Genomic DNA, 52,134 nt, shown 5'->3' on the forward strand with positions numbered 1-52,134 from the left:
CTAAGTTTTAATCTGTGTATATATACTTAAAATACGATGATAAAATTCATGTCTTTTTCAGGTTTTCTGTCAGATCCAACCATGAAGTAAGTCATGTTTGTGAGATATGGTTTTAGTCGATGATGTTCATGAAGGATCTGTAGTACAAAGTATATCACTGGATTGAGCTCTCTGTCTAAGTGTATCATTAAAGTGCTTTGCTTTGAGCTGAGTTCATTGCGGTGCAATTCATTTTTTGTGAAATAAAGATTTGACAGACAACTCTCATGTACAAGGATTTGTCAAAGTAGTATTCATTCTATGTACAATGTATGTAATCAATGTGCTTAAAAGGCCGTGGGTAACTTAAGTTACCCACAGCCCAAGATGGCGGACTCTAAACTTGTTGAGATGATAGTTGATACGAAATCTACTTTTTGCAACGTTTTTCATGATCTATGTAAATATTGAGAAGACTTTTGAATCAAGAAATCACTTGCCATCACTACATATGCGTTAATTTTGACTTCATTTTAGCGCAAGGCCAACTTTTAAAAAAAGCATAAGATGTCCGTAACTTATAAATCAACTTTATTTTCGGATGTGGGTAACTTTGTTTTCAAAACTGTAAGATTAACAATTTCAACACTTAAAGGACAATAAACACTATCAAACCCTTTAATTATTACATAGATTTATACAATAACGATATGCTTCAAAAAGCAAACAAGAGTGTCACGGATTTTCCGTTAAATTAAAAAAAATAAATTCCTGGGATAAAACGGGATTTTACGGTACGGCGAAATTGATCTAACATTCTTCTAGCTTTAAAGATTGTTCACTGATGAGTCCTTGGTCGGTGTAGCCGCGGAAAAATTGATATCCTTTCCTTTAAATCATGATATTCTGAATTGTTAGTCTCTTCACTATATCTAGTGTGATGTGTTGTTGATTTCGAGAGGAAAAAAATGCCAATATCTAGGAATAGATGGAAGGCTATATTGTTAAACAGGATTTAGTTTATTATAGCAATAAAAGTAGATTTAAAAGCTTCTAAAAGTTTCATTGACCTCAGGGATTCAATAAGATCGGGTATCAAATCATACATATCTTCTTTAGAGGTTTGGACTGATATATCTATGTATTTCTGCTAAGGATTGTCCTCCGAAATTGTTCTTCTAATGTCATTTGCATATGTTCACTATTAATTGATTGATCGATTTTTGGTTGCTTAACGTCCAGTGGCAAATATTTCATGCACATCCAGACGGTAACAAGTTCACAATAAATACTATAGGTAGGTCTTGAAATAATAGAAGCCATCTGGGATGAAGATCGGGGAAATATGGACTGCCACTGGAAATTAATGGTATATCGGATAGGGACAGAAATTTTGCCTAGCTACAGGCCACCTACGGACCCATCAAAGAAGTGTTGCAAGGGTTCTTAACGTGCCCTCCTTACACGAGGCATCGGATTTAACGTCCCAAATCTGACCGGACGTGACTGCGTAGTTGATACATCCCGCACAGCCAAACGGACGCCTCACTTCGGCAAGCGTTTTACTGCCGGTCGGGAGAAGACCAAGTGACCATATTTCTATTCCCCAGTCACCCTTTGGGGTGTTCACTATTAATGTAATTTCTACAGTTGGAAATGGTGAGATTTATAACCTGCATGTCATGATTTATCATCTAAAACTTAAGCAGTAAACAATCTATAAAGTCAGTAGAATGTATGATTATACATTAATTTTGCCGTACAATTTTCTACATAAGAAAATGCCTGTACCTAGTCAGGAAAATGGCAGTTGTTATCCATTCGGTTGAGTTTTGGATTTTTCCATTTGATAAGGGACTTTCCTTTTTGAATTTTCTTCAGAGTTTAGTATTTTTGTAATTTTAGTTTTTAATGCCTGTACCAAGGCAGGAATATGGCCGTTGTTTTCTATTCGTTTGGTGTGTTAAATTGAGCTTTTGGCTTTGCAATTCCATAAAGGCCTTTCCGTTTGAATATTCCTAGGAGTTCGGTATTTTTGTTATTTATCATTTCTTTTTTTTATAATTACATCTACGAATAAAGATTCTTTGAAAATTACTGACATCATGCTAAAGTTACGGACAGCCCTATTGGTATAAGGAAAAAAGTTACGGACGAGCTGTTTTGAAGTTACAGACATCATAAGTGATTTGGAAAATCGTGCTGTAATCAATTATTTTGTAGTAATAAACCACGTTTTACATTGCAAAGTTTTCTTAAAAGATTTATATAACTTTTTAATTACTGAACATTTCTTTTGTATTCATTGTATTATAATCATATAGGAGCAAACTTCCTAACCGAAGCCAGGCGGCTCCATTTTGGGCTGCAGGTAACTTAAGTTACCCACGGCCGTTTAAGCACAGTGATTACATTGTACATAGAATGAATACTACTTTGACAAATCCTTGTACATGAGAGTTGTCTGTCAAATCTTTATTTCACAAAAAATGAATTGCACCGCAATGAACTCAGCTCAAAGCAAAGCACTTTAATGATACACTTAGACAGAGAGCTCAATCCAGTGATATACTTTGTACTACAGATCCTTCATGAACATCATCGACTAAAACCATATCTCACAAACATGACTTACTTCATGGTTGGATCTGACAGAAAACCTGAAAAAGACATGAATTTTATCATCGTATTTTAAGTATATATACACAGATTAAAACTTAGGCGCATTTGTGGTAAAAGCATTCAGTATCTAACAACTTTCAATCGCTTTATGCACAAATTAATATAGGTAGAGTGCCTCTCTTGTCGGCAATAAGAACATACCTCCACTTATTTTTAGTCAACTAATGAAGAAACATTCAAAACTATAAAATTTCATTCAAGACTTATCAGTGTCTATTTGCCATCGCCACTGAATCAATGATATATATTATAATAATAATATAATAATAATTCTTTATTTAAAGAGGGTTACACAGTTAGCTATAAAGCTAATCTTCCCTGAGGCCCTCATGAAATACAATGAAATATAACAAACAATTACAAAATATCAAACAGACACACATACATGAATAATGAAATAAAAAATGAAGTATACATATTCACAACAGGTAAAAATTACAAATTCACATATGACATACATTTATAGTAATAACATCAACAATAACAAGTTTGAGTAAGTGTGTGAAAATAATTATGCATATAAAAAACACAGCTTCTTAATGTTCCAACCAGTAATTTTTTAAATCTTTTTTGAATGAGCTTGTACTTGATGTTGATTTTTTCATGGATATTGGTAAATTATTCCATAAAATAGATCCTGAATATATAAAAGATTTTTTATAAAGCTCTTTTTTGGCTTTTGGAATTTGTAAATTTTTGCAAGAGGCATTTCTCAAACAATATTGCTTTATTTCTGGCATTTCTTTAAATTTTTCGGTGAGATATACAGGGGCTTCATTTTTAAGGCATTTCTGCATCAAAACTGATTTGTGATATGAGATTCTGTTCTCTACTGTCATCCATCCAAGCTGTTTAAACAGTGGAGCTGATGATGAAAGTGGATCAGCATCTAAAAAAATTCTTGCAGCCCTTTTCTGCAATTTTATTATTCTGACTAGCTAATTTTTAGCACAACCACTCCAAATAATACAACAATAATCTATCAGTGGGAGAATATAACCATTATAAAATAATTTTCTTAGATCAATATTTAGAAATTTCTTGATTTTAGAGAGTAAAAAAAGTCTAGATGAAATTGATGAACATAAGTAATTAATATGGCCTGTCCATGTATATATACACATCTATACATGTGTACTGGCCGGACCAGTGAGTGTAACCAAGATGACTGGGTTAATGTAAGGATAAAACAATCAGGAGCTGACTTTTATTTTACTACCAATCCAAAAGATGAAAAACTGAAAATACAAATATAAATACAATTTTACAATGTGTTCAATGATAATTTAAGTCCATAAAATATACGGATAAACAGTTCGTAGATATATAAAGCCGTTAAAGTTCTTTATTATAATAAATAGATAAATATTCTTGCACACGTCGGGTTCTGTCTGGAGTTAAGTTGTCTCATCGCAGATACGAACAGTTTGAACGGTAAAATGTTCATAATTTCTTTATAACATAAGAAAAGATATTAAAACAGTTCATGGCTGATGTAAATACAAAATTTGTAATGTCTCTCACGCTGTGGTTAGCCATGAATTGTTCCTTTGGACAACGTGTCCGCTGAATGTTCCTTGTAGTTGTGCACATGACACGCTGCGCAGTTTTCGTTACTCAGAGAAAGGGGAAAGTATCATGGATTCCTACACTGTCCTGTATAAAACTCCTAAAACTGGCGCACATTAAGCGATGTACGCAATGAAACGTTAACAATATAAAATGATGATCACTTGACGAATAAATGAGGAATGAGTTCCAGAACAACATGTAAGACTAACATTAAAGTATATCCGACTAAAACTGACGTTCGGTCTTTACTACATCTTCATCCCAAAAAAGCTCGCTATATTTTTCCTTTTTTGTCTTTTGTTCAAGCCTGTATATTGACCTCTAGATATCTTTCAATTACATCCAGTTTGGTGTGTGTTGATGTTTGATAGTTGAAAATATAAGGAAATAGTAACCGAATAAGGAAATGAAAATTTAATAAGGAAAAAGAAATCAAATAAGGAAACAGAAACCGAATAAGGAAAAAGAAACCGAATAAGGAAATAGAAACCGAATAAGGAAATAGAAACCGAATAAGGAAACAGAAATCGAATAAGGAAATGGAAATCGAATAAGGAAATGAAAATCCAATAAGGAAATAGAAACCGAATAAGGGAATAGAAACCGAAAAAGGAAATGAATATTGAAAAAGGAAAAAGAAACCGAATAAGGAAATGAAAATCGAATCAGGAAATGGAAATCGAATAAGGAAATAGAAATCGAATAAGGAAATGAAAATCGAATCAGGAAAAGAAACCGAATAAGGAAATGATAATCAAAAAAGGAAAAAGAAAACGAATGAGGAAACGAAAAAAAATTTGAAAAACTTATTGAGGAGAAAAACTTTGAGGAAAAAAATTTTGAGGAAAAAAAAATTTTGAGGAAAAAAAAATTTGAAGAAAAAAAATTTGAGGAGAAAAATTTTGAGAAAAAAATATTTGAGGAAAAAAAATTTGAGGAAATAAAAATTTTGAGGAAAAATATTTTGAGGAAAAAAAAAATTGAGGAAAAAATATTTTGAAGGAAAAAAAAATTTCAGTTTGGACTTGTAATATTTTTCAAAATTTGAATATCGAAAAAGGAAATGGAAACCGAATAAGGAAATGAAAATCCAATAAGGAAATGAAAATCCAATAAGGAAATGGAAACTGAATAAGGAAATAGAAACCGAATAAGGAAAAAGTAACCGAATAAGGAAATGAAACCGAATAAGGAAATGAAAATCCAATTAGGAAAAAGAAACCGAATAAGGAAATGAAAATCGAATAAGGAAAAAGAAACCGAATAAGGAAATGAAAATCCAATAAGGAAATGAAAATCCAATAAGGAAATGGAAACTGAATAAGGAAATAGAAACCGAATAAGGAAATAGAAACCGAAAAAGGAAATGAATATTGAAAAAGGAAAAAGAAACCGAATTAGGAAATGGAAATCGAATAAGGAAACGAAAATCCAATAAGGAAATAGAAACCCATTAAGGAAATAGAAACCCAATAAGGAAATAGAAACCCAATAAGGAAATAGAAACCGAAAAAGGAAATGAACATTGAAAAAGGAAAAAGAAACCGAATAAGGAAATGGAAATCGAATAAGGAAATGGAAATCGAATAAGGAAATGAAAATCCAATAAGGAAATAGAAACCGAATAAGGAAATAGAAACCGAAAAAGGAAATGAACATTGAAAAAGGAAAAAGAAACTGAATAAGGAAATGAAAATCGAATAAGGAAATGGAAATCGAATAAGGAAATAGAAACTGTATAAGGAAATGAAAATCGAATAAGGAAAAAGAAACCGAATAAGGAAACGAAAAAAAAATTTGAGGAAAAAATATTTTTAGGAAAAAAAAATTTGAGGAAAAAAACTTTTTGAGGAAAAAAAAATTTGAGGAAAAAAAAATTTTGAGGAAAAAAAATTTTGAGGAAAAAAAAATTTGAGGAAAAAAAAAGAAATTTTTTTTTTAGTTTGGACTTGTAATATTTTTTAAAATTTGAATATCGAAAAAGGAAAAAGGAAAAAGGAACCAACTTGTGTCTGGTGTATCATTGATGTATGAATATTATGTTTTCCTGAATTGCCGCTTTACTCTTTTTGAAACTGTCTGTAGTTAAACTGTTTGTCCTCTTTTTAGTTTTCTTAGCTTGTTGTTATAGCCGTTGTTGCTTTTTGAAGAGTTTTCTAATTTTGTGATTTATCCAGGGTAAGTTGTTCTTGGAGCGGATTTCTTTAGATGAGATGTGTTTGTCCATACTTTGAAAGAGTTCTTTCTAAAAGTTGTCACTCATTTCTTGTACGTTTGTTCCAAGATACTGCATGTTTCGGATGTTTGTTGATGTTATTGAAATCTCCCCTTTAATAGTGTTCCAGTTTGTCTTTGAGAACCTATAGCTGTTCCTGGGTTTTCTACGCCGGTCATAAGGTTTGGTGTCACAGTCTGTTATTGCATGGTCTGATATGCCAGGTGTGTTTTTGGATGTTTTGACAAGTGATAAGATTTACTTTGAAACCAACACTTTTGGTAGTTGACTTCAGATTTACAGTAAAAACGCCACTAAACAATGTGATTTCTCATAAAACACGACTTTGATTAGTGTTTATATCACATTTACCTTTAAACCTTCACACGGGGTATATTATACCAATACGACCGTGAAACTCTACTAGGAGTAGTGCGTATCTAATTTACAGTGAACCAAACACTATGGATAGTGTACTTTTGATTAAACGTGAAACCACAACTTGGTGTATTGTTTATCAATAAACTCAACATAGATAACAAAATTGAAATTTTATATTTGCACCAGACGCGCGTTTCGTCTTCAAAAGACTCATCAGTGACGCTCGAATAAAAAAAATGTTCAAAAGTTATAAAAAAAGTACGATGATGAAGAGCACTGGGGACCAAATCTTTCTTAATGTTTAGCCAATTACAGCGGAAGTAATTTATTCCTAAGGTAGAAATTTGACCAACATGGTCTTTAGTGCAACAAGATGTAACTACGAATATGCTTCATTTGTTGTAGCCAATCACGTGCAAAATCGACTTCGAAGTAAAAAAACTCCTACATTGGTCAATTGACCATTTTGGTCATGTTGACTTATTTGTAGATGTTTCTTTGTTGAACAATTTTGCGGTTTACAGTTTATTTCTACCTATTTTAATATACAAAATAATAACCAAAAATTGTAGAATTTCCATTAAATTCCAAATTCTGAGGCAGCAACCCATCAACAGGTTGTCTGATGTGTCTAAAAATTTCAATTCCGATAAGTCTCGACCTCATGAATATTTTCATTTCATATCAGATTTGCTTTAAATGCTTTAGTTTCAGGCCCAAAACTGCATTTCACCTCCATGATCTATTTTTATGGTGGCAATCTTGGTTGATAAGCCGGGTCATCGGATACAATTTTTAAACTAAATACCCCAAGGACGATTGAAGCCAAATTGCTCCAATCTACCCCAGTAGTTTTTTTGTAAAAAAAAAATCAAAATTTACAAAAAATTGTGTAAAGTTGACTTAAAAGGGCAACAACTCTTTATGGGGTCAATTGACCGTTTTTTGTCATGTTGACTTATTTGTAGATTTAACTTTTCTGAACAATTTTTCTTTTGACAGTTTATCGCTTTCTATCATAATATTTAAGATATTAACCAAAAACTGCAAAAATTCCTTAAAATTAACAATTCAGGTGTTGGGTTGTTTGTTGCGTCTGAAAATTTCGGGGCAGATAGATCTTGACCTTATGTACATTTTTACTCAATGTCAGATTTGCCCTAAATGCTTTAGTTCAGAGCTATAAGCCAAAAACTACATTTTCTCCCATGTTCTAGTTTTAGCCATTAAAGCCGTCTTGGTTGATTGGTGGGTTCATCGGATACATTTTTTAAAACTAAATATTCTCAGGATGATTAAGACTGAGTTTGGGTTCATTTGGGACAGTAGTTTCAGGAGAGAAGATTTTTGTAAAAGTTAACGGACGACGACGGACACCAAGTGATTTGAAAAGCTCACTTTTGGGACATGTACGCTAATAACCAGTTGAAAAGGATTTGACTCATCATATCGATAAAAAGCAGAATTCACTATGGACATATTGAGAAAAAAGTCTAGGTGAAAGTAACGGCTTTCTGTTGTTGTAATTAATTTTATCGATCGCCAGTTAAAAAGAACAGCAGCTATATGAATTATATGTTGGAAAAACACCAAAGGTAAAACTGTATTAATGTACTGTTTGCTGATTACGCGGCCCACAAATTTGGTTAAACAAATATTTTTTCCCTTCTTAGTCAACTGGTAAATCGTGTAACATATTTTACAATCGCCTTCCAATAAACTATCAATATAATGGTGAAACACATATACCATGTATATTAATTTGGATCTAAACCATGTATTAGATAACAACCATAACGGTTTTGTAGACACCCGGTATTATCGTCATCCTGTGTTAATTTAGCACAAAAAAACACCCAATATAGATTCAAACAAGTTATTTGCTTTTTATTTCCTCATTTAAAAAGAACAGAGACAATCGCTCTGAGAAGTAACATAATTTATCCATGACCGACCTAACCAAACTATGACAAATTTAATTACTGAACAAAATCCTCCTCGATATGATGACGTTACTATCAATGTACTCACTAGAGACAAAATACCGATCACATGGGATTAATTTCATTAGAATCTATAATACTAAAATTACGAGGTCCAATTTGTCAGCCGTCATCACGTAAAAACGACAAATTCAAGAATTCAACTTTATATATAACCAATATCGGACAATAGTATTGATTAAAAATTACACCACTCCAGACCCTTTTGTTTTCCACATAATTAATATTGCCAATAATTATCAAGTTCCGGGTCGAATCCGATACCGATACCAATATTATAATATATATTCACCTGTTACCTATTACCTTATCTGTACGTTCCGCATCTGACAGGCGCACCACCAAACGTAATATTTAGGATGCTACATATATTAGACGGATCATAATCACAGGGTTAACACTACTAAATTCAATCATTGTAAATTTGTTCCCTTTTGTAGTATTTTAATTAGTAAGACTTTCAAAGATGACCATACGAATACTAAAAATCTGTAAGGCGTAGTTTTCAATATGTTAGCGGGCATGACGTAAAACAGCGAATCAAAAAGTTCAACTGTATTAATTTTATAACTTATGTAGGACAATGCTGTTGATTAAAAAAATACTCCGTTGAAGGACCTTTTGATTTCCAAATAATTAATATTACCAATAATTGATAAGTTCCAGGTCGACAGGTTCAAGCAGAAAGATTTTGAAAGCAGATAAGACTGTGCACTTCGGTACTGGCACTAAAATACGGATTTTTTGTGTTATTTAAATTTACTGTTACGAAATATTAGAAATTATTATAAATTAAGGAACTTATCTCCCTCATGCAAAGCTCTGATTCCTTTCACAGATTTGGCTATACTTTTTGGACCTTTTGGATTATAGCTCTACATCATTTATATAAGCTTTGGGTTTCAAATATTTTGGCCACGAGCATCACTGTAGAGACATGTATTGTCGAAATGCGCATCTGGTGCAAGAAAATTGGTACCGTTCATTTGATTATAATCGGCATGACTTTATCTGATGACAATACCAATACTACAATAAGACTTACGCATGGTTATATATACTTTAATTCAGTCACGGACCCGCGATTTGACGGGTGTGTTCTAGTATTTATATAAATGTACTACAAAATGCTACAACAGGTGTTTGTTGTCTGGTGTTTCCTTGTTTCTATGTTTAATATTCTATTTCTGTAAAAATTCATTGGCTGGTGGTAATTTTCCCGAAGAAATCGCTTTCCGATAAATAATACACTTATCACATGCCAGGATCCGTCGCTAATTGATATAATGTCAGAGATATTCAGATCCGGGAAGTTATCAACTGGAAGTGTTTTATTCTCAAAGTTGGCGTCTGACTTTGAGTCATCTTCAAAAAAGCATTTGTTAAATAACTTATCTGGTGAAAACAATTTGCACAATATCAAAATCTCGTCCAGATCTGAATCGGTCAAAACTGAACGCTGGTCCAATTCTGACACCTTTTGTCCGAAATTATAATTGTTTGCCATTAAACATTTAAACACACAGTTTAGATAACATAACAATCGTTTATTAAGTTGAGCTGGAAGTAAATTATATTCTTCACTCAGAATCTCTGTAAAATCTAATCTGCTCATAATCCCATGTATTTTTTGTTGGAACACATGTTCAGTATATAAATCAATCTTTCAGTCAAGGTAATAACGACATAGTTCCTCAAGAAATCCATTCAAAACACTAAAATGAAACACAGGTTATGATGTTCCGTTTATAGTCCTCGAGTTTGACACAGAGTACACAAATGTCACATATATATTTAGCCCTTTGGATTACATATATTCGATAAATTTATGTTGTTCCCTAAGGTCATAATTAATAGATCTTTATTAATTTGTTTGTTACTGATTTCTAGTTATAAAATTGATTTGTTCTAAGTTTGGAATATTTCCATAAAACGCGTGGTATCGTTAATTGCAAAATTGTTGAATTAGTTTGATAAGAACGAAATCAATGTTCTGCTTTAAATGATCTTCTATATGAAGATATGTTGCTTTTTTTAAAAGAATTTGTAGATACGAAAAAAAACCCGGACTATGTGTGTTTGAATAATCTAAAAAAAAAAAATAGAAATCATATCTAAAATTATCGATTCTATACACACATACAATCGATCATCGAGCCAATAGTTAAAAAGTAGTTGCACGATTTAAAATGACTCTACATGTTTTCGAGTACATTCTTTTTGTTTCTTAAATGATGCGTGAACCTATGTGCCTCTTAAATTTCTCAATTTGCTGTCTTCATAAGTCTCGTGTTTCTTTTATGTTTCTCTTAAACTGTCCTAATGTGTGTTAAGTCAACTTCAGTGTATTCCTTTTGATTCTATAATGACTGTTTTCATGTGTTCCAATGTATCACTTGTGTTTCGCAAATAACTATCTACATGTGTGCTTTTGTCTTCCTTTTGTTTCTTAAATCTACGTGTGTTCCAGTGTATTTTGTTCTTCTCTCTCAAAAGAGTCTTCATACGTTATTTTATAACCCGTTTGTTTCTCAAATGACTTTCTACATGTGTTTCGTACAACCAAAACAAATAATGTTCAGACGCACTACCCAAATTGACGGCAATATTAAGACGTCAAAGAAGTGTTAAAATAAAGGAAATTATAATATGAAAAAAAACACTACACATTTCATCGATTGTCTTGACCTGACTGAGGCAATCTCTTTATAGCAATTTTGAAACGAAAGGGTAAAAAAACCCGGTACATTATAAAATCAAAAACCAACATAAATACATACTATACAGTTGATCTAAATTCTATGGCTCTTGAAGTAAGGAAAATTGCACAACATGCGACAAGCTTTAAAATTAACTACAATCTTCAATTAGATTGTCAGTATCATATCATTGAGTGAAGAAACAGAATACATAAACTGTGTTAACTACAATAATCAGAATGGAATGGAACGTCATCACATTAGAATTATAAAATACTACAGAAACAGGCATTTATATCATCGTTTTTTTGCCTACTTTTAGATGTATCATTTTTACTCCTACACATGCTTATAGCCTCATAAATGTGTCGTATTCTAGTTTTGTAAAAATTCAATGGAGCATAATAATTATCTTGGAGGAACTGATGTTTGAAACACATAGTGTTATAAACAGACCGCTGGTCTACTCCAATCTGCACAAAATCTGGAATCTTTATTTCGTTAGAAAGTTCATGTTTATGGTAAAATTCATTTATCAATCCTCCGCATTTTTCATCATTTTCAAAAAAGCACTTGTTCACTAATCGGTCTGGTGATAGGGCTATTGCTAAAATGATCAGTTTGTCAATGTCCTGTGATGAAAGTTTGATATGATGTTCATAGTCTATTAAGTCTTCGATACTATCAGCATCTCTTATGTCCAACACTCTATATACACAATGTAGATAAAACATAAGACGTGCTCCAAGATGATTTGGTAGCGGCTCAAATACTCCTGAATACTCTTGATTGAAAAGCCAGGTTGGATACTGCTGCAACCAGGAATGATTCAACACTGACATTTGCCTTTCTCTATTTGACATAACAGAACCTGCTCGCCCATTTTTGTTCATTGCGATGTATCGTATACAATTTGTCTTTAGCTTAACAATGTTTGTATGCTTATTTTTCTTTTAATTTTCTTCCGAAACCGGTTTTATCAAACTTGTGTTACCAACGTTTGCTATTTTTTTTTTCACCACGAGAAATTTGAAGAATTTTTTGTATTGAAAACTTTCCATATGATTGATAATATAATACTCAATAGATATTCCTTTTTTTGAAGCAAAGTTTGAGCAACATATCTACTTGACTATAGCAATCTGCATGTGGCTCTGTAATTATTCCATACATCTACTTTCATTTTGTTTATAATTTCATTTGGAATTGATTCTTTAAGTTAACAATGAGGACAGATTATAATAATTTTATAATAGTTATTTATTTTATTCAATATTCACACAAATCACCTTAAGGACATCTTAGAATTGTTTGTTGGTGGTAATCTGTATATATTGTTAATTTCAATGTCACAGAGGGATCAATTAGCGAATAAGATTCATTACAATTTACTGTAAAACTATGATCTTATAATGACATATAATACAAAATGTTTTGCTCTTATATTTGAAATATATCATCCGTGATAGTGACGAGTAAATATTCCTCAAAATCAAGTAACAATATGCGATTTTCTTAATTAAGATCTTCAACTTTTTTACAACAGTATTTTTTTTTTACTATTTGTCTTTTTTTTTCAGAAATAGTTCCTCACATTGATAATAATTAAATGAGAAAGCTTAAGCAACGGAATGAGTATTAGAAGTTCCAAACCACCATTATTTAGTACTTCCTACCATACTATAAATAATAATCTAAAGGCGCACAGCAACATTGACATAGATACGCACGAAAACACCAATAATTATGAAAGACATTGGGGCCTCGGTGACCGAGTGGTCTAAGGGTCTAAGTAGTTACTACTGTAATCACTAATCAGTAACACTTGGGTTTTGAGTTCGATCCCCGCTCATGCGGGTGCACTCGACTCCAATCTAAATTGACCAGGACTGTCAGTTTTCCTATCGAAGGTCGGTGGTTTTCTCTGGGCACTCCGGCTTCCTCCACCAAAACGAAATACCACTACGAAATAGCCCAAATGCGGTACTTAAAAGAGGTGTTAAAACACCAAAATCAAACCAGATGCTCCGCAGGGCGTAGCTTTATACGACCGCAGAGGTTGAACCCTGAACGGTTGGGGCAAGTATGGACACAACATTCAAGCTGGATTCAGCTCTAAATTTGGATTGTGATTAAATAGTTGACACAGCATAGGTTTCTGACACAGAATGAATGTGTTCTAATGAACTTAAAATTTTCGTTTTCTCTTAGAGCAATTCACTATGCTGTTGAATATTAATCCTCTCAAAAAAATGTTTGAAGAAATTTTCTTTTTATTTATGAAATTTCAAATGAGAAAAATTGAACCCAATTTTTTAATCACATCCCCCTTTCCCTTATTCCAAAACTAATCTCAATTAAAATATTCTAATGGAGTTTGCAACAATAACTACTCATTTAAATACATCATAAAATATTAAGATGTAAAAAAACTGCTTGTTATCACTGAATGGTAAAGATCATTTAAATTTATTAGTTGGTAGTAAAAAGTGAATATACATTGTATATTGTATATAACAAAGATTCAAGTTGATTCTGGACAAAGAAAGATAACTCCAATTTAAAAAAATTCTTGCAATAAGATATTTCTTGCTTACTATTCTAGACAAAGAAAGATAACTCTAATTAAAAATTTTTTTGCTATTTCACAATATTGTGAAATTAGATATTTTTTGCCATTGCACAATACTGTGCAATTGAAAAGACTTGCTATTGCACAATACTTAATATAATAATTCTAGATCCTGATTTGGACCAACTTGAAAACTGGGCCCATAATCAAAAATCTAAGTACATGTTTAGATTCAGCATATCAAAGAGGCCCAAGAATTTAATTTTTGTTAAAATCAAACTTAGTTTAATTATGGACCCTTTGGACCTTAATGTAGGCCAATTTGAAAACGGGACCAAAAATGAAGAATCTACACAGTTAGATTTGGCATATCAACGAACCCCATTTATTCAATTTTTGATGAAATCAAATAAAGTTTAATTTTGGACGCCAACCTTCCTTTTGTGGTCATAAACATTGTGTTTAAATTTCATTGATTTCTATTTACTTAAACCAAAGTTATTGTGCGAAAACCAAGAATAATGCTTATTTGGGCCCTTTTTTGGCCCCTAATTCCTAAACTGTTGAAACCAAAACTCCCAAAATCAATCCCAACCTTTCTTTTGTGGTCATAAACCTTGTGTCAAAATTTCATAGATTTCTATTAACTTAAACTAAAGTTATAGTGCGAAAACCAAGAAAATGCTTATTTGGGCCCTTTTGGCCCCTAATTCCTAAAATGTTGGGACCAAAACTCCCAAAATCAATACCAACCTTCCTTTTATGGTCATATACCTTGTGTTAAAATTTCATAGATTTCTATTCACTTTTACTAAAGTTAGAGTGCGAAAACTAAAAGTATTCGGACGCCGACGACGACGACGATGACGACGACGACGCAGACGACGACGCCAACGTGATAACAATATACGACGAAATTTTTTTCAAAATTTGCGGTCGTATAAAAATCAAAAATCATAAAACATTTGCGAGAATTAATCTACATTAAGATTAATAGAGTATACTTGTACAATTTAAGCTCTCCTTTACACTGTCTTCGTCGCTGGCAGCATGATACATGAGCATACAGATATTAATATAATAGGTTTCTAGAAACCTTAATATCCTAATTTGTTATTTGGACACATAACAAAAGCGAATGGAAGAAAATATTATAATGCCATTTGTCTGTCTACTACATTTAGATTGTGGTAGCCGAATATGACAAATGGTTTACTAAATATATGTTTTATGATCAATGAAACTAGTAACTAGTTCTATTGATGAATCCATATTAATGAAATAACGTTTTTATTCATGTATTCATTTTTTTTTAATCGACAATATGTATTCCATCTAATGATTTGCAAAAAAATCTCCTTATGCATCCAACTATATGAACGTACACACGTTATCCCAAAAGAATCGTATATGTTAGTGAGATTGATCTTTCCTACCAATCATTGTTGTATTTGTATTTGGATGTTGAAATTCCTTTCCCGACATATCTGTAAAATTGGTACATTCCTTGATTGCAGAATCTGGCACCTGAAATAATGATTAGCATCAATTTACCACTGAACACGTGCATTTTACATGTAGAAATTGAAAACAGAATCTTCTTCCCTCTATTTGCGGTAAAACGCACAAACCACTAGCATTCAGCACCTCTAAAAAGTTATCATTACAGTAAAACACACAAAAATCTTTAGAGTTTCGCTTATCACTAGAGTTATTTTTTCTAATGCATATAGAGTACTAACAGTTTGATTGGCTTGCCTGCTTTGCTTGCCTTTTTTGCGTTAATGTTTACTCACAAATGGCAATTATGATTGACATCTGCAACCAACTATAAGTCATCGGAGTTTTTAAAGCTTCATAGAGTCAAAATGATAAAACCTACCTTCTGTATGGGGGTATATTGAGCATGATGATGTTCCATGACGGATTCATTAGAGGCTTTGTTGTAACACATCAGGAATCCAATCCTTCTCATCTTACTACGATTCGGACTGCTGTAGTGTAGTGTATTGGAATGGAGGAACAAAACATCTCCTGTCAAGAAAATGATAGGTGTTTCTTAGTATTAAAGTTATCATCGGAAAAGTAATCTGATTCATAAATTGATCTTATATATTATACTGAGAAAGGTATATGACTTGAACCAAAACATCTATAATTATCGTGATTTCAATTTTTCAAATTGTTAATTTGCCATTACTCAGAAGTATCCAAAAACTAATTTTACTAAAAAAACGAACTCCGAGGAATATTCAAAACGGAAAGTCCATTTTCAAATGGCAAAATACAAACCTCATCCATATCAAGCAAATGGACAACAACTGACAAATTCCTAACTCGGTACTGTCATTATCTTATAGCTAAATTCTATTTTATTCAAAAAGATGTGTGAACAAAAACAATATACATAATAGGTAAAAATGTCATATAAGTCAACATTGTGTTTTCATCTTAATCACTATACAATAAACAAATACGTAAAAAAATATTTACCATGGCACAATAACACAATGACGGAATGTAAAAACACAAAGCCACGTCATAGGTAGCAAAGAAACATAAAAAGGCATACAATCAAAGCATATTAGCAAAAATAAAAGACAAGAATACAAAAATTATCATAGAACAATTACACTCTGTCCCAGTCTACTGAAATGACACATACCAACGAATACGTTACGCACATACATGTTCATTCTTTTCAGACCTCATTAACAGGATACACAAAACTGCGAGATCATAGTTATGAGGAAGCAAGAATGAAACAATATCACGGTTATACGGTCAGGATCGATTATTAATTGATTGGCCGATATATATACCCAATGTGTATGTGTCTAAATGATGCGTATGAGTCTAAATACACTAACGATATGCTTTTGCGGTCTTAATCCTTTCAATACCAAAAAAAAAGAGCTTATATGTAAATTTACTATTAATGACCTATTGATGAGGTTGAAATATACACCTTATCGTTATTTGTTTGCCATACATCACAAAGATTCCCGTCATTTTTTTTACGTAATAATGAATATGACGCCACAATAAAAAATGGTTGTTGCTTGACGCTAATAGTTCAAGTGTCGCAGATTCTCGGGTAAGTCTTAATTGCGATACGGCGTATAGACCGATGCCTACCATGTCACGCCTCCTGTTTCGTTCATTTTGGGTTAAATATGATTCCTGGGTCTTCTTAAATTTTATTTTGTATCTTCTGAATTTATGAGATTTGAAAGCGGTTTACTACTGTTCCTTCTTATTAGTGTAACAGAGAAGAAAAATAGTCAAAGATTAAAGGGTAATAATTGAGTAATCTAAGTGCCCGTTTTGTCTACAAAAAGACTCATCTCTGACGCTGGAATTAAAAAGGTTAAAGTAAGAATTTGAATAAAGTGATACTGATATAGTAAACTATTGGTCCAGATGAATTTTATTTTCTGAATTGTATGATTACCTTTCTCCATCTCAGCTTTCACATGAGGGCATCTCTCCTTAATAGATTCTAAACGTGACAGTTCGGCAACTTGATTTTGTCCATCATCAACGTGGTGATCTAACCGTCCACATTTATTGGATCCTGCTAAAACCTGTATTACAAAAACATGATATAGTATGAATAGTATTTGACTGATTTGATGCTATAAAGCCCTTATCACAAAGGATGAATATTTAGTAAGTTAACTGACTAGATGTTAAAACCTGTATCCCAAAATAATGAATAGTATGTTAAAACCTGTATCCCAAAAAAAATGAATAGTATGTTAAAACCTGTATCCCAAAATAATGAATAGTATGTTAACTGACTGAATGCTTAACATATAACGAATACAAGTATGCAATATGATAAAAGACTAAACCCTATAAAGAATAGTATATAAAATTTTATTGGGTGAAAACAAAATCGACAAAAAGTTGAAGATTATGTCAACTGCCTTGATGAAATTAAAACTCACAGACTCTTTTACTATAGGTGCTTTTTGTTTTACAATTCTTTAATCACATCTTACTTACTATTTATTTAAAGTGTATAGAATAAAGGCAACAGTAGTATACCGCTGTTCGAAATACATAAATCGATAGAGAAAAAACAAATCCAGTTACAAACTAAAACTGAAGGAAACGCATCAAATTTAAGAGAACTACGACACAACAGAATTACAACATTAGAAGACTTTCAGATTCAGCTAGTGGATATTCGGTATTCTAGTATTTATGAATTATGAAATTAAACAAAACAATGTTCGTTTTCCTTTCTGGCTATATTCTTTATTTTCAGTGTTTCAACTCACAAAGATATACCATAACAAACCTCCAGACATCCGTTTTCTATTGTGCTGGGATCAACTGCAACCCAAACAGTCAGCAAGTCAGGAAAAAGGTTACCGTAATGATACCAATAGCTTTAAAATATCAAATGCATTAAACATATTCATTGTTACAAATAAGCAAAGAATAAGTTTTTTTTTCAAAATGACCTTTCTTTAATTACTAGTAATCAATAATATTTGCAACTGATGCTTGTTCGTTGTTCTATAGTATACTTCAGGACAATGTAAACGAATAGCCATGTTTGATTTTGTAGAAAATTTCTTATTCGGCTAAGGTAATGAAAGTTCTAATTAGACAAGGTAGTGAACGAATAAAGAGATATATGCAATAATTTTTGTACTCGTAATTGATAGGATAATTATAATAAAATTTCAAACATAGATAATAATTGCGAAAATAGTTACCCGTAATCCTGATGCCAGTATATAGGACCAGACACTTCAGGTTCCTTCATAATTAACTTAGCATGGTAGTGATACACTTCACCATCAAGCAACTAAACATAAGTAATAAAAAAAAAAAACATAAAAGTGACAAAAAATGCAGAACAAAAAGGAAAATAAAAATAATACCGAACTTTAAGGAAAATTCGAATCAGAATAATCCTTATCAAATCGCAAAATCAAAAGCCCATGCCCATCAAACGACTTGGTGGAAATTATGATAAAATTTGATTTATCCATCCCCTCCAGAAATGTTTTTAGGGTATTCATATCAAACTGTTAAAGGGAAAATCTTTTAATTATTTTTAGTTAAAATATAATGTTAATGTAATCTTTTGAGTCTGGTTGTTATGGTGAATAGGTATCCTAAACTAGAGGCTCTAAAGAGCCTGTGTCGCTCACCTTGGTCTATGTGCATATTAAACAAAGGACACAAATGGATTCATGACAAAATTGTATTTTGGTGATGGTGATGTGTTTGAAGTTCTTACTTTACTGAACGATTTTGCTTCTTACAATTATATCTATAATGAACTTTGCCCATTAGTAACAGAAGACTATATTTGGTAAAAATTTACATAAATTTACCAAATTAATGAAAATTGTTAAAAATTGACTATAAAGGGCAATAACTCCTTAAGGGGTCAATTGACCATTTAGGTCATGTTGACTTATTTGTAGATCTTACTTTGCTGAACATTATTGCTGTTTACAGTTTATCGCTATCTATAATAGTATTCAAGATAACCAAAAACGGCAAAACTTCTTTAAAAATTACCAATTGGAGGGCAGCAACCCAACAACCAGTTGTCCAATTCATCTGAAAAATTCAGGGCAGATAGATATTGACTTGATTAACAATTTAACTTCTTGTCAGATTTGCTCTAGATGCTTTGGTTTCATAGTTATAAGCCAAAAACTGCATTTTACCCCTATGTTCTATTTTTAGCCGTGGCGGCCATCTTGGTTGAATGGCCAGGTCATCGGACACATTTTTCAAACTAGATACCCCAAAGATGATTGTGGCCTAGTAGTTTCAGTGGAGATTTTGTAAAAGATTACTTAGATTTATGAAAAATGGTTAAAGATTGACTATAAAGGGCAATAACTCCTAAAGGGGTCAACTGACCATTTTGGTCATGTTGACTTATTTGTAGATCTTACTTTGCTGAACATTATTGCTGTTTACAATTTATCTCTATCTATAATAATATTCAAGATAATAACCAAAAACAGCAAAATTTCCTCAAAATTACCAATTCAGGGGCAGCAACCCAACAACCGATTGACCGATTCATCTGAAAATTTCAGGGCAGATAGATCTTGACCTGATAAACATTTTTATCCCATGTCAGATTTCCTCAAAATGCTTTGGTTTTTGAGTTATAAGCCAAAAACTGCATTTTACCCCTATGTTCTATTTTTAGCGGTGGCGGCCATCTTGGTTGGTTGACCAGGTCACGCCACACATTTTTTAAACTAGATACCCCAAAGATGATTGTGGCCAAGTTTGAATTAATTTGGCCCAGTAGTTTCAGAGGAGAAGATTTTTGTAAAAGATTACTTTAATTTACGAAAAATGGTTAAAAATTGACTATAAAGGGCAATAACTCCTAAACGGGTCAACTGACCATTTTGGTCATGTTGACTTATTTGTAGATCTTACTTTGCTGAACATTATTGCTGTTTACAGTTTATCTCTATCTATAATAATATTCAAGATAATAACCAAAAACAGCAAAATTTCCTCAAAATTACCAATTCAGGGGCAGCAACCCAACAACCGATTGACTGATTCATCTGAAAATTTCAGGGCAGATAGATCTTGACCTGATAAACATTTTTACCCCATGTCAGATTTGCTCTAAATGCTTTGGTTTCTGAGTTATAAGCCAAAAACTGCATTTTACCCCTATGTTCTATTTTTAGCCGTGGCGGCCATCTTGGTTGGTTGACCGGGTCACGCCACACATTTTTTAAACTAGATACCCCAATGATGATTGTGGCCAAGTTTGGTTTGATTTGGCCCAGTAGTTTCAGAGGAGAAGATTTTTGTAAAAGTTAACGACGACGGACGACGACGGACGACGACGGACGACGGACGACGACGACGACGACGGACGCCGGACGCAAAGTGATGGGAATAGCTCACTTGGCCCTTCGGGCCAGGTGAGCTAAAAATAAACGTGCCTTTTCAAGACGTAGGAGGTTTACGAGATGTCTCATAATTATGGGGGCGATATTAAATAACTAATCACTGACCTTTTCACAACTGTTTACAATCTTCTCTGATCTAGATACAATTCCAGTGACGTCAGTACCCGGATGTCTCCAAACCACTCGTATTATCTTATTATCCTTATCTTCTAGCTTAAAAGATAAGATGTTTCTATGTTATCTGTCATCAATAGTGACATAAAAAATAAAAGATAATAAAACAAAATCATTTTTTAAAATTGCTATGTAAACGTTTACGAAACATCAACCAAATGTATGTTAGACACCATTTATATAAACACTCGTCTACACTCGAGTTGTTATCTCAGCCTATTTATTAAGAATCTTAAAAAGGTTCAACTCCCTCTGTAAAAGTTTACCTTTGATGTATTTCAGCTTTTATTTGTATGTCTTTTTTTTGTATTACAGTTCTTATCCTTTTCGGTTCTTACTGGCTGTCAAAATATTCGGCTTTTAACGTATCTAATGAAAGTAAGTCCAGAAAAGTACTTCGGACTCATTTATTTTATAAATTTTATTTCCATCTTTTCTTCAATTTATTTGAGCATTAGTTACACAATCTTGACTCTATTCCATAAACATATGCAGATCAGTTTTGCTTTATTTCATATAATTTGTATGTATGTAGACAAAAAAAATCACCTATATTGACATCTGACATAAACCATCTATGTTAAACCTAAACGTACCGAGTATTTGTTCTCCATAAACTTCTCTCCGGTCACACATTTCTCAATTTTGTTAATCTCCACTTTGTCAAGCATATTCCTATTAAAATATAGGTTTGATATTAATAAAAGGGGATACAAATTTTGGACAACATACCAAAAGTTTCTCTCTTTATCTTTCCATTGTGTATCAAGATTACTCTCGTTGTTAAACTCACACAATATATGATCATAGCAATAAATGTTAACAATACAGAGAGTTTACGAATGTCAGTCTTAACATACTAACAGAACAAATATGGATATGACCATAAATATAGTAATTGGAATGTCACCAAAAGTATATAGCACAACTGAGAGCTTAGATTATTTTGCTGAAAATTTTGGATCTGTTTTCCATAGATTACCTAATGACGCCATTTACAGGTATTCAATCATAAGAAGGTGTAATAATTTATGATATAAATCTTGAAATTAAAATTCTTTATGATCTTTTTCAGTTTCAGATTAACGAAAACAAAATTTCTCTCTTTTTCAGAAACAGTTGACCATCACCCGCTTTTGCTTTATCTTGCTTTTTAAGGCAGAGATGGGATTTATGTTAATAGCTATCCAATGTGTGCGTATGTCCGTTGGTCAATCAACCCCACGTTTATTTATGAGCCACTTGAAAAAAACAGTTTGTGACACTATTATAACAGAATCTTACTCACAAGTTGTTCTTGTTCACCCTAATTCTAGTTATTAATTTCAAATCATTTCTTAGATTATCTCAGGCAGGGAATAGACTTTATTTTAAAAGTATACTACGCCACACTTCATATTTCATTCAGAATGTAATTTAACTTTCTTAGAATCTTGTTATGTTTGCCTCAATGATTGTGTTATGGACTTTGAAACGTGCGTGAGTATCTATATGTGACGATTCCCTACTTTTACTTATACTTATATCATCTTTGGCTCTCTGAGCAGTTATCGTTGAAGTATTTCTGATCTATATTAGCATAGAAAAGCGTTGCAAGATGATCGAATTTGATATACTGACAATCATGAAAATCAAAATCATGATCGATGTCAAAAATCAATAATAAAAATGACAAAAACATGTATATAAACTAATCATAGATACCAGGATTGAAATTTATTTAATAAAAAAATGTTGTCTTAATACTAACCGTATGATAAGATATCCATTTTCATGATAGTCATTGTACATTTGTTCTGAAAGCTTAAAAGGCTCAGTGAATCTGTAAACTAGAAGAGATATACATAAGTCCAACAATTTAATTTTGATAAAAGAAATAAATGCGTTGAGAACTTATTTTGAGGCCAATGTTCTAATCCCACAAGCAAGTTGTTCGTAGACTAATTTGTCTACCATTAAATGGTCCTTGCGGTCATAAAGCTCAAAGTTGTTTTAGTAATTGCACATTATTGGTTCTGATAGTTCATGTTAAAGGTAAATACATATATATATATATATAATTATAAGGACTTTGAACGCACCAATGTGTATGCATCCCATTATACACATGTTGCCTATGATATGATCGTTCTAATTTGAATGCCAAATTAGAGTTGTTATCCCATTTTCACGGTCTAGTGAACATGATAGTGAGGATGGGGCTTCAGTGAACTATGTACACATTCTTGTTAAAGTGTTATTTTCATTTTCCAATGTTATTCAAAGTGCATATGAATATGTACCATATGTACTATGAAATATAAATCTAAAGTGTATAATCCTATTTCATAAAAGAGGGGAAACAATTGCACTCTTTACATGTACGTTATATTCTCATTCACTTCATATGTATAATGTAGATTGTTAAGGTGGTCGTGTCGTGTGTTTTATCTAGTAGCTGGTATTGGTTTTTTTTTCTGTGAATGTTAAAAACATTTAAGTTGACAAGTAGATTCATAGATTCATACCTGATCCAATATTCATCTCGAGTCTTCAGATACCTGTAAAAATCGACTTATTTTAGCAGTTTTTAAAATTTCAATATAGATATACGAATATGGTATGATAGCCAGTGAGACAAATGTCCGTCAGTGATCAAATGACGTAGCAGTTAGTGGCAATAGATCACACTTCGCAAAATATATTTATTCTTGATCAATTCAACAATAAGCAGTCTGTAACTAACCATTCATTAGGTTATGTGTACTCAATCATATTAACCTAAATCTTTAGAATTATAAACAGTAGTTTGAAATGACACATCAATGATACCATGAAATAACATATTTATATCATGTTAAATGAATTTTGTTCTTATTTTAATGTATTATTGTAAATGTCATCTAAAGAGCCACAGAAAGGAAAGCAAACAATATAAGTCGTAGGAAAACAGGAAACACTTCTTTTGTATGATAAATTTCCAGCACAAGTACCGAGAAAATTATAAAAATGGAAAGTTTGTGATATCCTTTATTCTTTGTTTATAATGTCAGAGATGTGATCAAAATAGCCACCAAACTGATTAATTCTTGAAAAGCTCATTATGAGGTCTGCCCCATGAGAAACGAGATAGAAGTTTCTGATAGGAATACCGACGGTTTGTTAAAGATACGTCACAAAAACAGTTAACAAAGTTTTTGTCAACACAATTCATCTGAAAGATGTCAGTTGTTTATTCTTTAGTTTTCTATGTTGTGTCATGTGTATTATTGTTTTTCTGTTTGTCTTTTTCATTTTTAGCCATGGCGTTGTCAGTTTGTTTTGGATTTACGAGTTTAACTGTCCCTTTGGTGTCTTTCGTCCTTCTTTTGTTTATATCAGAGTGGTAGATATCAGATTAAGATTGTGTCTCTCCATTCAAAAACCTAGATATGTACTTTCCGGCCTCCCATTTTCATAAAACATTCCAATAACTGCAAACTAGACTACTTTTTTTTTATTTCTCCTAGAGTTAAGAATAAAAACTGTTTATGAACAAGGTGGAATAGTTAAATCACTATGTTTAGATATTCTTACTGAAGGAGAGGGGCTTGTTTTGATAGCTTAAGAGCATTTTACTGTTGTACATATCACAGGTTAGTGAAAACTACCGAGGACATTAATAATTTATTATAATTATTACATCATTGCAATTATTCAGTACACATTAGGTGAGATTCACAATACAGTTCTATAATAGTAGATACAATAGAGGACTTATGACCTTGTTTTTGTTTCACTGCTCAGCCGATGTATTCTTTAGACAAAATGCTCCTATGTTTCATTTATATAAGCTACTAACAAAAGAGAAAATGAATTTAAATGTACTAACCTAATTTTTGGTCAACAATGTTCGTCGTTTTACTCCTCTTGATAACTATTTATCTCAAATCTATTTTTAGTATAAAATTTACATGTTATACATAATTCAAAATGAACTATACGATATCACATGGGTGTTTGTAGCTCTATGAAATAATTTAGACTGTGACAACATAACTAATATTCAGCGAAAAGGTTAATGTCGACAACAGACAAAGCAATCGATCAGAAAGTTAGCAATTCTCCTGGAAGGTATAAATAACTTAGATCACACTATGTACTTTTAAACACGACTATTATGGTTCTTTCAATTGTTTCTATATAGAAAAGGGTACCATTCGAACTAGTTAGTTAAATGAATTCCAATATAGAACTCATTAATTTTTAAAATGACATCCCTCAGATGTTCTCAGCCTAGTTTTATTATATAAGCACAGGGTAAATATTGCTGCTGGTTGACTATTAGTCCAAAAGTCTTTCATCAGCGCAGTTGTCAGTCAGTCAATCGGTACTGCCATTATATATAACATATATTTCTTGAATTTTCCATTTATATATCTTGAAATTATAAAGAAACTTTACTGTTCCAATTCAATCAGTCATACGTTTTATGGATTGGACAATTCTTCTTTAAGGTCCTTTTGGTCCTATATATCTTTATGTGTTTCGAAATGTGCATATCATGAGCTTTAAACTGATTAAATGTAAATAATACTATCCAGAAAAGCGTCTGTGAGTTTACCACCTCCCGTATTCGAGTCGAGTATTCTATTATGATACAAACACTCTATGATCCTCTATGTGTGGTTGTGGACTGAAATTCGCACAGACCGTCATTAAGAGAGACCAAGAATAGTTTTAGCAACGAGGAAGAGTGCTTGCAGATTTTAAGGTCGCTATCACGAATTTGAGAACTGTCAAAGGATGTAATTACATTGACAGTACAAGTTTATTGCACTAGATGCTCATGTCATCATATGCCTCTTCAGTGACTCCGAAGAAAAAATATTTAAAAGTGAGAAACATAATACATACATTGAAGTGCTGATAACTCCAAACAGTATCAAGACTAAATCCAAACCCGGACAATGAATCAGAGCCATACATAGATATGAAAGAGATACTATCTTATCCGTATTTTATCCGAAGTACTGGCTATTGGATTATTTATATATATCCCCGGGTACAAACAGTCCTTCAGCAGAGGAATTAACAAAATTTACAATATTTATTTGCACAAATGCAGTTATGACAATTGTTTAAAAGTCTCAATATATAGTCCTGTATATTATAAAACATGAAATATCTTTATTGCAACTACCGGTATAATATCTACAATAGGCTGTATAAAAGTAAAATGCATCTTAAATATAAAATAAATTTCTTATAAGATATTTCTAACTTTAGACATCTCAAAAAAATAAGAAGAACACACCTTCAGTATTTGTTAAGATCAACTGATTAAAATAGTTTTGATTAAATAGAGACTATCATTTTTGTTAGATAAATTTTTTGTTTTGTTTCAAGTGTTTCTTTGTCCCTTTTATGTTAATAATAACATTGACGGTACCAATTATATTGCATCAGATGTATAATTTCGAAAGTAACGCCTGGTGTTCGTAATAGTTATAAATTTTATTTACCGCCCATCTAAATTTTACCGATCTGTTAAGTTTCTGATGATGTCTTTGATTTTGGATGTAAATAAAGGCAAAAGTAGTATATACTTTTGAACATCGGTACACTACTGTTCCCTTTATGTTTACCACTGTTCAAAAGTCATCAATAGATTAATAGAAAACAAACCCGGGTTACATAATAGTCGATTTGTACATTTTCGACACGCCTGAATTCCATCATTAATTGTAATTAAGCGCTACCGCATTTTATACGGACTCTACGTTGTATCATGACTTTTGATGTTTCTACTGCTTTCCGTTTACTGACTGTATATTTATTCTCATCCCTAAAGGTGTGAAGCCAAAATGATAATTTTTTGGACTGTTATTGTGAAAATATTTCTATAAAGTTCAAGATTACATATTCGGTACATAAGTGCATAATTGTTTGTTATGTCCTGTGCTGTATGTCATTGGTGAAAGATGTTCGTTGTTGTTCTGCGGTTTGCATGTTGTGTCGAAATTATATTATGTTTTTACTGTATTTCTGCTATGAAGTGTTGTCATTTTAGCGATATCTTTAATCATTGCCATGTAAGAGGGGGGTTTTGCCAGTTATAAAATCAGATTAAACCAACCATGGCTTTCAAATAACCTGTACATAAACAGGCATTGTTATCAAATAGTTCGTTTCTATGTATGTTGGCGTTTGTTATTTGTTGCACTTCATGCATTGTTCCTGTTGGTCCTTGTCTTCTTCTTGTAGTTGATGTGTTTTCTTCGGTTTAAGTTCGTAAAACAGGTTTGTTTTCTCTCAATCGATCTATGGCTTTTGAACAGCGTTATACTCTTGTTGCTTTATATTGATAGGTAGGAAATCATACGAAGAAATAGCTTACAATACATCAGGCAAAATTTATATGAAATTGTGATAGACTGCATTACTATTATTCCAGCCACACTTTCACATAATAGATGTATCACTTTGAGTCTTTGTGACCTAAAACTTGCAGAGTGAATGACTTTGGGTCTACATAAACTTGACTTCTATTTCAGAATTACATGCATAAAGCTAACCAGTATTAAATATAATTATAATATTGATGTCCGGGAAACTATAGATATATATCTGTGAGATTCAATAACTATGTAATGCATGTAAACATCAGTGTGATAAGTCCTTTCTTCCGATCATCGTTGTGTTTGTGGAGGGATGTTCGAATTCTTTTCCCGAAAAATCTGTAAAGTTTGAACATTCTTTCATTGCTGAATCTGGAACCTGAAATATGAAAATCATTATATAGCATTAAGAATATATCCTTTTTGCTAAAATAAAATAAAATTCTAAGAAAATACTCTAAATTATGTTTAGACACAGATTATTTATAGTAGTCTGTCCACTTATTAAAGAAGTTGAAAGTCTGGAAACGGAGTGATATAAAACAAATATTAACTGCTAAATATATTTGCATAGACAGTAAAAAGCAGTTGAAAAGAGTTCGACTCATTAGATTAGTAATCTTACTACAGTATTAAATTGCTATATATACTAACTTTTTTTATTGGCGTGTACTGAGCATGGTGATGCTTTATGACGGAGTCATTAGTTGCCTTGTTGTAACACATCAAGAATCCAAGCCTTCTCATCTTACTTCTGTTAGGACTGCTATAATGCAACGTATTCGAGTGGAGAAAAAGAACATCTCCTGTCAAATGAAAACTAAAACATGAAACTACATCTCCTTATGTAAATAATTACAAAAAGTATTAATGTACCAATTTATAAAATTAAATTTTCAATGAAATTAAAATGCTGATAAGTTATGGCATAAAGTCATATGATACTTCCAATTTAAAAAAGAAGTTTATTTTGTCTTATGCACTTGAATGGTTCAGTTTTACTATAAAAGAAAACGTGATATTTTTTTATATGAAAATCCATTACATTATCAAAATTTTACTAAATGTGCCGATACTGAATTAATTACTTCCAAGCCACTAAATCACCGATGTGTTCCCGTATGCAGTGACCTAAGTGACTACGAGATCTTTTGTAATTTCGTCCAGCACACAGGGCAAGTGACAGTTAAAATCGCGATAGAAGAATGTAAACAAGCGTGTTCTTGAACGTAGTAATAACAAATTCTTACAGAACATATATAATACAAACAATCATTTAAAAACTGTTAAATAAAAGATTAATTAACAGATTGGATCGCATAGAAAAATAAAAAATAAAATGTTATATGGCTCTATCAAATCACTCATCTGTCACATTTTCAAAATGCTCTGTTTTTACTGTTTATCAAAGTCATCATCCGCTAAATTTTGGCAACAAACTCTAAAGTTTATTAGCTTGCAATCAACAAGCACTTAGTCAAATATTATTTGTCAATAATACGTTATAAATTTGTAACTGATATTAAAGAAAACGTTCATGCAAGACTTAGTTTAGTATATTTGCATTCATTGGTTCAATAAATTTCGATAACATTAAAATTTCCAGAAAATCGTTTGATATGCCTTTAAAACTGGTCTTAAAGTAGATGAAATATTAATATCATATATTTTCAATTTGTGATAAAAGTATACTACAGCTACACATGTTTCATTTTTCTATATAAAAAAATCCGATGTCTCAGCGTATTGTCTCTATTATTTAAAAAAAAAAAAGAAGACCAAAAATAATTATACATCCATTTCATCTACCCTAAATATTACCTTTATCAATCGTATGATTAGTTTATTGTGAAGAAAAGTGTAAAAAAACCTACGCAATTGTCATGTTACAATTGAGAAGTTAACTACTGTGGTAAATACATTGGTGTAGTCTAATTATGCGACATCATGACAAATAGAAAATGTAGTGAAATAATTAGTGATGGTGCATACATTTTATGTGTAAACAATACCATATATATTTAATCAACAAATCAAAATAACAAAAACAGCACTGGTACATTAGTGAGGTTTACATTTGATGTCATAATAATTTCAATGATTGATATAGAACTGAAAAGTGTTTTATTTGTTTAAGTTACTTTGTTGTCGACTATTCATGACTTTTATAACTACCAACTGTTTCAAGTGACATATAAAGAATACGATGAAATATTATAATTACTCTGATCTTTGTGAAAACCCAATCAGAATGTCCCTCCAAAATTAATATGACAGGGGTTAAGTCAATACTGTTGCATTCAAATCTTAAACTATGTACATTAAAGCAAGAAAAAAGGAGTTCGCAAATCTCAGAAATGCATATTTTTACTAAACTTTATACCTCTTTCCATCACAGCATAAATGTGTGGGCATCTTTCTTTGATAGATTGCAGTCGAGATTCGTCGGCAATTTGATTTTGTCCATCATAAACATGATGATCTAAACGTCCACATTTATTAGATCTGGCTAAAACCTACAAAAGATTCAAACATCTTCAAAAGTTCCATTATAGAAAAAACAAGAACTATCTTTAAAAAAGATATCCGACGGAAAATTATTTTGTAAACAAGTCGAAAAATTTCAAAACTACCAATAATGATCAATAATCTTATCATAGATACCAGGATTGACATTTTATATTTACGAAAGAGGCGCGTATGGTCTTCAAAAGACTCACCAGTGACGCTCGAATGGAAAAGTGTTAAAAAGGCCAAATTGACTACGAAATTGAAGAGCATTGAGGACCAAAAATTCCGAAAAGTTTTTCCAAATAGAGCTAAGGTAATCTTTTCCTGAAGTAGAAAAGCCGTAGAATTTGAAACATTCTAAGTTTTATTAACAGTTAATTAATTATGAACATATCAATGCTAACTCAAGTCCACACAGGAGTGTTATAGCACTATAAAATGAACATAGGGTTTTTTACAATTGCAGACTACTTTTCAAATAAAAAACGGCTGAAATTTCCATAATATCACTATATCCACTAAAAACTACAACAAGATATATTCATCTTCTTTTGGGAGTTCAAACATATCAAAATAATAATGAATGTATCTTAATAAATGTGCAATAATGCAATTATACAGATTATTTTGAACTGTACGACATTACGAATATGGTAGAAGCTTTAACACTCGAATTTATCAAAATAACTATAGCTATCTTCCTTCAATTTCTTCTTATAAAAATTACCTCTAAACAACCGTTTTCTTTCGTGCTTGGATCTACTGCCACCCAAACAGTCATCATATCAGGGAAAAGGTTTCCATAATGATACCAATATCTGCAGATCAACTCATATTAAACATCCATATTTAACATTAATACAGCTACCAGTATAAATGTAAGAAAATGTGATTTGATAGCGAAAAAGAACTATCGACGAGTCGAGAAACCAAAGGACACGGTTGTTAAAATAACAGATTCATAATCACAAAAAACAAACAAATATAATTACAAAATATAATTGATGCTCGCGAAGTTTTCCTTCTAAAAAAAAATGAAACAAATGACTTATGGCGGGTTAATCATAGACACTTCTTTATATCCATTGAGAGGTCGACCTCCCAATGACTAGAAGCAAGTACATGTATGATAGTATATGCATACATAGCAGGAGACCCTCAAGAGGCCCAAACACCATGATCTCGCATCTATTTGCAGTTAAATAGTTCCTTTTGGTTTTGTTTGTTACCTTGGTTCGTCTTTTTAATCGATTTGTTAGATATGAACATCGTTAAACATCTGGTGCCCAAAAAGGGCACTAGGTGTCAAATTTATGGTAATCGATTTTAATCAAATTCTCACATCTGATTCATAATAATGAAAAACTTTCATCCAAACTATTAAAAGTCTAAATTAAGCAATAAACAGGGCACGGAAATGAAAATTCGTAGCTTCGTTTCGGTCGTATTTGAGTCTAGACGCCACCTTTACAATCAATTATCGAGTTGACCTCTAAATTCATCCGATGACCATATAAGCGATGTAAACATAAATATAGATATAAATAGATTGAGCAATCTCGTGCTGTTGAATTATTCTAGGTTAATTTAATTTCATATTATAGATGGAAAATAAGTGTTAATCATCGTTTTTACCTGTATAAGAATGTTTTATTGTGGATGGAATCACTCAATCATATGATTTACCTTTGTTTCACTGTCAATGTTGACATTTTTTTCCTTCAAATAACTTTACACATACAATTCACGTGTTATCAATCTCAAGCTAAGGGGTTTAATTGAAGTTCACATGAATACGGATGCAATGAGGTCGAAGTATTCACTTGCAAGTGAATAATTCATAATCAATGTTTTATGCTTATTTTGACAACATTGAACCAAATTGGCTACTTATAGTGAACTATTATTTCACTATTTGCATTTCATTAATGATTGAGCAGAAAAAAATGATATATAAGATTTTACATATATCTCGTAGCTAGTGCCCCTAATCTAATAATCAATATTATACATGGAATGACTCAGAATATAACGTTTACGTTACGGGAATGGAAATTGTCTCCCTAAATCCTTTCTACAGAAATTATGGTCGGTTTGAATACATAACGTTTACACAATTTATATGTCTGATATCGACAGTTCTTTAGTGAAACTATATGATAACATAACAATATGTTTACCCATAATCTTGATGCCAATATATTGCACCGGAGACCTTGGGATCCTTCAGGATTAATTTGGAATGATAATGATAAACTTCGCCGTTTAATAACTGCAATTAGAAAATATTAATTAAATTCAATTATGCATGTACTTGAAAACCTATCTGTTAAGAGGTCATTAGATTAGATAATAACCTTGTGGTCTAAGCAAAATACGTTGAAAATTAAACAAAAAACGGGCCTTCATACATGTCCGACAATTAAGTCATATGTATCTATAAAGTTAAAGTCCGATTCTAAAATTGTTTTTAATAAAACATAAAAATGTAAAGGACAAAATGTTGATCTCGGATAAAGAAAATAAAAAAAGAGTTTATACACACCTTCTCACAAGTGTTAACAATTTTCTCTGATCTTGCTGCAATACCAGTGATGTCACTACCTGGATGTTTCCACTGAACTCGAACGATCTTATTTTCCTTGTCTTCTAACTGAAAATAAACGTGATGCTATAGAGTTTCGAAACTTAGAGTGCATTTTTCAATCATTAATATTTCAGAAAATAAATGCTTATTATTGTCAGCTCAAGTTTAATGAGGCATGGAAATATAAAAAAATCTGTCAGATTATCAATTTACTGTATCTTGGCCTATATGGTCAGAACTAATCGTTCCAGAACATTTACAATTCATTACATAATATTTTGAACAACGTATGTTTTAACTTTATTCCAGTTCAATTGTAATATCCTCTAAACATTTGTTTCTTGTCGTTTGCTTACCGAGTAACGGTTCTCCATAAACTGCTCTGAAGTGACACATATTTCAATTTTATCTATTTCGTCTTTATCAAACATATGTCTGTAAAAAAAACAATACTAGTAGATTCTTTAAATAAAGTTACATTTTTGTTAACTTCATTTTATCAGGCATAAGTGCCATTGGTGGCCTTGTGCTGGTCTTTGATACAATTCCTTTCTCAATCATATAATATTTATAAAGAACTAATACTACTGGAATGTGAAAAATTTGTAAGGGTTCCGCGGAACCCAGTGTCTCGCCTACTTTTGCTGAAATTCACAGGCCCAACAAAATGAGGAAAAAAATCAATAAAAATATTCCTCTTGATACTATCTTTTGATTTTAAGTAGCTTCTGTCCAAGTTTAGTAAAAATCCAGGATAGTTTATGAATCTAATAAATGTTTAAAAACTTCAACTGCAGACTGTATGTAATGTTAACTGGAAGAAAACTTAGTCCATTTATCATGTTTATAAGTAAAATACAGATACACAGGTACAAAGTATTATCAAAATTTCCTTCTAAATACTAGCTTATGATCTTAAACAAGCTTCTGTCTAAGTTTGGTACAAATTAAAAGTAGCAAAAGAAAGTATTTTTTTTGTTTAAAATTTAACCACAGAGTGAACATGTTATTTCCTGGCAGAAAATCTAAGTCCATTTAAAAGTAAAATACGGAAAAAATGGATTTATTTTTTTACAAAATGTTCTTATGCATATTATCTTTTGATCATGAACTAGCTTCTGTCTAAGTTTGGTACAAACCCAGGATAGTTTAAGAAAGTTATTAAAATTTTAAAAACTTGAACCATAGAGTGAATGTAATATTTCCCCGCAGAAAAAACTAAGTCCATTTATAAGTAAAATACGGAAAAAATGGAATTTAAAATTATTTTATTTTTACAAAATTAACATTTGGATACTATCTTATGATCATAAACAAGCTTCTGTCCACGTTTGGAAGTAATCCAGTATAGTTTAAGAAAGTTATTAAAATTTCAAAAACTTTAACCACAGAGTGAATATAATGTTTCCCTGCAGAAAAACTAAGTCCATCTATAAGTAAAATACGGAAAAAATGGAATTTTATTTTTACAAAATTTACTTCTGGATACTATCTTATACGCTTCTGTCCACGTTTGGAAGTAATCCAGTATAGTTTAAGAAAGTTATTAAAATTTCAAAAACTTTAACCACAGAGTGAATATTTGTGGACGCCGCCGACGACGACGCCGACGACGGAATGTAGGATCGCTTAGTCTCGCTTTTTCGACAAAAGTCGAAGGCTCGACAATAAAAACTTCACCTAAGTAACCAGATTTTTAATCAGCGTTCCAACTACTTTTTTACAGTTTGTGTTATGTTATGCTGTTACACAACTTTTCCAAGTCATGGGGATATTCTGTCATTTTTAGGGTTTGTTTTGTTTAAAATAATTTTAGCATAAATCATGCCATTGGTTTTTTTCATTGTTTTTTATTTTGTCATGCAGGCACTTTTCTAGCTCACTATGTGGTGTGAAAGTTCATACAGTAATCTTAAGTTGTTAACATCATGTCCCTTGATCGTTGGCAGACAGTTTGTGATAGCATAACTTCTTCTAAATGCGGACAAATTAAAAAAATTTCTTTAGAAAAAAAGTATATGTACATAAGTTTAATAATGAAAACTATTCATTTAGTAATAAAAACACGTATGCATCATATTTTTTTATTTGAGGTTTCATATGAATTTAAAACACAGCTCCTTATTTTTTATTTAATGCAATATCCATCACCTACCGTATAATCAGGAAACCATTTTCATGATAGTCATCATACATTTGATCCGTCAGTTTAAAAGGCTCGCTGAATTTGTAATCTAGAGAAAAAAAGCATATAAGTTCAATCAGTTAAAAATTAATTCATTATGTCTTTTAGTTAACGCATCATTGTAAATATAACGGAAAGTGAGAGGGTTGGCGCTATAAAACCAGGTTTAATCCACCATTTTCTACATTTGGAAATGCCTGTACCACGTCAGGAATATGACAGTTATTATCCATTCGTTTTTTATGTGTTTTGTTATTTGATTTTGCAATGTGATTATGGAATTTCCGATTAGATTTTCCTCTAAGTTCAGTATTTTTGTGATTTTACTTTTTACATTCCCGTTCTTTTAGGCATATAATTGCTGAAGCAAATCAAACAAATATATGTTTACACAATATTTGAGATTTGGGAATGTTTCAGATGATATTATTTCAGCTTCCTGCAGCTTATTGATTCTTACATTGGTCAATTCTAAAAGCAGAATTTAAGCAGTTGATGAGTTCTTCCTCATGCTGAGATAACCGTAGCTGTATCTGGCAAACATTTCAGGAATTTTGGTCCTCAATGCTCTTCAATTTCGTACTTTATTTGGCCTTTTAAAAAAACACTTTTTTGGATTCAAGCTTCACTGATGAGTCTTTTGCAGACGAAACACGCGTCTGGCGTATATACAAAATGTAGTCCTGGTATTTATGATGAGTTTATTTACAACCACTGGGTCGATACCACTTTTAGTGGAGATTTATTTCCCCGAGGGTATCACCAGCCCAGTAGTCAGCACTTTTGTGTTTTTGTGCTGACATGAATTATCATTGATATAGTTATATTTATAAATTAACTGTTTACAAAATTTGGAATTTTTGAAATACTAAGGTTTTTCTACCTCAGGCATAGATTATCTTAGCTGTATTTGGCAAATCTTTTAGGGGTTTTGGTCATTAATATGCTCTTCAACTTCGTACTTTATTTGGCTTTTTAACTTTTTGAGATTCGAGCGTCACTAATGAGTCTTTTGTAGACGAAACGCGCGTATGACGTGTATACAAAATTTAGTCCTGGTATATATGATGAATTTATTGATCACTAATGATTAATTACAAAATTTCACCCAAAATGTTAATGATAATTGTGTTTGTAGATGACAAACGTGCAGCTAACAAACATATAGTAAATTATCATTCACACTCCATTCTACATAATAATCTCGGTAAAAAAGAATAAGTTGGATAATCACCGATACCGTCTAAATTATCTACAGTTATCATATTGCCAAACATACCTGATCCAACACTCATTGTTAGTTCTTGGGATTCTGTAAAATACAAAACAACACATTTATATAGATATATAATAAGAGGCTTGAAAGAACTACCAACTGCTGTCTAAACCGGTGGTTCATCACACACAATCAAAATATACGTGTCCAAAGATTTGTGCATCTGTCTGCAATATTTGCATGTCCTCCCACTAGGTATCACTCAAGTAACTGTTCAGTTTGATACAATATCGTGTATGCAGTTGACGTCTGTGAGGTTGTGGTCAAACTGTAAAAAGTGTATAGGCTCACTGGTAAATACAGCTCCTTATAAATTTGTAATATTGCTTTTGTTCCAATTGAAGCATTTGTAGAATGACTGCTTTGAATCGCTAATGAATATAAGGCAATACCTGGAACTTTTATAGGACACATTGCAAAATATTCAGATTTTTTTATGATCATCTATAAACGATCATCAGTAATGCCGCCCAATGGAACTTTTATTAGCCATATTGTATTGTGTTATATAACTATGTATTGGGAATTGTTTAGCAGCTAGTGCAAGCCATACTTGAAGTATGTTTACCGAGACATCTTACATATTTAAAAAGGATTTGATATGTCTATTTTTAGAATTTAAGAACATTTACCTTTATCGTTACAATCGTTCGTGCTTATTCAATTTAATCCCTGCCCAGTACATGTATGTACCATCGTGTCGTTTTTATACAAATAAAAGAAACTTACCTAACTGTGCTCGATCTAACTGTAAAATGTTCTCTTTTGTACCTTACAGTGAATATTGATGTGTTTACTGTTGAAATGTTACACTTATTATCATAACGTAGGTGAAGGGCAATAGTTTCGTTTTGAAGACAACCAGCTGATTCGACGGCGAAGCTATGATTCATTTGACAGTGACTTTTGCTGAAAAGACGGTTAATAAAAGATTGAATTGTGTTTAAAATAATTCATTACAAGTGATATACATATTTATTGATGTTCGTGTGTATTCTCCATCTGTCACTAACCGTTAATTATATTATCTAGAGGGTATGTATATGGGGTGTGTCAATAAATAATTGAGAAACTTAAATAAAGGTAATGAAAATAGGGAAATTTTAATATAAATGATAACGTCGAGACAATTATGTCTTTAATGAGGCATAATATGTCAATTTATATTTCCCGATTTGACTCAAATTCTTAAATCTGATTGATATTAAACGTATGTTGATAATCTCATTTGCAGCAGAATCTCGTATATGTATTTTAGTCTATACACCATATAATTAAATATCCTTGTGACCTCTGAAGACTGCCGACAGTCATATAACCCGATATAAACATAGAATAGATATAAATAGATAGGAAACTCGTGCAAGTAATTTTTTTAGGCTTTTTTGGTTTCATATTATAAGTCAGTTTAAAATAATTTTTGAAAACACCTTTTGTACCTGTATAAGAATGAGTTTTTATGGAATGAAACAGTTAACCCTTGTTTCACTTTCAATTTTGACATTCTTTAAATTTCCTAATATCCTTGAACCAAACACGCCTAGTTCATGTGTTACCTATCTCCAGTAATGGGGTTAAATACGTATTCAATAAAGGTCGAGTTCTTCACTTGCTAGTGAATAATCCATCAGTATGTTTCTTCAAACTGGCTTCTAAAAGCCATAATTTCTTCACTGTTTCACTTTCATTAATGGTTCAACAAAATATATTTTTTTATATCTCGTAACTAACTTCTCTTCAAAGAGAAAGGAAAACAAATTTGAACTACAGAAATAAAAGATGAATAAAAAAAACAAAAAACGAAATTGTTCTCTTAAAATGAAATAATTATATTGTTGGGAATTTTACAGGTTATCATTTGATTTTTGAATTGATAATAGTGACCTTAAATTATTTAGAGACTCCACTCCAATCCAGGCCCTCTTATCATACAGATAAAAGATAAACGGTGATCATTATTCGTGTATTAAGGGAAAATATGATAGGAATAAACTCGTTTTGTCTTCGAGTTATTGAAGAGAAATCTGGAATGATGAACTAACAAAATGAATAAAACTCTGATGTGGGGTTCGTGTTGTTTAGTCTTTAGTTTTCTATATTGTGTCTTCTGTACTATTATTTATCTGGTTTTTTTTTCTATTTTTAGCCATGGCGTTGTCAGTTTATTTTCTATCTATGAGTTTGACTCTCCCTCTTGTATCTGTCGTTCCTCTTTTAAACATCACAATAACTTTAAGCAAATACAGGAGGACAGGTTTTAAGGGGCCCCGCCCCACCTTTATTAAGCTAAAGGTTGTAAAATTAGGGGACCAAAAGCCCATCCTTTTTTAAAATTCTGTATCCACATCTGAAGGGTGTGTATCTTTAACCCAAACATCAATAAATAAGGAATGTGTCCATGGGTAGTCGATGATGCCACAGCTTGCATAAAACGTTATAAAGGGACAGTACTCAAGAACTGTAAAAATGATTCCACCCAAATTTGTAGTTTATCCGAGTTTTGTGGTAATAATCATTGTGTATATGTTTCATAACATTCAGTTCAGGCAAACAAGTTAGAGGACAGAGGACAAGGGAAAAACCTGATGCCCCCTCCGCTAAAAATCTTAGAACAAAAAATATTGGCAAGTCATACACATTTTGGTATGACTTTTTTTGTGAAAAGAGTTTTAACTGTTCTTTTTTTTTAAATTCACCTATCGTGGAACACCAGCACTCTATTTACATGTAACCTGCATAAATTTATCGAAATGAAATTGCAATAGTGAATAGTGTATATGTTGAGATTTTCTCACTATGTTGAAGACCCATGGCTGGCCCCTAAACAAATATATACTAGTTCAGTGATAATGAACGCCATACTAATTTCCAAATTGAACACATGAAACTAAAAAGTGCATACCAAGGACAGAAATTCTAACATAGCAATCACATCCAGCTACTTGTAGATATATGTCTATAAAGAATTAAAGCAAATATATAGACTTTTGGTAATATTGTGTTTGGTTACAAGATATAATATAATATTGATTAAAAAACAAACTCACAGCATTTCAATTATTTATTCTCTTATTATTCCACATATTCCAAGAATGTATATTTGCACATAGAACATGACATTTATAATGTTACAAGAAATTAAACGTAAAAGAAAAAATTAATGTTGTTCCTTAAGGTCAAGTTACAGTAAATGGGCTATATCACAGATTTCAGTAAAATTTGGTATACAACTCTGGCTCGATGAACTTCAACTGAAAATCGAAAAAATAATGCATTTATCTCAATAATCATTTGAAATATTACTGATTGAATTCTTACAAAATGGGTGAACATTTGTATAGAAAGCACATAAAATCGGCGAAAACCCTTCTAGAATTTGTCTTAAAATCGCCAAATTTCTAATTCTACTCCATAGACTTTTCTTAAAAAACTATATGTTGTTGATACATAAATTTCCGTTATAATGATGCAAAATAAAAATAGGGTCACCGACTTCGTTTTTACGGTATACATCATTCAAGGTTGCGTTCTATGTGAAAAAATCCAACAAAACGTCGAAATAATCGTAATGTTATCGCGTTGCAGGCCGTAGAACGTTGATTTTTGACATTTTTCACTACCAACAAGGTAACAAATTGATTGTTAGACAAAAAACGAAGTCGGTGACCCTATGATTATTTTATATCATTAAAACAGAAATTTATGTGTCAACAATATATAGTTTTTTAAGAAAAATCTATGGAGTAGAATTAGAGATTTGGCGATTATAAGACAAATTTTAGATGTTTTTTCTCTGATTTTATGTGCTTTCTATACAAATATTCACCCATATTAAAAGAAATCAATCTGCAATTTTTCAGATAATAAAAGAGATAAATGTATTATTTTTTTCGATTTTCAGTTGTAGTTCAAGGAGCCAAGGTTGTATGGAAATTTTTAGCAAAATCTGTGACGTAGTCCATTTACTGTTCCTTGACCTTAAACAACTTATATCAAGTACTACAAATCCTTTTTGTAGCTTTTTAAATGCAAACTAATGAAATCAAATATTTCTATATCATATGAAATATCTAGTTTTTTCTATTCAAAGTTTACACAATCATCTCCCATGTTGAAGCTGTACAGTGGCCTATATTTTTTTTACATCCACTTCATTTGAACTATGGAAGATAATTGTCTCATTGGCAATATTTATTTTTGATAATCATCTATACCTCTGAAAGTATATTGCGTTTAGACAAACGTTTTATCAAAATATTCACCATTAAAGAATTGCATCATTTAGGAATAAAAATTGTTCTGATCCAGCAAAAGAAAAAGACATTCCATATCAAAATTGAACAAATTATAAAATTAAAGAATACTGTTTTAAACAGGGTTAAATAAAAATAGTATTACAGATAGTGAACACACATGGCTCTTGCAGAAAAGCAACAATAAAATCAACTTTTACATGATTGTTTTCTTGAAATCATCAGATGTACTTAGTCTGGTATCAATGTTTGCCAATAAATAGCTCTCAACAATGAACACATTTAAATAAAGTAATTGCCTACCCTCATATTGTACATGAGGTATATTCTGGAATCTTTTGTAATACTAATAGAGAGTGTGAGGTACTTTTATAAGCCGGACATGGCCATTTATTACTAATATAACTAACAAACAAAATACTCACATAACACAAACTACAGACCATAGATACCACGATTATTTATAAAAGAGAAATAGCACATGCTAAAAGTAATAAACTTAATAGAATTATACTTCAGTGAAAGGAACTATTACTTTTATACAATTTTCTTGACATATTTGATGAGGGTTGTTTCCTTTAAAAGAACTTCTGATTGAATCAAATACCTAACGCTTGTAACTTTCAATTTCTCGTTGTTCTGTATAATATTGATAATGAAAATGAAAAACAGTACAGATTTTTTCATACCAATTCAGAATTTAGACAATGAATGTTTTTTCAGTGATGTCAACATATTTGTTAATCCAAAACTTATTCAAAAGATGAAGAGACAAAAAAAGAATAGTAAAAGCTGAGCAAGAAATCAGAGATTTGCAAAAGTAGTTAGTGATCTGAACTGCTCAGCTGTGCATGTGTCATTATTAAGAAAAAATCTATCTTCTCTTTGGATTGTTATTTGACTTATTTGATCAGAAAACATGTTTTTGTGAAATTTTGTCTGGTCATAAATGCACATTTAAAGATTTTAGTATCTTCATTGATGAAGTCTTCATAAGAAAAGAAAAAATTGACAAAAGAATGAAAATTGATTAATTTGACATTTACCTAGATTTATCAAGATTTTAAATTGTTACATGCATGCATATTGACTTATATTATTGGTTATAACATATACACAATGAGCAGAGGAAAGTCACTGTAATTAATTTTTATGAGCACTTTTAAATATATGGGTATTACTGGTAACAAAATGTCTTAAGATTTGTGTGGCACATACATGTATATCACCTGTACATGAATATTGCAATAATTAAAATAAAAGAAATGACAGGTGTATTTTATCCCATTGTACCTATAATATAAAGTATTGTCTACATAACTATATCAACAATGCTTGCTTGCTTGAAACCTTTTCAATTTAAATCTTACTGTCTATATAAATTAAAGGTGTTCCTGTTGATTGTACCAGAATGTAGTCGAATTAAACAAGATCATGTTTTTATAGAGACACATATGCAAATATTAAAGTACTGATGATTGATGACAATTCTCAAGATAAAAATTATACAATCTCCAGTTGTAGTGTCAATCATTTTACAATATATCTTTGTTTAAACCTGCAGTATAACTATACACAGATGTCTTTTTGTACAACATTAACAATGTATTAAAGATTGACAAATATCTACAAATATAAGAAGGAACACTTAAGCAGTTCTTAAAATAATATGAACTCCTGAATCTGTTGAGATTATTTCACTCATTTCTCCGATATCTAAACTATATGTAGCATCTTCAAATGGTTTCTGCATCTGACCCCTACCAAACGGTCCAAGATCACCACCACGCTTTGCTGAGCTACAATCACTGTACTGTGAAGCTAGTTCTGCAAATTGCTTTTCACCAGAAACAATTTGTTCCCTATAGCCTAGAAGAGAAAATAATATTGAGTCATGTACATTTCTTACTATGTCAATGCCTGAGATATAGATAGTGACAAGAATGTACAAGAAGAACAGCAAAAGGTCACCAACAGGTCTTCAATGTAGCGAGAAATTCCCGCACCCGGAGGTGTCCTTCAGCTGGCCTCTAAACAAATATATACTAGTTCAGTGATAATGAACGCCATACTAATTTCCAAATTGTACACAAGAAAACAAAATTAAAATAATTTAAGACTAACAAAGGCCAGAGGCTCCTGACTTGGGACAGGCGCAAAAATGAGGCGGGGTTAAACATGTTTGTGAGATCTCAACCCTAAAATCTACTTTGACCAAAAACTACCTGAAGCGGGACAGACAGATGGATGAAAGAGCGAATGCACAGACCGAAAAACATAATGCCCATAAATGGGGCAATAAAACAAATATATTTCATTAACAACAATTCATTAACATTGCATTGCAATCCCCTATATTTAATCAAGGACATAGTTTTTAGTTAATTATGAAATTTTATCTTCAAAAGTAGTCCAATCTCACATCAATACAAATAAAGATCTATATATGTTCCAAACCATATGAGTATTTGGACTGTATACGTATACTCATATGGTCCGACAAATAGGCGTACGGTCAGACCATATGAGTCTACACGTATGGTCCAGTGCAAGCTGATTATACATTTTATTGGATCATATGGGTTAAATTTTAACAAACATTTATCACAATCTTTATTTTAAGTTTTACAAATTGGTTTTATTACAATCAGATGGATAAAATGAACAAACGAATAATTGAAATTAAATATTTGTTTAATTGTATATCTGAATCCTATTTTGGTACTCTCGCCAATGTGACACAAGTTACTTTTTATTTTTTACATTATCATGTTTGCAGTTCATGCATGTTCCTTTGCATTTTTTTATAAAGTTGCTTAATAGTCTAAAACAATTCTCCTCCCACATTATGTTTACTTTTATATCTTCAATTTCAGTGATCATAATCCTCAATTAATGCATTACAGGTCGACATGCTAAATACAACAGATTCTAAATTACAATTAGCATTATTTAAAAAAAAAAGTTAAAATATAAAGTTTTTATTTCAATTAAAATTGAACTATTTTATTTTAATTTGAGAGTTTAAGTTATGTTGTCTGTTATATGCATTTGTATCTAATAAACTTGACCAACTTCTTAATATAAGTCAGACCCACGTACGGTCCGACCGTATGAGTATTTTGAAAAAGTCTGCATAGAGTCCAGACCCTACGCATACGGTCTAAATACTCATATAAGTCAAAATAATACTGTTTTTCAATGGTCAAGTAGTATTGTTGCATGTGCAAAGATGGATGAAGACATTAAAAAGAACATGAGCTGAGGTCTTGCAATAATTCTATGCATCAAAATAACTTAGACTCATTGACTATTGCTAATCATGCTAATGTTACATGTATTATTTGAGAAATGGATCTACAATGTAATAACTAATCACAAAATCTTAACATTGACCAATAACACATGAGAATGAAGACAGATGAACCAGTTTTCCTGCCAGACAGACATGAACACCTTGCTATCACTTTATAAACCAATAGCATTTTATATATATTGTTTATACTTTTTTGTACGTCCTACAAAACTGATGAACCCTCCAGGTCAAATGGAAAATGATCACACAAACTGATGTACCAAAAGATAAATGTTTTCACTCAGGTATCAATTAGAAATTGTCTCTATGGTATTGTTTAAACAAGAATGTGTCCATAGTACATGGATGCCCCACTCGCACTATCATTTACTGTGTTCAGTGGACCATGAAATTGGGGTCAAACTCTAATTTGGCATTAAAATTAAAAGATCATATCACAGGTAATATGTGTACTAAGTTTCAAGATGATTGTACACCTTGACCAAAAGCTTTAACCTGAAGCGGAACAGACAGAAGGACTGACGGACAATACAATACATATGTACCTACCCATTAAACTAAGAGGCAAAATATGCATATCATTAACTACATACATGTAATGATGATGTACATGTCCAATATGGAAAATTTCATGTTCATTTTCAGTAAATATTCAACTGATGTACAAAATAAAGTTCTACCTATAAACATGATAAACATGATAAACAGAATGAAAGTTTAAATACACAGACAATTTAAGTACCTTATAAGTTGAAAGATGAACAGATAGATAGATTGAAATGGGCTGACAGGGTTAGATTAATATATATCTAACTTTCTTCAAGGTGACATTAAAGTATTTGTCTAAACACTCCATATATATAATGTACAGTATAAGCATGATAAGATTTACCCTCAAGTATTTTTATAGCTTCTTCTTTTGATCTGGTGATGTTTTCTTCCCTCCATGATGATGGTCTTCTAGAATCTCTATGCTTGACAAGTAAGTGTGAAGCCTGAACAGTTGCGCTTTGCTGTTTGGCAGGGGCTGTAGGCATGTCCCATTGACTTTCTTTTGTGTAAATATTCAAAAAGTACTCCTTATCTGAATAAAAAAGAATTGACAATTACATTAGACCCTGTGTGATGCAATTTAGAATCCTCTTATGCTCAATATGCTACTGAGGGATCCCTGTTAATTGGTTTTACAACCGCTTATATAAATATGTGTACAATACTTTATGAGATATGTTTTGGCATTGCATCTCTATTAGTATTACTACCCAAATCATTGAATCAAAGATTGAAGACGGATTAAACTTACAAAGCTTGTATTGCCTCTTTTAAGATTATTTTCTCCAAAATCAAGTATTGATTTATAATTATAAATAGTGATTAAAATTATTATTCTAGGTTTTTGCTGTTGTTTCATACATGATGTGTAACAGCCAATACCCCCTTGAAGACTGAAACTTACAGGCAAGAGTTCCATACTGTAGAATATGAACACAGTCATGACAGTTATAGACTACAGTTTATTGTGTGGGGGTTAAAAAGGGAACTTTTTTCCACTTGAAGACAATATTATACATGTGTATATCTTCTGGATAAAAAAAAAGGTTAATAGTTTGCTTTAATTCTTCAGTCCTCATCATTCTAAAACATATATATCAAACATGACTGACTTTGACTAAGTCAGAGCAGTCAGTGAGTAACTAAGGTGGGTCTCATTGGGGTCTAAGCCTGACATGGGATTGCAGATTTTTTTGGAAGCGTGACACGTGATAGTAAAATTATTGTACAGTGAAAGCGGGAAATGAAGTCTAGCGGGACACTGAAAGAAATGAGAATTGCTTACATACAGTGCAAGTGGGATATGGGAATCTGACTAAACAGTAAGCGGAATCCGGGATGAGAACCCCTAATGAAACCTCCACTAAGAGACACCAGAGACATATATACATGTCTCTGGTGAAAATGACTATGAGGTCTAATCAAGAAAATTATTGGCAGTACTGCCCTTAATTTAAACTGAACACACTACATGACAGTCTGGCATTTAACATAAAATAAATAAAAGTTTTTTTATCTCTGTAAATCTATCCCTGGTTTGGTGTTTGTTTCATTATTATTATCAGTTTTTGATGGTCAGTAACAGTGTTTCACTGTATGGGGCCGAGAATGAGTGTTAGTGCAAGTTTCATGACTCAACGTGATTGGGATGATCGATTTTAATATAAATGATAGTTTGCTAAGTTAAATTTTGTTATAAATTACTATTTGAGCGACTTATTTTCCTTTCCCATCCTTCTGGAACGTCTGACATCGTGCCGATTGAAAAATAAAAATGTGGAAATAGCGGCTTGATCAGGGTTAAAATGTGCTTAAAATGGAGAGTCAAATACGTAGAACAACCGCGGATAAAACTATGTGTATATTCCGTATATTGATCAAGTAAGATTAAATCAAATCAAATCAAACCAAATCAAATAATTTTATTGGTGTAAATTCCTATTCAGAAATGATACCAGCCGACATTTACAAAATACAAATACAAAAATAAACAAACAAACAAACAAAAACAAAAAAAATAACAAACCAAACATATTTTCTCAAAGATAAGATATACATATTTTTAAATTTACATTGCGTGGAGGTGTTATTCATACAATAAATAAAAATCAGTCAAGCCATTACAATTAGCTTTAATACTATAAAAGCTCTTAACAACATTATGTTTGCTTTAAATGAATGTTCAAATCGTACATATCGCTTATTCCAGCTACAATTACAGTACTAATGTCCGTATCATTACTTTTCAAAATGAAACTGGACTTATCTTGTTCACACATATTAGCAAAAGATGGAACTATATCACTTAAATTACAAAAGAGTACATTTCTATTAAGTTCTAACGCTTTACATTGAATGAGGAAATGGGGCTCATCTTCAATTCCATCCTTACAAATTGGACAAATTTTCTGTTCTAAAGGTGTTCTAGTATATCTACCAACTTCTATTAGTAATTTATACTATTACTAATTCTGATTTCAAGTTACCATTTTAGAAATAACACTTTCGTTAAGGTCCAGTAGAAGATATTTTTCTAATTCAAAATTATTTTTAACTTTGCGATATGTTCTTAGTTTATTACCATGACTATTACCATTATTAGAGTCACAAAAAAGAGCTTGTTTCCAGTATTTTATAAATTCCTCTTCTAATTTCTTTTGAAATGAAAAAAGTAATTTTTTCTTTGACATAGTATTTTGATTTTCCCAGACATGCTGAAAACCAAGATAACTTAATAACACTTTTTATTTACTACAAAAACCATTAGGAAAGTTTAAGTTTTCATTGTATGCTTTCTTTACCATACTCTCACTGTCCATATTAATGATATGAAGCCAGAAGTTAATTGTATTTTTAAGAGCTGACAATGAAAGCGGGAATAAACCTAATTCAGAAAGTACAGCATTATTAACAGCACCTTTATTTACACCCAATAAAAATCTAGCAAAGTTGATTTGAATTTTATTTGGACTGAAGTTTGCATAGTTTGACTCGATGGAAGTATTTTGTTTCACTTAACTAATAGTAGCCCAAACTTCACTGTTATATAATACTGAACAGAATATATGGTTAACGCATGAATCAAAAAGCTTTAAATGTGGTAGTAAATTCATCTTTTCAGAAATTAATAGTTTTCTAATACAAAATATAGCTTTGCTAGCCTTTTTACATAACTGATCAATTGCTGTAGTAAAAGATCCAGATGGTTTAAAAATTATACCTAGATACTTGTATTCTTCAGTGGGGGTCTCATTGGGGGGTTCCGATCCCGGATCCCGCTTAACGTTTTGTAAGATTCCCGTATCCCGCTTACACTATGTACGTAAGCAATTCTCATTTTTTGGTCATTTCCCGGGTCCCGCAAGACCTCATTTCCCGTTTTCACGCCACAATAATTTGACTTTCACGTGTCACGCTTACAAAAAATCGGCAATCCCGCGTCACGCTTAGACCCCAATGAGACCCACTTCAGTTAGCTCTAGTAATTTTCCATTAAGATGATTTCAAGTGGAGTAGGTTTATTGACAAACAATAAAACATAACCTCTGATGAGTTTTTAACCTTTACCTTTATGATATAAAGACATGCTATATATGAAATGTATGTTGGTCACTTGCACTTTGCAATGTCCAGTTCATCATATGTGCTTTATCCAGTAACATAATTAATGGCAAACAATATTTAAACTGACAGCATAATTCTAGCCATACAAAAAAGCTAACACAAAATAAATGCACATTTAAAGCAAGACGACATTTTATGAAAAAAAAGGTAGTAACTATCTATATTTTCTTTGGTAGATTAAGATAATATACTAAAGTCAATTCCACAAAAAAGACAAACAAGACATTCATATTCGAACAACAGCTTCCAATGTACAAACTATCTGACTCATAAATTGCACATGAGTAAAAACCCCATTAAAGTATGAGGGCTCAAGTATGTTACTGTTGACATGGCTCTATTGTGTAGTTTGTAGACCCCCCTTAGTACAGTAAGATGTCGTCATCTTGCCATCACATACAATTTTAGACAACTTAAGAGACAAATAGAGACAGGATTTTCATACTATCAATTATTGCATTTAAGTGTTGTTTTGGACACCCGGGGTTGGTGTGCAAAATGCAAGCACGCCGCACCGACTATGCAAAATGACCAGCAAGCCGACAAAGACTGGACAAAACAAAAATACAATCAGTCAAGCTAGTAACGAAGAAATATTTCTTAAAATCCTGCAAAAAGAGAAACAACAGTTAGAACTTACACTAGAATGGACGTCTGACCGTAGATTTCTAAAATTTTAAAGCTCGGAGACCGGCGCCGTTCATATAGTCGTAAAGCGGACAATCTTGGTGTATCTATATTATTCCGTAGAGAAGCAACAGAGAAATGAAAAGATTTACTTAGTACCATGATATGTACGGTACGGTAAACCACGATTTCCCGAGAAATACAAGAAAAGCGTGATATCCCCAAAACAAGTCGTCGCAAATTAAACGTACGATCATACCTACAGAATAATGGATGCATGATATCAGTGTTGTTGAAAACCCAACGAAAGACGTTAAACCGGGAAAATAATGGATGCTTATAATGACTTAGTGTAAACAATATTTTATTATGATAAATACAAGTATAAATTATAAACACATATTCACAATAAGGATCCAGAAACAAGCAGCAATTGCTTATATTAATCTGTCTCCTTGGTAAATTAAATACATTATACACAAATAAATCAAAACTACATGCTCTGTTACATAATAAAAATATTGATATTGTCAGTGAGTTACATAATGAACTGAAAAGTAAAGAAAAATGCAACTGATAAGACGAAATGCTTACAGGTTAATTGTGTGAGTCATTAGTTTGTAAACCTTTTAGTTTTGATAATGAACCTTTGTACCATGAGAAATAAACTAATATTTTCTGCATTCAAAATTGTATCTGAACCATTTAATAGAAGTTCGGTGTCCATAAGTGCCGTTAATTTTAGGCTTCCAAATGACATTATCAGTTCTTGTCTTATGTCCGAGTATAGTGGGCAAAAAAGTAAAAAAATGTGAGCTAGTTTCTAAGTCACCACAGTGACATTTAGGGAAAGAAACTAAGTTTCTTGGAAACAAGTGACAGTTTAAAGAACTACTATTCATTCTAAGTCGCGCGTGAAGAATTTGGCCTTTTCTACATCCAGCATAAAAGTATAAAGGGACGCGATCGTTCTGATTACAAATTTGTTTCTTAAATAGAGAGATAGATTCACAATTTCTAACACTTAACGGTAAATGATTCCATAATTTGATGGATGACGGAAGATAATAATCAGAATAAAGTTTTGTACGTGATTTAACATGTAAAAGATTATAACTTTGTCTTGTACTGTGGTCGTGTCGACCACAGACATAGCCAGGCAATAGCTCTTGCAAATAATTTGGGGTTTTATTATTTACAATTTTATGAAGCAATATTAATTTGTGGTTACTTCTTCGATCTGAAAGTTTCTCCCATTGCGTTTCTTTATATAACATCGACGTACTTGTGAGCTTAGTCCCCCCTGTAACTATACGAGCAGCATCCAACTGGATATTTTCAAGTTTATTCATTATAGTCCAGTCGAAATGTGAAACAATTGCTCAGATTGTGGTAAAAGCATCAAACTTTGCAGAGTGTTATAGTTGAGGTCACAACTAATATTTATAGCTATGGACCCAATTCAGAAAATCAAAATGGCGGCTCTGGTCGGCCATTTTGAAATCCTGTCCGAAAAGTCAATAAAAATTATTAGAAAAAATATGAAAAAATATGTTACTTAACCTATGTTGATAAACTTTCGTATTTCTTATGACAAAGAATATAAACTGATGACTATTGAAGTATTTAGTGGCCATCTTGAATGGTGGCCATTTTGGAAACGTAAATTTGCAATATATTATTATTCGCTATTCTTAATTGTTTTTTGAATTAAAACTAAGTTTTATATGCATTCACAACTAGTTTTGGTAATCATTTATTCATGACTGTTGCTTTTCATATAAGATATATTCACCAAGTGCTCAAATAAGGTATGCATATATGTTAACAAATAAATGTATTTACAGAAATACCTAAATTCTTTTGATTGCAGTTTAGCATGTAGGGCTTAAGTACCTTTTATAGGTATCAAAATCACTAGAGCTGAAAAAAATCTAATAAATAAATAGACTGGAAAGAATTTTGCAACGGGAAGAGAGGACACGTGATGATTTACAATGCCAAGCAAATACAAAAAGAGCATACATAGACATTTGAGCTGGTAATCAGTCATTGTTTGTAGCATACAACTGTTCCACGTTGATGAAGGCCATGTAATGGTAGAATCACAAGGCAAAAGGTACTAATCCTGTCAAAGCAAATCTTAATATATATAGTCAGGAAAAACAAAATGAGTCACAGATTGAAAGATTGCAAAAAACAGTAGAATAACCAGCCACAGTTGTGATGAATCAACAAGAACGATGATTGCAGATATTTCTTTCTTTCTTTGTGATGAGGTATCTGGATATCTTCATAAAGCATCAACAATTGTGATTGACAATAGAGTATGTGACTGTCACTTGAACTACTTACCATGGCTCTTTTAGCTAGACTCAGTGCTGAAGATTAATATTTCAGGAGCCGATCTCATGCTAAATGTTTGTTAAAACTGCACGACAAGGCAATTATACAGAATTCGCGACACAGAAAGAAAGTCAAGAATCTGTTATCCATTACAATGGGGCTTGCCAAAATAATAGAAAACAGTGACGGCTCACAGTCTGGAACAGATATTGTTTTAATATTTAAAATTGATTATATGGAAAAATGGTACAGCAAACGTCCTTAGTAAATATTAGCTGTCATGGAAAGAATGGTTAATACAACATTTATGAAAAATTGAATACTAGCTACCATAGATGATATGCAAGCACACACGAAAGGTTGCGTCTTTCTCTGGATTCTCAATGAATATGTTAGGGAAGTTCTGAAACAGGCCATGTCTTTTACAAAATGTTTAAGTCATGATAGGGATGGCCTCTTCATAGTCAAAGCAACTAGAATAGTTTGAAGAGTTAGGCTGGCTACAATAGAAAGGTTTACAGGGACATTCATTGTAGGCTTTCAAAATGAATCTGTTCCACAATCTTTGAGACATCTTACTCTCTATCGGAGGACTGATAAGTTACAGTTGTATCCTTCCGATGACAAGTTACACAATTGAACTATTATAGCTGAGAAAGGGTGAGTGTTGTCTTCCACCTATTGATATTACTGGATTGTGTCTCGATATTTGGCCATCCTGTCCAATTCATACTAAGGAAACTTATGTCTGGTGAACTGATTCGTGTTAAAAACTGTTGTTTAGTGTCCCTGTAAAGCTTTTCTAAGTATCAAGCATATATAGTTTGCCTGCTATGGATATGGTGATACCCTTTAATTATGAGGTCTGTTATAGAACTTCAAGAATACCTTAGTTGAAAATCAAGAGAACTAATTTATATTGCTTGTATGCTTGCAGATATTCTTTGTTAGCTACATTCCCATTTAGTTAGATGCGTTGTATAAGTCCTTCCTTCCATAATAACTACAAGTTGTTCCAGGCGATTATTGTACAATTTAGCGTAATCTGCAAGCTTGGAGATTGGTATACAATACCTCTGCCAGACCGTGTGCCGTCAATCTATTTTATTATTTTGGAAAGCACAACTCCAAGGATAAAAGCTTCTTGACTTTCTTTCTGTGTCTTTTATTCTGCCTATTTGCTACGTTGTCAAGTTTTATTAATCATCAAGCAGGATACTGGTGATTTGACATCTCCAGCTTTTACTTTGGCTAAGGAAATATGTCTTGTAGTACAGGTGCACAGTCATGTC

General features: G+C 31.8%; 4 protein-coding genes across 5 annotated transcripts; all 4 read right to left on the reverse strand.

Annotated features, from left to right (window-relative positions):
• Positions 1-11,712: 11,712 nt before the first annotated feature.
• LOC134705132 (uncharacterized) lies at positions 11,713-12,645 on the reverse strand. The gene has a single exon (XM_063563888.1). The coding sequence runs from the start codon at positions 12,422-12,424 to the stop codon at positions 11,798-11,800; it is 627 nt and encodes a 208-aa protein (XP_063419958.1). The 5' UTR covers positions 12,425-12,645; the 3' UTR covers positions 11,713-11,797.
• A 2,422-nt stretch (positions 12,646-15,067) lies between these two features.
• On the reverse strand, positions 15,068-25,675 carry LOC134707258 (L-proline trans-4-hydroxylase-like). Its single transcript, XM_063566868.1, has 10 exons — positions 25,057-25,675; positions 23,714-23,746; positions 22,957-23,035; positions 21,803-21,881; positions 21,138-21,245; positions 18,837-18,928; positions 18,413-18,503; positions 17,558-17,690; positions 15,986-16,137; positions 15,068-15,630 (listed from the first exon to the last, which is right to left on the reverse strand). Exons 2-10 carry the CDS (start codon positions 23,727-23,729, stop codon positions 15,517-15,519), a joined length of 864 nt encoding a protein of 287 aa, XP_063422938.1. The 5' UTR covers positions 23,730-23,746; positions 25,057-25,675; the 3' UTR covers positions 15,068-15,516.
• Positions 25,676-26,223: 548 nt separating this feature from the next.
• Positions 26,224-36,979, reverse strand: LOC134707257 (L-proline trans-4-hydroxylase-like). 2 transcript variants are annotated; one of them, XM_063566866.1, is made up of 10 exons: positions 36,854-36,979; positions 36,128-36,160; positions 34,819-34,897; positions 33,020-33,098; positions 32,622-32,729; positions 32,257-32,348; positions 30,804-30,894; positions 29,949-30,081; positions 28,220-28,371; positions 26,227-27,944 (listed from the first exon to the last, which is right to left on the reverse strand). In XM_063566866.1, exons 2-10 carry the CDS (start codon positions 36,141-36,143, stop codon positions 27,831-27,833), a joined length of 864 nt encoding a protein of 287 aa, XP_063422936.1. In that variant the 5' UTR covers positions 36,144-36,160; positions 36,854-36,979; the 3' UTR covers positions 26,227-27,830. The 2 variants fall into 2 exon arrangements, with proteins under 2 accessions (XP_063422937.1, XP_063422936.1); XM_063566867.1 differs by lacking the exon at positions 36,128-36,160 and having other exon boundaries at positions 26,224-27,944; positions 36,854-36,961.
• A 2,191-nt stretch (positions 36,980-39,170) lies between these two features.
• On the reverse strand, positions 39,171-46,061 carry LOC134707259 (putative peptidyl-prolyl cis-trans isomerase dodo). Its single transcript, XM_063566870.1, has 3 exons — positions 45,950-46,061; positions 44,586-44,777; positions 39,171-42,246 (listed from the first exon to the last, which is right to left on the reverse strand). The coding sequence occupies exons 1-3, from the start codon at positions 45,996-45,998 to the stop codon at positions 42,026-42,028; spliced, it is 462 nt and encodes a 153-aa protein (XP_063422940.1). The 5' UTR covers positions 45,999-46,061; the 3' UTR covers positions 39,171-42,025.
• Positions 46,062-52,134: the final 6,073 nt, after the last annotated feature.

Source organism: Mytilus trossulus, chromosome 2 (genome assembly GCF_036588685.1).
Source record: "Mytilus trossulus isolate FHL-02 chromosome 2, PNRI_Mtr1.1.1.hap1, whole genome shotgun sequence".
NCBI classification, from domain to species: domain Eukaryota; kingdom Metazoa; phylum Mollusca; class Bivalvia; order Mytilida; family Mytilidae; genus Mytilus; species Mytilus trossulus.

Excerpts from the sequence above, each read along its gene's own strand:
- LOC134705132 (XM_063563888.1), bottom strand. The coding sequence starts at position 12,424 with ATGAACAAAAATGGGCGAGCAGGTTCTGTTATGTCAAATAGAGAAAGG.
- LOC134707257 (XM_063566866.1), bottom strand. Across the intron at positions 30,895-32,256 it reads TATTGGCATCAAGATTATGG|ATATTGGTATCATTATGGAA; the intron begins GTAAACATATTG and ends GTTGATCTGCAG. Across the intron at positions 27,945-28,219 it reads AGTACACGCCAATAAAAAAA|GTTCCAGATTCAGCAATGAA; the intron begins GTTAGTATATAT and ends TTCATATTTCAG.
- LOC134707259 (XM_063566870.1), bottom strand. The coding sequence starts at position 45,998 with ATGTCAGACGTTCCAGAAGGATGGGAAAGGAAAATAAGTCGCTCAAAT. Across the intron at positions 44,778-45,949 it reads GAAAATAAGTCGCTCAAATA|ATAAGGAGTACTTTTTGAAT; the intron begins GTAATTTATAAC and ends TTTTTTATTCAG. Across the intron at positions 42,247-44,585 it reads AGCTATAAAAATACTTGAGG|GCTATAGGGAACAAATTGTT; the intron begins GTAAATCTTATC and ends TTTCTCTTCTAG.
- LOC134707258 (XM_063566868.1), bottom strand. Across the intron at positions 18,504-18,836 it reads TACTGGCATCAGGATTACGG|CTATTGGTATCATTACGGTA; the intron begins GTAACTATTTTC and ends GATATTTTAAAG. Across the intron at positions 15,631-15,985 it reads AATATACCCCCATACAGAAG|GTGCCAGATTCTGCAATCAA; the intron begins GTAGGTTTTATC and ends TCATTATTTCAG.